This window comes from Nicotiana tomentosiformis, chromosome 2 (assembly GCF_000390325.3).
Source record: "Nicotiana tomentosiformis chromosome 2, ASM39032v3, whole genome shotgun sequence".
Classification (NCBI taxonomy): Eukaryota; Viridiplantae; Streptophyta; class Magnoliopsida; order Solanales; family Solanaceae; genus Nicotiana; species Nicotiana tomentosiformis.
The window spans coordinates 101,947,941-102,020,029 of NC_090813.1; the positions used below are offsets into that span (position 1 = coordinate 101,947,941).

General features: G+C 39.0%; 1 protein-coding gene across 2 annotated transcripts; it reads left to right on the forward strand.

The window, feature by feature from the left end:
* The first annotated feature begins 29,144 nt into the window (after positions 1 to 29,144).
* On the forward strand, positions 29,145 to 37,341 carry LOC104114804 (MADS-box transcription factor 23-like). Of its 2 annotated transcripts, none has more exons than XM_009625335.3 (9): positions 29,145 to 29,294; positions 29,415 to 29,627; positions 32,990 to 33,068; positions 35,652 to 35,713; positions 36,053 to 36,152; positions 36,238 to 36,279; positions 36,399 to 36,440; positions 36,586 to 36,740; positions 36,910 to 37,341. In XM_009625335.3, the coding sequence occupies exons 2-9, from the start codon at positions 29,446 to 29,448 to the stop codon at positions 36,911 to 36,913; spliced, it is 666 nt and encodes a 221-aa protein (XP_009623630.1). In that variant the 5' UTR covers positions 29,145 to 29,294; positions 29,415 to 29,445; the 3' UTR covers positions 36,914 to 37,341. The 2 variants fall into 2 exon arrangements, with proteins under 2 accessions (XP_009623630.1, XP_009623629.1); XM_009625334.4 differs by having other exon boundaries at positions 29,147 to 29,294; positions 36,399 to 36,482.
* The last annotated feature ends 34,748 nt before the right edge of the window (positions 37,342 to 72,089 follow it).

The following is a 72,089-nucleotide window of genomic DNA, read 5'->3' on the forward strand; positions in this document are numbered from 1 at the left end:
TTTCTTAATTTTCTTCTGTCTTAGGCTACATTACTTGCCCTGCTCAAATCTTTGCACCTTTTCATTTGATAAAAGAAATAGAAAAAGTAGTCTCAACCCCCAAAAAAAATCTTGACCACGTTTACGATATGATTGACCATTTTACATTACATTCCAAGGGTTCTAAATGCATTTCCTCTTCATTAGCGATTTAGCGATGACTAAGGCAACTGTGGAAAGTATACACACAAATAGCTATTTCATGGGTATGGCATCAAATACCTTAACTCTTCATAACCCAGAAATTTGGTTTCCAATCATGGGGGATCTTTAAACAAATAGCCCCCGGTTTTACTGTTTGCTTTTTGCAGCCGATATACATAGATTATTCACTGACTATACATGATTATACACATATTATACATAAATTATACGTATATTATATATTCCTCGGCTCTGTTTAGTTTAAGTAATTGAATGGGTTGCTATTTAGGTTAATTCTTCTTTTCTTTTCGTATGTCAAATTCTGAATATAGAAAGCAATTAAAGCCCACGGGCCCACTTGTATGAGCCCAGTAGCCCCTTTGAAAACTGGGCAAGCCCAATTGGTCCAGAATATAAGATGGAATAAGGTCTTCAAATTATACAAAATTTCATCTTGCTTTACAAAATTCTCTTGGTTCAATTTATATATTTTTTCACAGATTCTATAATCTTCACAAATCAATTCTTCTGTTCACATTGTTTCTCCTTCTTCACAACAGCAATCAGAAGGGACGGTGACACTGTATAATTCAGTGTATACTGACTAAGTATATTGTATAATAAGTGTATACTAAATCTATACTCACTGAATATATACTTCTTATTCATTATATATGAATTATACATAAATGATACACTTTTTGTATAATAATTTTACATGATACACATTTTGAATTATAGAAGTTTTATGATTGTTCTTTCTCAGATAACTACGCATAAAGTTGAAATATATACTAAATAGATTGTCACAATACAATTTATATACATAATAGACTGTCACTATACAAAATATATACAAAATAGACTGTCAGTATACAAAAATTATACAAAATAGACTGTTACTATATAATTTATATACAATAAACTGTCACTGTATAAAATATATACAAAATAGACTGTCACTATATAAAAAATATACTAAATAGACTATCATTATACAAAATAGACTGTCACTATACAAAAATATACAAAATAGACTGTCACTATATAAAAAATATATAAAATTTATATTTCGGGCTATTAGATGTAATATGTATGAGCCGGAGGGACATTTTGTGTGAGTGATGAAAAATATAGGCTATTAAAATTTTAATGAGCTATAGAGAGTCTTTTACCCAAAGTTTTCCTCAAGTAAATGACCTATAACATAAATTTAGATCTTCTAGAGGACAACCTTTTGATGGCAACTAGAAACTTCGACTATATATGGTCAATGTATACATGTGACACTTTAGCGAAGTTCGACGATAAATTACTTTCTAGGTATGATAAAATTGGTCGGAAACTAAATGGTTGCAGTAATTTGGAATAGAATATTATGACCTGATGTGGACTCAATAGCTTTCTATCCATTATTTTTTCAGCCACTTTTCATTTTTATCATTGAGCAAATGAAATAATAACGTAAAAAAGGGCATCATATTTGGTCATTCCCATTTAAACAATACTTTTTAAAAAAAATAAAATTTAACTGGTATTTATTTTTTTATGGTAACTTCAGATATATATACTTTTTTTTTCTTCTTTGTATTCATGTCACATGTATTTAGGAACTTTGCTGCTGCTGTTTTCTCCTTCTCTATGTTCATGTCCCATGTTTCTAGGGGCCTTTTGGTTTCTTCTTCTTATTAGATGCAAACACACCGTTATAGGTTGTGCTTAGGGTTACTTCTCTTCATCTTCTTAGTTGCAAATGAGTTTGTTAGATTTGTTGCCGTTTTGGCAATTTGATGATTGAGATTTGTTCTTTACAATATTTGAAAGTTATATTTCAAATTTGAGCTCAATTGAAGTTGATTTGGGCGTTGAATCGTATGTTAGATTGTTAATTAAAATTCAAAAAATAAATTTATGTATCAGAACTTAAGATTCAAAATCTGAAGTTGCATTGAAAAAATTGAACTACTTAAGATTTTAATTTTCTGAAGTTACACTTGAAAGATAGAAGAACTTAAGATTTAATTTCTGAAGTTGCATTGAAGAGATTGAACTACTTAAGATTCGAATTACTGAAGTTGCCTTGAAGAGATTGAATTACTTAAGATTTGAATTTTCTGGAGTTGCATTTGAAAGATAGAAGAACTTAATATTTGATTTTTGAACTTGCATTGAAGAGATAGAACAACTTCATATTCCGGTGGGTAAAATTTGTATATTTTTGTGCAATGCGGATATAACTTCAATGACGGCCCCAAAAGTGGGTATCTGTGCAAATGCCCCAATAATAACTTGGCAGTATATATGATCAAGACCGAATTCACTGTTTACACAAATAGCCGATTATATTCACTGTTTACATAAATAGCCGATTATATTCACTGTTTATTTTTTTAGCCTATATGAGTAGATTTGGCTATTTAGGTTAATTCTTTTACATTTTATGATTCCCAACCTACTAATGATTGCAAAATAGGTCAATCTCACGATGAATATGGTACATAAAACTCATAGGCGCAGTCAGGATTTATGGAATTTTAGTCTTTTAAGTTAGTGAGTTCTAAGTTAGTAATTTGTACATATTCTAATACAGTATTTGAACCCAAGTTACTGAGTTCGACCTAACCCATCGAAGATTAGCTCCACTTGATACAAGTTTGATTATTTTTAATGGTAAGATCCGGAAATTGAGAATTCTAAAACCATTTGATACCACGAATACGCACAGTACTATCTTAATTTTATGTTAGCTAGAATAAAGGAGCTTAAAATTTACTCTACTTTATGAATGTCCATTTGTGACCCAATAGGGGCTAACAAGTAGCAAAATCAAGTTCAGCAGACCTAATTATAAATTTAATCAGATTAGGCACTAAAGGGTGACAAAAGACCCACAATTAAATGAAAAGAAATTAAGCCAAGTATTTAGAATATGTTAGTATCCCTTAGCTAATAAAATAATGCTACAAAATTAAATGAAGTTGGCTAACTTCATTATAACTAATGATTTTTGCTTTTCTGTTGGGACGAGATGGTTCACTAGTAACAAAAAAAGAAAAAGATTGAATATTTTGAAGAGACCATTTGGTTAATTGTAGTGCTATATATAGTAAGTAGTACTTGATTAATAAGAAAAGCAACGCAACATTAGTAGTAATTGTTTATCGATCAAAATGATCAAATGGAAGAATATTGTGAAGTATGTGATAAACCACCTGAACGTTTTTTAAAAACTAAATTGTTTTCTGCTCTCTCGATATATGATACCTACATGACATCATCTAACAGAAGTCACTGGAACTAGAAATAAATATTGGATATCAAAGTGAGTTCCAAAAAAAGAATATCTTCTTACACCTGAATCCTGATAGACTTTTACATGTGCCTCGTTAAACTGTACATCACAGGATTCAGAAACTACTAGTAGCAGGGACGGACCAAGGTGGCTTTGGGCCGAAGTCAGTTACTTTTATTTAGATATTATATTTGTATTAGAAAATTTATTATATATATATATATATATATATATATATATATATATATATATATATATATATATATATATATATATAAAATTTATGAACTCAATAATAAAGATGAGCTATGAAATCATAAAAAATTCAGAACTCATAAACTTTAAATCCTAGCTACGTCCAGTGTTTTAAAAGGCGTGGGCGTAAGGCGAGGCGTTTTACATATGGCTCAGCGAGGCATAAGCCCCGAGGCACGGGTCGTAAGCCCCATAGGTATTTAATTTTTAATATTTTATAAAATAATATAATGATAGTAAATATTTATAAACAGGTAAAATTGCATAAAAATTAAAGAAAACTATAAATATGTGAAATATAAAATATAAATTAAAAGTTAAAAATTTTAAAAAAAATTAAAGGAACTTATAGAAAAAAATCTAGCATGATTCTTAAGTATAACTAATGCATATAAATAACGTATAATGTCTTTAACTTTCAAATAATTAAAAACTTATAATTTTTTTAAAAAACATTATGAAACTCCATATTTTACCTTCCTAAAAGTAAATAATTAATAAAATCTTATTAGTACGATAATTAAAATATTACTCCTTAATGAATAAATACAAATTAGTTTAAGATATCAAATTAATAAGAGTGTATAACAAGGAGGGACAAATGAACTAAGATACGACCAATAACAAGCGAAGATATAAATTCACAATACTATGTCTCATTATTAGAGTTATGCTCAATCTTCATATTTCTATTGATAAATAGAACTTTTATCATTAATTTGTTAAAGAATTTTGAAGGTCAACGATATTAATTAGGAAATTCGACGTGTGTTTTGCGTTAGAACTGTTAGGCGAGCACCGAGCATTGGGCGTTAGGCGTATTTAGGGGTCGGGCGCTTGGGGCGTAAGCCTCACAAAACTAAGCCTCATATATAAACACCAGGGCGTTTTGCAAGTGCCCGCCCCGAACGAGTCCCAAAAATACCTTTTAAAACACCGGCTACGTCTATAACCAGTAATAATTCACTAGTACTATAATAATTCACTAGTACTATAATAAGTGTACACCATGTTCCATGTATGGGTTTGGTGAGCCAGAAAACTAGTGGACAATTTTTTTAACGAAAGTAAAAGGAAGTTGGATCTTAGAATACCTTTCTTCTTGGTCTTTGAAACTCTATCATTTGCTGATGATTGACACCTGTCTTATTGGTCGTTGGAGGCATAAATTAATAGATTGAATTTCAAAGAGTACTTTGATTACTGGACTCTCTCACCTTAATTAAACTCAAATACTGTCTAACTATATATATTGTTTCGAATGAGGCAAATCTCATTGGTATGGTCAGAAATATATACAGCGTTCACGTGGCTTTAGCCAATGGCAATCTGATTCAACTGACAAATCACCCCCAGCATATTATGATTCATGTCGTTCCAAAAACTACTCTTTAATAAAATTACAGATCAGTTTCAGGTTTGCAAAACAATGCAAGGGTTAATTAATTGCTCCAGATGTCACTCTAAGATAACTAATTCTCAGGTTATTGAGAGTTTAATTGTTTCATCCCATACAGTAAAGAAAGCAAGTGAGGCGGGCTAAGATTTCATTCGAAGTAACGTAATAGCCCATGCTATTTTCCCTTATATTAGTCTTATGGCCACGCCCACGCTAGGATATTCTGCTTATTGAGCCTCATTTTTTTCAAACTTAAAAGACTACATATATGCTCAAAATAGTATAATAGAAACCCTTTGAGTTAAAAGTAGTAATTAGTGGAAATCATATAGCTGTTAGGGTAAAGACTTTATAAGGGTTTGTGCATACGGGCAAAATCGAGCTCATGGTGCATCCCGACCTCCGACAAGATAAGCTAGGCTCAAGACATAGTGGCAAGGGACCGAAATCGAGCCAAAAATCCCACCGAGCCAAAATCCGGGGGCATGACGCCTTTCCTCGAGAATGTAGAGGTCATGGTTTCGGAATCGGTTCTAGCCTCGAACGACTTCGAAGAACATTGTCGGACAATCAAGCATAACCAACAGAAAGCCGAAATATTTGTGACCGGTCGGATATCACGGCGGTGATCTCCGCATGTATCGATAGGGAACCGACAATCAGTAAATCGAAAGATTTTTTACCTTTTATAGAATTGTACCTAAAGTAGGACCCCCATACTATATAAAGGTGGTCTAATAATTCATGAAACACATTGTAACACGCACTCAAAAGCAATATATTATTATTTTCTCTATCACTAGTTCTTGCTCCTTTTCATTGGTGCCGGCCATGGTGAGCCCGACTCGAGGGTGACTATTTCACTAAGGCTGGAACTATCTTACTTGTGTGGTTTGAGTTTAATTTATCTTTGTTTCTTCAATTCTACTTAATTTATTGCTCTGTCTCAAATTTATCCGCGTATCCTTAAAACCACTTATAAATTCAATTGTTATCCGCATTTGAGGGTAAACAGTTTGGCGCCCACCGTGGGACTAAGGATAATAACGGTAATTTGATACAAATACCCATAACACACCCTATTTTATACTTGTTCTTTGAAGTATCTTTGATTTCAGGTCTTTGTTAAAATGTTGAACTCCCAATCCAACCATCTAAACACGGATGTTGAATCTGGCCACCATGGCGAGAACAATAATATAACACCCGGTAACGAGGTGCCCCCGCTGATCCCAACAAAATTCTGATCGCGGACCCGATCGACGCCAGCTCACATGTGGCCATCAACACGAATTTGCCCACCGATCCTGAGAACAACATCCGCGGGGGAGTCCGGTCGGTAGCTCAAAATACTCGTGATGGTGAAGGAGATGGGATCAGCTTATGGATGATCTTCGGATTGTTGCAGGCTCAGTAGGCAGTGATAGCCAAACTGCAGAACCGAAGCTGTGCTCCTAGTAGAGTTGAGCCAGAATCATCCCGGTAAAACACTCATGGAAAAGAACCAGCCGCAGATAGGCCAAGTGAAGTTGAACCCGTAACCAACCCCTAAATAATAAAGATGATCTAGGAATTGAAAAAGTAGGTGAAAATGGGAGAAAAGAAAATCAAACCTAACGACAAGAAGGTGGAGACTTACAACTCCAGGGTTGACCGAATTCCCGGAGCGCCACCGATATTGAAAGGCCTAGACTCTAAGAAGTTTGTTCAGAAACCCTTCCCTCCGAACGCCACCCCGAAGCCGATCCCAAAAAAGTTCTGCATGTCTGAAATTCCTAAATAAAATGGGACAACTAACCCAAATGAACATGTGACCTCATACACGTGTTCCATCAAGGGGAATGACTTAGAGGACGACGATATCGAATCTGTCTTGTTGAAAAAATTTGGAGAGACCTTGTCAAAAGGATCTATGATATGGTATTACAACCTACCTTCTAACTCTATTAACTCGTTTGTCGTGCTTGCATATTCCTTCATAAAAGCACATGCCAGGGCTATCAAGGTCGAAACCAGAAAGTCGGACCTTTCCAAAGTGAAATAGAGGGATAAAGAGATGCTCAAAGAATTCGTGTGCCGATTTCATATTGAACGGATGGACCTGCCTCCAGTCGCGGACGATTGGGTCATTCAGGCCTTTACCCAAGGACTCAATACTCGAAGCTCGTTGGCTTCGCAGAAGTTGAAGCAAAATATGGTAGAATATCTAGCCATAACTTGGGCCGATGGGCATAACCGATATCAGTCAAAGATTAGAGTTGAAGATGATCATGTCGGAGCCCCTTCCGGGCCTGTTATCCTATCCGAGTCAGTGACAGACCCAAAAGAGACACTGATCGTGAGCCAAGGCCCAGTAGGGACCGATATCAGCTGTATATAGGTGATCTTTGTAGTAACGGATAAGGACGAAACCTTGCGATAAATGAAAGGAGAAGCGATCAGAGTTAAAATAATCGAGGACTCATAAACAAAAACGGTTTTGACAGGCCCATCAGGCTTAATGAAGCACGGAGGTTATCAGAGTACACCTTCAATGTCGATGTTGCTGCCATCGTAACCTCCATCGGACGCATCAGAGATACCAAATGGATCGACCTCTACAGTACAATCCAGCCAAAAGGGATCCTAACCTAATGTGCAAATATCATGGCACTCATGGCCACAGAACGAATGACTGTCGACAATTGAGAGAGGAAGTAGCCCGATTATTCAATAACGGACATCTCCGAGAGTTCCTGAGCGATCGAGCCAAGACCCATTTCAGGAATAGATATTCTAATAAACAGATCGATCAAGATGAACCTCAGCACATCATTAACATGATTATCGGCGGGTTCAACATTCCCCATGGGTCGATGCTGAAGCGCACCAAAGTATCCATCACAATAGAAAAATGGACTCGGGATTACGTGCCGGAGGGAACCTTATCTTTCAATAACGAGGACGCTGAAGGGATCGTGTAGCCCCCCCTAATGATGCACTGGTAATATCTATACTCAAAAATAAATCTCGAGTTAAGCGTGTGTTAATTGATCTAGGTAGCTCGACCAACATCATCAGATCGAGCGTCATGGAACAACTCGGTCTACAAGATCAGATCGTGCCTGCAGTCCGGGTTCTAAACGGCTTCAACATGGCATGTGAGACCACTAAAGGGGAGATAACATTACCGGTGAACGTCGCCCGGACCATTCAGGAAGCAAAGTTCTATGTAATCAAAGGAGACATGAGGTACAACACTCTATTCAGAAGGATATGGATCTACAACATGAGGACGGTACCCTCAACTCTGCACCAAGTGATGAAATTCCCAATGCCATGAGGGATAAAAATAGTTTACGGAGAACAACCGACTGCGAAGGAGATGTTCGCGGTCGAAAAAGTGGTCTCGGTATCCATACTTACAACGATAAAAGGTTTGGGTTTGGCCGCCAAGAAAGAAGCCAAATAGCAATTACCTTCATCAACCCTGAACCAACTAGAGAAGTAGGGGAACGATGAAGACAACGATTACAGGGTTCCCAGGTCTTTTATAGCCCCCGACGATTCCGATGCTACCAAATAGACAGTCAGGGAAAGGGAGCAAGTCGTACTGATCGAGCACTCGCATGATCGAAAGGTATACCTGGGCGCAGGATTGAGTCCCGAGCTCAGGAAAAAACTCATTCAATTCCTCATGGCTAACATAGATTGTTTTGCTTGGTCCCACCTTGATATGACAGGGATCCCGCCGGAAATAACCACTCACAAGCTGAGCCTGGACCCAAAATTCCACCCGGTCAAGCAAAAGAGGAGACCCCAGTCCGAGGTCAAGCATGTGTTCATCAAGAACGAGGTATCTAAACTCCTTAAAATAGGGTATATCCGGGAAGTTAGGTACCCGGATTGGCTAGCAAACGTAGTGGTAGTCCCTAAAAGGGGAATAAATTAAGAATGTGTGTAAACTATAAATATTTGAATAAGGCATGCCTCAAATATTCTTTCCCTTTGCCCAATATCGATCGAATGATCGATGCGACGGCCGACCACGAGATCCTCAATTTTCTCGACGCTTATTCCGGCTATAACCAAATTCGGATGGACCCTGACGATCAGGAAAAAACATCCTTAATCACTAAGTACGATACCTACAACTATAACGTAATGCCATTCGAACTAAAAATATCGGTGCCACTTACCAACGCCTAGTAAATTGGATGTTCGAAGAACAAATAAGAAAATCAATGGAGGTTTACATTGACGATATGTTGGTTAAGTCCCAGCGAGCAGAGGACCATTTGAAATATTTGCAGGAAACCTTCATCATATTAAAGAAGTACAATATGAAGCTGAACCCAGAGAAATGTACATTCAGAGTCGGGTCTGGGAAATTCCTCGGGTTCATGGTATCCAACCGGGGAATCAAGATTAATCCTAATAAGATCAAGGCCATCAAAGATATCACTATTGTGGATTACGTCAAGGTCGTTCAAAGATTAACTAGACGCATAGCAGCCCTGGGCGATTCATCTCGAGGTCCTCCGACAAGAGCCACCGGTTCTTATCACTATTGAAGAATAATAATAACTTATCATGGACCCCGGAGTGTCATTGGAGGAATTCAAGCGGTATCACTCGGGACCACATCTGCTTCATGCTCTGAAAGCAGACGAACAATTATACATGTACTTAGCAGTATTCAAGATAGCGGTAAGTGGAGTCCTGGTCTGGGAAGAGGAAGGTATGCAATTTCCAATCTATTATGTTAGCAGGACTCTAGGCGAGGCCGAAACTAGATACCCTCGCCTAGAAAAACTGGCACTCGCTTTGCTAAGCGCGTCTAGGAAACTGAAACTGTACTTTCAATTTCACCCCATATGTGTTGTAACTACTTCCCATTGAGGAATGTAATGCATAAACCTGAACTCTAGGGATGATTGGCCAAATAGGCCGTAGAGTTCAGCGGGTACAATATCGAATATCAGCCCCGGATCGCCATTAAATCTCAAATTTTAGCAGACTTTGTAGCCGACTTTACGTCGTCCCTGATACCCGAGGTGGAAATAGAGTTGTTGTTAAACTCGGGGACCTCTTCAAGAAACTGGACCCTCTTTACGGATGGTGCCTCGAATGCAAAAGGGTAAGGACTTGGCATCGTATTGAATCCACCAACAAGCAATGTAGTTAGACAATGTAATAGAACTCTAAAATTTACTAACAATAAGGCCGAATATGAGGCCATGATTGTAGGTCTCAAACTGGCCAAAAGCTTGGGGGCAGAGGTGATCGAAGCTAAGTGCGACTCCCTCCTTGTAGTGAACCAAGTTAATGGGACATTCGAGGTCAGAGAGGAACGAATGCAAAGATACATGGATAAACTGTAGGTAATGTTACATCAGTTCAAGGAGTGGACTCTACAACATGTACCTCGGGATCAAAATAGTGAGGTTGATGCCCTTGCTAAATTTAGGATCGTTGGTCGAAGAGGATGAGTTCAACTCGGGGGCGGTCGTGCAACTCATGAGATCGGTAATGGAAGAAGGTCACGCAGAGATAAACCCAACAAGCCTAACTTGGGACTGGAGAAACAAATACATAGAGTATGTGAAGATCAGAAAACTTCCCTCGGACCCTAAAGCATCGAGGGCTCTACATACGAAGGCGACGCAGTTCAACTTGTCCGGAGATGGTACCCTATTCAGAAGAACATTCGATGGCCCACTCGCAATATGTTTAGGACCAGGAGATACCGAGTACGTTCTGAGGGTAGTCCACGAAGGCACTTGCGGAAATCATTCGTGCGCCGAATCATTAGTTCGGAAAATAATCAGAGCCGGATACTACTGGATCGACATAGAAAAGGACGCGACGGAGTTTGTACGAAAATTTGACGGGTATCAAAGGCATGCTCTGATGATTCCTCATCCCGGGGAGCTGCTACATTCGTTCTTGTCACCCTGGCCGTTCATGAAATGTGGGATGGACATCGTAGTCCCCTTTCCATGGGTGCCTAGTAAGGCTCAATTTATATTGTTTATGACTGACTATTTTTCTAAATGGGTGGAAGCCCAGGCATTTGAGAAAGTCAGGGAGAAGAAAGTAATTGATTTCATCTGGGACCATATGATATGCTGGTTCGGAATGCCGCCGAGATCGTGTGCGACAATGGGAAGCAATTCATCGGCAGCAAAGTAAGCAAGTTTTTCGAAGACCATAAGATCAACACCATATCACCCTAGTGGGAACGACCAAGCGGAGTCCACGAAAAAAACCATACTCCAAAACCTCAGAAAGAGATTGACCGACACCAAAGGAAAATGGAAAGAAACCTTGCCCGAAGTCCTATGGGCATATTGTATGACCTCGAAGTCCAATACCGGGGCCACCCCATTCTCGTTGGTTTACGGTGCCGAAACTCTAATACCAGTCGAAGTGGGAGAACCAAGTCTCAAGTTTTGGTATTGCGACCGAAGAGTCAAACGACGAGGCCATGAATACGAGCTTGGAACAGTTAGATGAAAGGCGTGAAGCCGCCCTCGTCCGGATGGCTGCCCAAAAACAACGAATCAAGAGGTATTACAATCGAAGAGCCAACCTTCGACACTTTAATGTCGGGGACTTAGTGTTAAGGAAGGTCACACTAAGTACCTGAAACCCGAACGAAGGAAAATTGGGGCCAAACTGGGAAGGTCCGTATCAAATTATCGAGATCACCGGAAAATGATCATACAAACTTGAAGCAATGAACGGTGAGCGACTACAGAACAACTGGAACATAACTCACCTAAAACGATACTACTGCTGAGGTACAACCCTATTCATTTTCTTTTATTTACATTTTGGACTAACACTTGCAGGTGACCGTCAAAGAACGATACAATTTTTAGGTTTAAAGCACGTGTTGCACTTTTTTTTCCCTTGAACTGGTTTTGTCCCAAATGGGTTTACCGGCAAGGTTTTTCATAAGGCAACAGTGGATCATGCTAACTCAGAATCGAAGACCAGTTATGCACCGGTGTCAAGGATCACATCAACAGTATCTGAGGCTTCTCTATGATTGGCCTCGAACACCGGGGGCATCCCCCTTGGATAATTATTTTAGCAAGGAAAGAAACTTAGTGCTCGAATAGTCTAGGTTCGATCGATAAGATTTACTATAAGGGCCAAACGGTCAAATGAACCGTGCCCAACATAGACCGACCAAGCCTTGGCAAAAAGCTGGTACACATGTCTAACCTTGTATATTATACACATAAATGAAAGGAAGTTTCTACCTTGCGGATAAATATTTTGTCCCTTAAAAATTCTTTTTCTTTCTTACATTTGGTCCACTAAAGACATCGAGCCCAAGGGCTACCTCGCTCGGGGACTGCCGCCCGTGGCAGGTTCGGACGGCCCGGGATACCGAAGCCCGGGGGCACAAAGAATATTAGGCAATGCCCGAACTCTAAAGTCTATGACCATCCCCATTCGAGGATGGTTATCTTGGGTAATCCCGGATGACTCGGGGTAACAAGCCCATTGGGCAACACTCGAACTAGAAAGGTGTCACGCCCCAAAACTAAGGAGCGCGACCGGTGCTCAACCGAGTGAACCCGGCCGAGCAAGTCTGTTAGATTTCATTCGATCTAAACTCATCCATGAATAGAGATAATACATATTATCATTAATTAGACGAAAATGTGTTCATGTCTACAATACCAATTCATTTCCAATAGTTTCATCATTTTTAAAATCTCAAATGGACAAGTAATACATCCACAAAATAACATAGTTTGTCTTTTTCTAGCATCAATACACAACCCACATTATGTCTACGGAGCCTTTATAGATAAAAAAGAGTACAATGATAATGCCGGCAACAAGGCCCCGGCTATACCTCAACCGAAGACACAAAGAGCAAAAGATACATGACCCCGGGATAAAGTGGGGCTCACCAAGTCAGCTGGGAAGAAAGTGCACTACTATCACTGATCAATATCTTCTGCTGTGGAACCACCTGCATCCATTGAAAGATGTAGCGCCCTCGGCAAAAGGGACATTAGTACTGTCGAATAGCCCTAGTATGTATAACTAAACACCCTCTCAATAGAATGACAACTAATACAAATAAGATTATCATAATATCAATAAAGCCTTAATTAACATCAAACCTCAATTTAGGATCAAGACAGTGTTCAGATTAATTTCCATATCTCACATTGGGAGATTTTTAGTATCGATATACCATTGTCCATAATACCAGTACCATTATTCACCATACCAATACCACTATTCACAAAACCAATACCACCGCACTCTTAGCACGGAGTGCGTTCACGACTCGATCGTCTAGGCTATCTCAGTAGAGACATCAACCATAATTTCTCTCAATATCAATACCACTGTCTTTAACACAGAGTCCGATCATGACCTGATCGGCTAGGCTATCCATTAGGGACATCGACCACAATCACAATTTCAATTACAATTTCCAGCACAATCAGCACCATGTGTGCGACATGGTGTCTGATCATGACTAGACCGGCTAGGTTGTCTTATTTGAGACATCAACCTTTTTATATCAATCATCGCATTTCATATTACTTTCACATCTTTTTATTTCATTGACACTAATGGCCATAATTATAAGGTCATTCTTGGCACGTTGGCCATATTCAGTATTTCATGCTCACCTTTTCAGTTTCAAATATCATTATCATCATCAACAACAAATACAACTCAAATTAAGGTGTGTAATACACATGTGAGCAATTTAGAGTCTAAGGCACATAGAGATATTTCACAAAATTTATCATAATAGCCTTCATTTGAACTTGACTTAAAGTAGAAACATTATTAATGCACAACCTGTATTTTAACACATCCTCAATTGGTAACATAACATGAATAAAGCATTTAGAATGCTTGTTGAATATATATCTTTCAACCCAATCTTACTCGGAATGGCCAGTCTCATAATGAATCACTCGGGACTTACATAATTTACATGAATATCGTGGGATTCAATTCTAAGAGAAGAGTTTAGCCAACATACCTCACTTGAGCTTCCTTACACTCTAAATGTCCCGAAATTCTTAGCAACTTCAATATATTGTAGAAATATAACAAATTGAATCAAAATTAGGAAGATGATCATGGTTCGAGCTCATCTGAGCATTTTATCAAACACTAAGTGTGCATTAAGGTTCCAAGGTCCTTTTATGGATAATTCCATCATCCCACAACCCAATCTTTACCATTTTTAGCTCAACAATCTTCCTACACCCTTTGATAACACATGCATGAAAAATAAACAACTCTCATCCGCAAAAGTTATCTTGCTAGTTACCCATTTTCAGAAAATTTTGAAATTAGGGTTTAGGGTGTAGAATCTTACCTCTAGGATGAAGACCTAGTGAGCTTCCCTTCTTAGTCTTCCAAAACCTGAGCAAGAATTGAAGAAAAATTATTGAAGAACACCTTCTCACTCTAGAATATCAGATTATGTCTCAAAAATGGCCCAAAGAGTGTATTTAATGAAATAGGGTCGGGTTTTAAAAACCAAAAAATGGAGCTCCGGAACAAGGTATGCGATCGCATAACCGATATGCGGACCGCATATCGGTCGCATAATTGGTTACAAAATAGCCAAAAGAACTGTCTGTGTATGCGGTCCACATAACTGTTATGCGGTCGCATAATGCACCGCATAACAGTTATGCGGTCGCATAGTCGACCGCATAGTTGCTTCCAACAGACCCAATTAATTGCCTCACTCTGCGACCATTATGCAGTCCGCAGAGTGGTTCTGCGGTCGCATAATGAACCGCAGAAATATACTTTTCCGCCAAAAGTTTTCCTTTACTTTTCGGTGCATTGTTCAGCCCAAAAGGTCCGAGCTTCTACAATCCTTAAACACGTAAGCCTAGTCCGGCACCATAAAACATTATTTTATTTGCAAATTTTAACGGGCTTTACACTTAAGTACTTCGAAATATTTTGGGGTGTTACATTCTCCCCCGCTTAGGATCATTCATCCTCGAATGAGGGTAAAAATCCGTCATTAGCATCTTATGCAACTCAGTTTGTTTCATACCACTTTCGAGCAGCCTCAAATATGACTAACCCCCAAAATTTCCAAAGAATTCGCTAGAGTTACCCTTGTAACTAGGCCTATCCACCTGTCAGTGAGCCCCAGAAACACATCCTAATAACATATACGTATTCCAACGACGTAACATAATACAAAACAACTCCAAATGTGGTCTCATAAGCAATATATATATATATATATATATATATATATATATATATACAGAAAGGAATACCCTTAATGCCAAATGTTCACATGATACAAAATTCATAAAAAGTAAGTCTTATAATTTTTTTCCTAGGTCACAACTTTAAATACATGGTCATTCAAACAAATAAGGATACTTTTTCTTCATTTCTTCCTCGGCCTCCCAAGTAGCCTCTTAAACCTGTTGGTTTCGCCACAACACTTTCACGGAGGTAATTTCTTTATTTCTCAATTTTCGGACTTGCCGATCAATAATAGAAACCGAAATCTCTTTGTAAGTCAATTTCTCATTTACCTCAATAGTCTCAACCGGAACAATGAGTGTCGGATCTCCAACTACTTTCTTAAACATAGACGCATGAAACACCGGGTGTACTAATGACATATCAGGTGGTAGCTCAAGCTTGTACGCCACCTCACCGATCCTCTGAATGATTTTGTACAGTCTGACATACCTCGGACTCAATTTCCCTTTCTTACCAAATCGCATTACACCCTTCATGGGGGAAATTTTCAAGAATGCCCAATCATTTTCTTTGAACTCCAAATCCCTACAACGAACATCCGAATAGGATTTATGATGACTCTGAGCAGTCTTCAACCGCTCCTTAATGATTTTAACTTTTTCCATAGCTTGATGCACAAGGTCTGGCCCTATCAAATCTGCTTCCCCAATTTCGAACCACCCAATGGGAGATCTACATCTCCTACCATATAAAGCCTCGAACGGTGCCATTTGAATGCTAGCATGATAGCTATTGTTATATGCAAATTCTATGAGTGGTAAATGATCATCCTAACTATCTTTGAAGTCTATAACACAAGCGCGTAACATATCCTCAAGCGTCTGAATAGTCCGCTCTGCCTGCCCGTCAGTCTGCGGGTGAAAGGTTGTACTAAGATTCACCTGAGTACCCAAACCTTGCTGAAATTTCTTCCAAAAATTAGCAGTGAATTGTGCCTCCCCGACCAGAAATGATGGAAACTGGGGTGCCATACAACCTAACTATTTCTTTGATATACAGCTGAGCATACTGCTCCGCTGTGTCGGTAGACTTAACAGGCAAAAAGTGTGATGACTTCGTGAGTCGATCCACAATCACCCAAATTGAGTCAAACTTGCGCGAAGTGCGCGGTAATCCTACCACAAAATCCATATTAATCATTTCCCACTTCCACATTGGAATTTCTATGTTTTGTGCCAATCCACCAGGCCTTTGGTTTTTAGCTTTCACTTGCTGACAATTCGGATATCTTTCCACAAAGTCCGCCACATTCCTCTTCATATCATTCCACCAATAGACTTCCTTAAGATCATGATACATTTTTGTAGAACCTGGGTGCATGGAATACCTAGAAGTGTGAGCTTTAGTCAAAATTCTTTCACGGAGACCATCCATATTTGGAACACATAGTCGCCCTTGGTACCTTAGTGTACCATCATCCATGCCAAGAGAAAAGGCCATGGTCTTATGTTTATGAATCCCCTTTTTCAATTTCGCCAACAATGGATCGTTGTATTGTTTCTCTTTGACTTCCACAACAAGCGATGATTCAACCCTATTTTGCACAATTACCCCTCCTTCACTAGAGTCCGCAAGACGAACTCCCAAACTAGCCAATCAGTGAACTTCTTTGGCCAATGGCCTTTGATATACCTCTAAGTGTGCTAGGCTACCCATAGATTTTTGGCTAAGAGCATCCACCACAATATTAGCCTTCCCCGGATGGTATAAAATATTAATATCATAATCCTTGAGTAATTCAAGCCATCTTCTCTGCCTCAGATTCAATTCCTTCTGTTTGAAAATATATTGAAGGCTCTTATGGTCCGTGAATATATCCACATGGACCCCATATAAATAATGACGCCAAATATTCAATGCAAATACCAATGCTGCAAGTTCTAAATCATGTGTTGGATAGTTCTTTTCATGATTCTTGAGTTGCCTAGAAGCATACGTTATCACCTTCCCATGTTGCATTAATACACACCCAAGCCCGATTCTTGAAGCATCACAATATATCACAAATCCATCTATACCCTCTGGTAGAGTCAACATTGGTGTCGTAGTCAATCTTGCTTTCAATTCCTGGAAACTCTTTTCACAAGCATCTGACCATTGGAACTTAATTGCCTTATGCGTCAATTTAGTCAATGGAAAGGCAAGAGTAGAAAACCCCTCCACAAACTTTCTGTAATATCCAGCTAAGCCTAAGAAACTACGAATCTCTGTTGGAGTTGTAGGCCTCGGCCAATTCTTCACAGCTGTAATTTTCTGAGGATCAACCTTAATTCCTTTATTAGAGGCAACATGACCCAAGAATATGACCGACTCGAGCCGAAATTCACACTTTGAAAACTTTGCATATAATTTGTGCTGATGCAGGGTTTGCAGAACTACCCTGAGATGGTCAGCATTGTCCTCCTGACTTCGTGAATATACAAGAATATTGTCAATAAACACTATCACAAAGGAGTCAAGGAATGGCTTAAAAACGTGATTCATAATATCCATGAAGGCCGCTGGGGCATTTCTTAGCCCAAAAGACATCACCAGAAATTCAAAATGCCCATACCGAGTCCTAAAAGCTATTTTTAAAATATTCCGCTCCCTGATCTTCAATTGGTGATACCCGGATCTTAAATCAATTTTGGAGAAGTACTTAGCACCTTGCAATTGGTCAAACAAGTCATCTATCCTTGGCAGTGGGTACTTATTTTTGTCTGTTACCTTATTAAGCTGCCGATAGTCAATACACATTCTCAATGACCCATCTTTCTTTCTTACAAAAAGGTCCGGTGCGCCCCACGGCGACACACTCGGCCGGATGAAACCCTTTTCTAACAAATCTCTTAATTGTTCCTTTAGCTCCTTCAATTCTGCCGGTGCCATTATGTAGGGTGGAATATATATAGGATGTGTGTCTGGCATCACATCAATCCCAAAATCAATCTCCCTGTCTGGTGGGATCCCAGGGAGTTCATCCGGAAAGACTCCCGGAAATTCATTCACAATAGGCACACACTCAAGTGTAGGTGCCTCAGCATCGGTAACCAGGACCAAATTGTAAATACAACCCGTGTTGATCATTTTCGTGGCATTTCGGTAAGAAATAAACCTACCCTTCGGCACTACATCATCACCCTTCCACTCAATAACTGGCTCATTTAAAAATTCGAACCTAACAGTTCTGGTTCGGCAATCAAGCTTGGCAAAACAAGAATAAAGCCTATCCATCCCCATTATCACATCAAAATCGACCATTATCAATTCAATAAGATCGGCCACGATGTCCCGACCATGCAACGTAACAACACAATCCCTATAAACCCACGTGGCTAAAATAAACTCACCAATCAGAGTAGATACAGAGAACGACTCATAAAGTTGTTCTGGTTCTATCCCAAATTCCATAGCAACATAAGGTGTGGCATATGAAAAAGTGGAACAGGGATCAATAAGAGCATATACTTTATGAGATTGGACAGTCAATATACCTGTGACAACATCTGGAGAAGCCTATGAATTCTGGCGACCCCTCATAGTATAGAAACGGCCGGATCCTCCCGAACTCTATGCTCTACCCCTAGCTGCACCACGCCCTGCGGGTGTTGGAGTGCCTCGAGCTGGAGGAGGTGCTGCGGATGTAGTAGCTGCAAAACTGGCTGGTTGTGTCATGCCCCTGCCCGCACCCTGGCGGGACGAACGATAATCCCTCTGAATGTGACCCCTCAATCTGGATCTGTAGCATATGGGTAAGTCCATGTAGCATATTCCTAGGTGCATCTTTCCACACCTAGGGCATGGGGGCTTCCTCTGCTGCTGGAATATACCACCATGACGACCCTGCTGATTGGATCCCCTATTGCCCTGACTAGGCCTGAAACGGCTCCACTGCTGCTGCTGACTAGGCCCTGATGGCGGTGCACTAGCTGAAGAATGAGCAAAGGAATGTGATGGCCCTGACAACCCTCCTCTAAATGTTGACTTGCCACCACCTAAAAAACCACCAAAGTTGCCCATAGACCGGGCCTTATTACTACCCTCCCGCTCCATTCTGTTCCTTAATATGCGGGTCTCTGTGGCTTGAGCAAATGCCACCATCTTTCCATAGTTCATATCAGAATTCAAGGCTGCGGTAGCGGCCTCATTAATTACCAAGGGACTAAGGCCCTGTATAAATCGGCGAACTCTAGCCTCCATATTGGGCATAATGTAAATAACATATTTAGACAGGCACACAAATCTCATATGGTAATCCCACACTCAGGCTACCTTGCCTAAAGTTCTCAAACTCAGTAGCACGAGCTGACTTAGTCTCGGCAGGCAAGAAATGATCAATGAAGGCATCGACAAACTCACTCCACCTCGCTGGAGAGCTCCCTTCTTCACGGGACTCCTCCCATAGTTCAAACCTAGAATGTGCCACCTCTTTCAGGCGATAGGAGCCCAATTCCACTGCCTCTGTTTCAGTAGCATGCATAACTCTAAGAGTCTTGTGCATCTCATCAATGAAATCCTGGGGATCTTCCTCTGGGTTAGTACCTGTGAACACTAGAGGATCCAACTGGAGAAACCTGTTCACCCTGGAACTAGTAGATTCCCCCGACTGACTAGAAGAAAGTGGGTACATTATTTGACCTCTGGGTCTGGGAAGCCACAATTTGAGCCAACATCTGTATGGCTCCCCTAAGATCAACATCAGAAATGCCAGAATCGGAAGCTGGAACTGGCGGTGGAACTGGTATATCAGTTGGAGGAACTATTGCACCTTCAAAAGGTGTAGGGACAGGTGCGGTCTGATCAGTTGTAGTAGAGTCAGGTAGTGTAGTAAGTGGAGGAATATTCTCACTCCTCGAGTGCTCACCCACATCATCAATTATACAATCAACTGTCATTCATGGGGTGACATTGGCTCTTTGGCCAGTTTTTGCCTTCTTCTTAGGTGCCATGTATAGAAAATTAGAGCAACTCAGGAGTTAAAGGAGGAACAATCTTACAACAAGCTTTATCGCACGATCAAGAACATGAAAGAAGGGTATTATTCCTAAATGCCCATGTAGCATCCTAATTATATATGTGGTCTACAACACACCGACAATAAGGACTCTACTAGACACGGCTCCGAGACATCCTAGGACACTTTAAAACCTTAGGCTCTGATAACAAGTTTGTCACGCCCCAAAACCGAGGAGTGCGACCGATACTCAACCGAGTGAACCCGACCGAGCAAGCCTGTTAGATTTCATTCTACCCAAACTCATCCATGAATAGAGATAATAAATATTATCATTAATTAGACGAAAATGTGTTCATGTCTACAATACCAATTCATTTCCAATAGTTTCATCATTTTTAAAATTTCAAATGGACAAGTAATACATCCACAAAATAACATAGTTTGTCTTTTTCTAGCATCAATACACAACCCACATTATGTCTACGGAGCCTTTATAGATAAAAAAGAGTACAATGATAATGCCGGCAACAAGGCCCCGGCTATACCTCAACCGAAGACACAAAGAGCAAAAGATACATGACCCCGGGATAAAGTGGGGCTCACCAAGTCAGCTGGGAAGAAAGTGCACTACTATCACTGATCAATATCTTCTGCTGTGGAACCACCTGCATCCATTGAAAGATGTAGCGCCCTCGGCAAAAGGGACATTAGTACTGTCGAATAGCCCTAGTATGTATAACTAAACACCCTCTCAATAGAATGACAACTAATACAAATAAGATTATCATAATATCAATAAAGCCTTAATTAACATCAAACCTCAATTTAGGATCAAGACAGTGTTCAGATTAATTTCCATATCTCACATTGGGAGATTTTTAGTATCGATATACCATTGTCCATAATACCAGTACCATTATTCACCATACCAATACCACTATTCACAAAACCAATACCACCGCACTCTTAGCACGGAGTGCGTTCACGACTCGATCGTCTAGGCTATCTCAGTAGAGACATCAACCATAATTTCTCTCAATATCAATACCACTGTCTTTAACACAGAGTCCGATCATGACCTGATCGGCTAGGCTATCCATTAGGGACATCGACCACAATCACAATTTCAATTACAATTTCCAGCACAATCACCACCATGTGTGCGGCATGGTGTCCGATCACGACCCGACCGGCTAGGATGTCTTATTTGAGACATCAACCTTTTTATATAAATCATCGCATTTCATATTACTTTCACATCTTTTCATTTCATTGGCACTAATGGCCATAATTGTAAGGTCATTCTTGGAACGTTGGCCATATTCAGTATTTCATGCTCACCTTATCAATTTCAAAATATCGTTATCATCAACAACAACAAATACAACTCAAATTAAGGTGTGTAGTACATATGCGAGCAATTTAGAGTCTAAGGCACATAGAGATATTTCACAAAATTTGGCATAATAGCCTTCATTTGAACTTGACCTAAAGTCGAAACATTATTAATGCACAACCTGTATTTTAACACATCCTCAATTGGTAACATAACATGAATAAAGCATTTAGAATGCTTGTTGAATATATATCTTTCAACCCAATCTTACTCGGAATGGCCAGTCTCATAATGAATCACTCGGGACTTACATAATTTACATGAATATCGTGGGATTCAATTCTAAGAGAAGAGTTTAGCCAACATACCTCACTTGAGCTTCCTTACACTCTAAATGTCCCGGAATTCTTAGCAACTTCAATCTATTGTAGAAATATAACAAATTGAATCAAAATTAGGAAGATGATCATGGTTCGAGCACATTTGAGCATTTTATCAAACACTAAGTGTGCATTAAGGTTCCAAGATCCTTTTATGGAGAATCCCATCATCCCAAAACCCAATCTTTATCATTTCTAGCTCAACAATTTTTCTACACCCTTTGATAACACATGCATGTAAAATAAACAACTCTCATGCCCAAAAATTATCTTGCTAGTTACCCATTTTCAGAAAATTTTGAAATTAAGGTTTAGGGTGTTGAATCTTACCTCTAGGATGAAGACCTAGTGAGCTTCCCTTCTTAATCTTCCAAAACATGAGCAAGAATTGAAGAAAAATTATTGAAGAACACCTTCTCACTCTCAAATATCAGATTATGTCTCAAAAATAGCCCAAGGAGTGTATTTAACGAAATAGGGTCGGGTTTTAAAAACCCAAAAATGGAGCTCCGAAACAAGGTATGTGATCGCACAACCGATATGCGGACTGCATATCGGTTACATAATTGGTTACAAAATAGCCAAAAGAACTGTATGTGTATGCGGTCACTATGCGGTCCGCATAACTGTTATGCAGTCGCATAATGCACCGCATAACAGTTATGCGGTCGCATAGTCAACCGCATAGTTGCTTCCAACTAACCCAATTAACTGCCTCACTTTACGGCCATTATGTGGTCCGCAGAGTAGTTCTGCGGTTGCGTAATGCACCGCGGAAATGTATTTTTCCGCCAAAAAATTTTTTTTACTTTCCGGTGCATTGTTCAACCCAAAAACGTCCGAGCTTCTACAATCCTCAAACATGTAAGCCTAGTCCGGCACCATAAAACATTATTTTATTTGTAAATTTTACCGGTCTTTATACTTAAGTACTTCAAAATTTTCCGGGGTGTTACAAATGGATATGGCCATCCTAGAATGGTTCGAGGACGTCCGAGACCCGTAATCAAAACATAAGGCCTTCTAAATTTCTATACCGGTTCAAAAGGCTACCCTCGACAAATTGTAATCTAAAATATTCTATGTACTTTAGGGAAATCTTCCGGTCATACTAAGCCCCCCACAAGTTTTAAGCAAAATAATATTGAGAACAAGGCCTATTCGAACCTCCGAACAAGACCTAATTGTTACGTGCTAAGGCATTCAATATCTTTACGATCATAAAGAAAAGAGCGAAAGGAAACAAGCTTAAGAACTGTCAAAGGGAAAAAGAGCCTTATACATAGAAAAAAGATTTTTACAAAGGCCAAACAACCTCATCAAAAGTACAAAGGTGCAAAAACAAAAAAACATCTATAAGGCACATAAACAACCTGGTCTTCATTGGAGCCCGCCTCACCACCGGATCTGCCCGAACCCTCGAAGTATCCTTCGTCCTCGCGATACGCCAACATATTAGCCTCAGCCTCGAGCCCCTTAGTACTTTCGATATCGGCTGATAAGTCAAAACCCCAAGCATGAACCTCCTTGAGGGCCTTCCTTCGGGACTACCACTCTACATATTCGACTATGTCTTTCAGGCGGTCCTGGGCTGCCTCGTCATCAGCTTTGTACTGGGCCACCATCTCATTGGCATGGGCCTTGGTTATTTTAGCCACCGACTTGGTCACTTTAAGCTCCTTGTCGAGGGTCTCTCAATCGGCAACAGCCGAGCTCAGCTGAGACTGAAGCTCCTTAATTTCTGGGACTGTGCCTCAGCCTTCTCCCTCGTCGCTCGAAGTTGGGCCTCCGCCGAGACCAATTATGCCCGGGAAGTCTCCTTTTCCGAGGTCAAGCGGTCCATCTTGCCTTTCCACTCTTCAACCTCGACCTTGATTACATCCATCTCGGCCTGGAGTTGGTTGATCCGATCAATCTTCTGTTTGACCTGCAGGTTCTGACCATTAGTCACCGTGTCTAGCTAATCGTCAAAAACCTCAAGGATTTTTACCTATTCAACCAGGTCAGCATGCTCTTTCCGAGCCGTGTCCACCTCAGCTCGAAGGCCCTTAGCCTCTCATTTGCGTTGCTCGCTGAGACGTTTGTACGTGTCTCTCTTTTCAGCAAGCTCTTTGGCTTCTTCCTCGAGTTGGATCACCTCGTGTCGGTACCGTAGAAAGGTCTCGTGGTGGGGCACCGGAGGTAACTAGCTATACCTATAGAGGCAGAAAGAACCTGGGCATCCTCCGAAATGTTGATGATAATTGACCGCTTCTGACTAGGATCTGCGCTCGGGACCATGAACCGATTGACCAGTATCGGGCTTGAGTTAGAGCCACCTGCCCCTAAGGACGACGTTTTCCTCAGTACCTCTAAGTCACCTAACCTAGTGATGTCCTCCGTGGCGGTGGAATCCACGGCATCAAAAAAGTAGCGGAGGGGGTCGTCCGCTCTGTGGGCCCCCTTGTTGGGGCATTTTTTCACCGTTTGGGCCTCGTTATACATTGAATCAGTAAACGAGGGTGACTCAGTGATGTCTATCATGCCAAGAGCCTCCTACGAGGCACTGCCCGTATCCTGGGAGGCCTCAGCCCCAACCTCCTCATCGACCTCCCTAGCTTGAGGCGAATCGGCCTCGAGAATATTTGGTTCAACGGCCCCTGATCTCCAAGGGGCGACGACTTGCGAGCCACACAAATGAAAGACTCTTCTCTCTCGGACTCATCCCTCAGCCGATAGAGAAAGTCCGAAGCTGGTGCTCGGGATCTGGTGTTTTCCTTTGGCTTGCGCTTCAACCTTCTCCTTGTTTTCTTTATCTTTGAGCTCGGGGAACTCAGAGCTCCCCTCCTTTTCCTCTCTCCGGCCTGTCCCAGAGCAAGAGACTCTACAGGCAAGTCTTCGTCGCCGACTGGAGGCCTAAGCTTGACATCCTTAGGCTAGCCTGCAAAAAGAAGTAAAGAAAATAAGGGCTTAATATTAAAAGAAGAAGCCTAACACAATCTACTCGGGAATGAAGTCTCACTGTGGGAACGGGCCCTCCAACGGCCCTTCGAGAGTTTGTGCCACGAGCGCTCGGAGTGGGACATATATGAAACAATACCCTCGACCCACTCCTTGAGTTGAGGGATGATATTTGGGACCCGAGCGACGGTTGCACCACCACAAATATCGATAAGGAAAAGAGAAGTAAACATAAAATCAACATTCGAAGGAAAGTTTTACTTACGTGACATATTCCACTTCTCCGGAATTGGCCTACATTCAGCCGGAACCAAGTCCGAAGTCCTCACCCGGACAAAACGACCTTGCCAGCCTCGATCCTAGTCCTCATCAATACTTGAGAACATGGCTTTACTGGCCCGACGCACGAGCTTTGTCATCCCCCCCAGAAAATTTGGGGACTGTATAAGCGGAGTAGATGGGTCAATAGTGAACAAGCACCCATCGCTTTTGTTCACAAAAAAGCGGAAGAGGATCACGATCCTCTAGAGTGATGGATGAATCTGGCCTAGGCACACATTGTACCTCTTGCAGAAATCTAAAATGATGGGGTCTACCGGGCCTAATGTAAAGGGATAAGTATAAACACTTAGATATCCCTCGACATAGGTGGTAATGGCCTCTTCGGGGTCGGGGACTACTATGTCTTTATCGGCCCAGTTGCAGTTTTTTTGGACCGTAGGGAAGACCTCTTCGGTAATCGAGCAAATGTATCTTGAGACTTTCTCACATCGACCCTGTAAGGAAGAAGGCTTTTCAACCTTGAAATCGTCGTTGACCGAGCATCCCCCGGGGATGGACATTATCAATGGGGGTTCGGGTACTGGTTCGTCAATGGCCACGCTCGGAGCGGTCCCCTTGACCTCAGTAGCCGGTCGCGAAGTAGAGGGAGCTTCTTTTTGGGGATCGTTTTTTAAAGTCTTTGCCATTCCTTTAGAAAGTAAAAATGTAGGGAAATCTGGGAAAAATGAAGCAAAAAAAGGAAGTTGAAGGATTAGACTTGTTGGCTTGAGAAGAAGATGGGTAAAAAATCTTACAAAGGACCTCGAGTAACCGGGGTAAAAGTGCTAAAGAGTATTGAAATCCTGAGGGTACGAGGGTAGAAGGTTTGATGTAAAGTAAAAATGAACAAATGAGGGGTAGTTATAGTAGCTCAGTGACGTTTCACGTCCAGGGACGGCCGACAGACGGCTGACATGCATTTAATGCTATTATGACTTGACTGACGAGACGTTTCAGATATTTTGTTGTTTCTGTCACGATGTGTCGAAGTAAGAATTAGAAGCTCGTGTCGTTTCTCGTCGTTTACTCTCCGAGAAATGAGGGGACTATCTGTATATAGGAGAATCGAGCTCATGGTGCATCCCACCCTCCGACAAGATAAGCTAGGCTCGAGATATAGTGGCAAGGGACCGAAATCAAGCCAAAAGTCCCACCGAGCCAAAATCTGGGGGCATGACGCCTCCCCTCGAGAATGTCGAGGTCATGGTTCCGAAATCGGTCCTAGACTCGAACGATTTCGAAGAACATTGTTGGACAATCAAGCATAGCCAACAAAGCCGAAATATCCGTGACCGGTCGGATATCATGGCGGGGATCTCAGCACCTATTGATAGGGAACCGACAATCAGTAAATCGGAAGATTTTTTACCTTTTATAGAGTTATATCTAAAGTAGGACTCCCCTACTATATAAAGGGGGTTTGATAATTCATGAAACACATTGTAACACACACTCAAAAATAATATTTTATTATTTTCTCTGTCACTAGTTCTTGCTCCTTTTCATTGGTGCCGACCGAGGTGAGCCTGGCTCGAGGGTAACTATTTCACTAAGGTTGAAACTATCTTACTCGCATGGTTTGAATTTAATTTATCTTTGTTTCTTCAATTCTACTTAATTTATTATTTTATATTAAATTAATTCACGTATTTTTAAAATCACTTATAAATTCAATTGTTATGCGTATTCGAGTATAAACGGTTTGATTTAAAAAGTAGGAATTTTTGATAAGACAAATGCAATAAACTAATACGGATGTCGTAATGGTAGTACGGTTTGCTTCCAATAGTGTTAAGGTCGCGATAAATAATGAAATATAGGCGTGCACTCCATGTACTTTGCATTTCTTCTTGATTGGAGAATCCTCACTTGTATCCTTCACGTGTTTGTCGACCCCATTCTGTTTTTATGTCTGTGATCGAAAGAAAAAGAGGAAAAAAAAAACACTCTGAAAGGAAATAAGATTGCATCAATGGAAAAACCTATTAAACTGAGACGAGTTTGGTATTGGACGGGTTGAATGATTTTGGTTCAAATTGCCACTATACCCCACATTAATACACAAGAATATTAATTAAATGCAAAAGACTAATATTTTTATTTTATTTGTTATAGGTCCATTTTACTATGGAAAAGAATGTAGCAAAAAAACCTTCAGCGTTCTTGACTGTTTTCATAACTTGTTACTGGCCCTTCAAACTATCGAAAACAATCTCTTTGTCTTTTTAAATGTAGAGTTAAGATCTGTGTACACACTACCCTATCCAGACCCTACTTGTGAAATTATATTAGTTTTGTTGTTGTTAGCCCTTCAAAATTTAGTAAAAGAACGATTGTTCTTTAAATTCATCTGTCAACATAATTACCAGTACATTATGGACTTAAACTCATCGAAGTGAAAAAGCGGCCTCAGTCCCTCTAGATTGGAGTTCTCTGCGTGCAAATTCACACAGAAACCTGTGCCCTCCTCTCACCTGCATGGGCGCGCGCGCACACACGCACTAGAAAGATCTACCATCAATAATTAATCTTTTTGCATCATGTTTATTGTTTGACGCGTAGTCAGAGATTCTATCATGTGGTAAATCCTCGCGGAGGCAGTAGATTCTGATAATATTACTTATTATTGTTAATGAACGAACTTGTACCTGAATTTTTTTTCAATACCCTAGTATAGTAGTACGTAGTAATAGGACTTGTTAATTTTTATCTGTTTCTGCGTAGTGTTCGTTTTTCTTTATCCTAATACCATACTGCGGAATAGCTCCTACAAATATGTCTGTGAGCTTCTGAGTTTACTACAGTAGAAGCACTTTGTGTAGTGTGGACATGAACATATTAACACTATTGAGGGGAGGAATTTAAGGAGTTTTACTATACAGCAAAATTAAAATATTTATTTTCACGTGTATCCTTTATTTTTTGGGAAGGAAGCATGCATATTACTTTAGTAGCATATTGATTACCGGTAAATAGTTGAACTCTTAAATTTTTTTTTTATCTTGCCATATAGTAATTCTTTACAGTTTTGGCTTCAAAATTCACTTTCCAATTTTATAAAAGAAAATAGAGAAAACATCCAAAAACAGAGCTAATCAATTTGAATTTGCCTGATGATCCATAAGATCAAATAGTTGACATGTCTCATCCACTCAAATTTAATGTAACTAGCTCCTTGTGCATGCCCTTGAACGAGGGTCTTGGTATATAGTTTTTTTATTTTCACAAGATTGGGGTAAGGTGTACGTAGATACTATATTTTTCAGATTACACTCATAAAATTATACTAAGTATGTTGTTATTATTATTTTGTTAGTTCTTGGTGTATGCCATAATTTTAGAAAAATTAAAATATTAGACGTGAAAAAGGGATAGAAAAAAGATGAATAGGAAGATAAAAGAAGACGATAGGGAGGAAGCTAGAAAAGAGAATATATAGTATAGTAAAAGTGTCCCATTTACTGTACTTTTTGACAGGGAGGTAAAAGATGTCCTAAGGAGCAAGGTCACGTGAAAATTCTTGAAGTTAGCCAAAGATCAGGCTGTTTATCATGTGAAAAAGTCTAAAGGAGAGTCTGACTGACGTTTTTTTAGCTAAAAGTTTTTTAGTTTAAGTTTAAGGTTACTAAAATGGGAAAATAGTTTTTCCCCTTTTAGAATTATTCAGGAAAGTGTTGGATTCCCCACGCGTCAGTGGATTATACGGCGACGGCGGCATAAAAAAATAATGCCACTTCCCAAATTATAAATATTTAAGAAACCGATAAAGTATGTAAAATTAAAATTAAAATGAGAAAAAAGTGCAAAAACCACATTCCAAGCTGTTCCGAATACCAAAAGCGGGTTTCAAACTTCTCTCATTCGCTTATAAAAGGCTGTTTCCCTATTTTGATGTTAGTCTCAAGACTCTCAACAAGAAGACTTTGATTTGATTCTTTTCCTAAGCTATCTCAACAACCGAAGTAAGCTTTCTGTCCTTTTGTTTCCTCTTTTACACTAATCTTTTTTTACTTTAAGATCTAATTGTAGTTAATCTCATTATTGATTATCGATCTTCTTCTTCTTTTCTGATCTATTATTAGAGCTAGAAAATATCTAGAATAAGGCAGCAAGATGGGAAGGGGAAAGATAGTGATTCGAAGGATCGATAACTCAACGAGCAGACAAGTGACTTTCTCCAAAAGAAGGAATGGATTATTGAAGAAAGCTAAGGAGCTTGCGATTCTTTGCGATGCTGAAGTTGGATTGATCATTTTCTCCAGCACTGGCAAACTCTATGAGTTTTCTAACACCAGGTACTAAACTATTACTATAAGTTTCTTAATATATATTACCTCATGATTTTCTCGGTGGAGATGTTTTTTAATTTGTTAGTTGGATCCTATTTTGTAGATATATGCCAAATTAATCGGAAAGTATTAGCTAGGCAATGTGAGCCTGTTCTAATTTTGACTTTGCTTGCTAATCCTATACTTTGAAATTGCAATTGAGTATTCCTAATAGTTAGATATTTGCTCAATTATCATATCTTATTTTCTGATAAATCACAAAACAAAAACATCGAGTATTTAAGAATAAAAATATGAAGATTTCTCCTTTCTTTTCCCTTATACTTAACCGTTCCATGAGATAAAAAATGTATAGAACTTTAACTGTAATACACATATTGGAACTCTGAGACATGATCTTATGTAATTTAAGTGGTTAATAAGCATAAACACTAGCATATACTGATTAATATAAATGAATGGTGATGCCTTTTTGCGTCAAATTTTCTAGGCCGATATTACAGCGTAACTTTGGTGCTTAGCACTGCAAATTAAGAAATCCCTTCTTTCTTCTTCCTTATTTTTTCTGTTAAATACGAGGCCTAATGATCATCAGATCCTATTAAAGAAGCTCTCCCCCTCCCCCCCATTTCCCCCCACCCTCCTCAGTTTTAGTGTTTCCAAAACCAGGAATCAAACAAAGTAGTGAAATTGCAAAAGATTTGGTCATTTTCATTTTTTCTTTATATATATAGGGTTGGACACATACATATGGTTCGTGCTTAATGATACTATCCGAACTAAAATAGTAATGTTATAGGAAAAATGAATGCATCGTATACTATTCTACAAAGCACAATATACAATATTTATTATTCATAAATTGCTCGGATTTAATGTATGTTATACATTACACTAGGTCATGTATTACTTTTATTATGGGTAAATTATCAAGATATACTTCTAATCATAGTAATAATCGTTGAAAATGTATAGTAAGACACCTTGCTTTTGTTGTGGGTAAATAATCAAGTTGTAGGCAAACTTGTCAACTGTCTTCTTACACTGTCATACAAAGTCTAGATATGTTGCTTTAATACATGAGTACTTAAAGACAAATGATTTCTAATGAAGTTTCAGTAGAATTGTTATGTCAGGTCTAAGGACAACCTTACTAACCCGTTAACTAAAGGACTCTCGAGTACGAGTGGCAAACGGGCGGGTCAGATTGGATATGAGCGGGTCGAAAACGGGTAATTAAAAAACAGATAAATTATCCGCCCCGACCCATATTTAATACGGATAAAAACGGATTATCCGGCGGATAATATGGTTATTCATATTATCCATTGCTTCTTGAATATAGTCACTCTTGGGAGAATTCCTAGTCTCCCAACCTTGAATAGCTCCCAATTTGAAACTTTAGAAATGTAAAAGTTAAATTCATTAGTTATCTATTGGTTATCCATTTGGTTATCTATTTTCTAAGTGGATAATATGGTTCTTATCCATATTCGATCCGTTTTTAAAATGTTCATTATCCAACCCATTTTCTAATGGATAATATGAGTGAATAACTGTTTTCTTTTAACCATTTTGCCACCTCTACTCTCGAGTAATATATGATAAAAACCACTAAGTCTAATTAGGTAGTTAATTAATTTTATTTATCACTCGTAACTAGAACCTTACCTTTATTATTACATAATAAATAATATTACTAAAGGTTTAAGAGGTAAAAGCATGCTATGGTTTGTGGTTGTTAGCAAATTTTGAAAATTATAGTAGTACTTAAGAAAAGGAGCGTGAGTACAAACCTACTCTAATGAAGAAACAAAGTTTGGATTTGTTTTTCTTTTTGATTCCCCTCCCCTTTTATTCCCCTTTGATCCCTTTGTTGGTGGCTCGAACCCGTGACTCTGGGGTTGTAGGTGGAGTGCTGACCATCTGAGCAACCCCTCTTATCAAAGTTCGAATTATGAATTAGGGAAGTCCATATTAAGAACTTTAAAACTTCACCTATAGAAGCACAATAAGTGGTGCTGCTTCAATCAAAATCTCGGAAACAATACGTCGCAATTGTGTTTGAATTCAGGATATGGCACAAGGTCATACTATATATGGAGCTAAAGCTATACGGTTGACACCAATTGAAGTCGATATATATATGATGTATGTGTATAAAGTTTTTCTGATTATCAATAAAGGGACTATGGTTAAATAGAATGTTATCTTACTAAAATCAATCTTGACAAGGCCTTGAAAAGCTTATACAAGTAGTTCATTCAAGTTGAAAGACGACACTTAGCAACTATATGCATGTATCTTAGATAACTATATCAACCACTATTTAAGTGGGAATTGTAGTGTAGTTAGTGATTGAAAAAAGATAAGATTGCAAGTTGTCTCTCATTGACAAAATACAAAAGGAAAGAAGTGTTTATAACTTGAAACAAAATTTTTGGAGGAAAGTCAAATATAGTATAATAATGAATTTAGAGCGGAATTAAATAATTTATTTGATCTATCTTTTAAATTTTATTTAAAAGCTCTTTATCATTATTTTAAAAACCTTTGAATTTTAGAATAGACGGCTGTTATACAATGCCTTTTCAGAATGGTTAGGTCGGTCTTAACAGCCATCTAAAAATATTTAATTTTTGTTGTTGTGCAAATTTAAGTTTTTGCTGAATTTGGAATTTTTGTTTGGCTTTATAAGTTTTGGAGGAATTTTGCTATATACTCCTTTTTGATTTAGTATAATAGACAAGTAAAAGTGTAAATATATTTTTAATATACTGGACAAGTAAAAGTGAACGGAGGGAGTATCTAGTATAGCAATTTAATGAGAATTCAAAGTCATCAATCTCGTGTTTCTGCAATTGTTTCCCAATTAGTAATATTTAATAAATGATAATTACAGTAACTTGTTATAATAGCATTAATTATTGTTATGATAAATTAAATTGAGCTTATAGAGTGTAAAAGATTCTATTAACAGTGGATATAATTAACTTACTAATTCCTTCATTATTTTGGAGCAATAGGAGGTAAAAAGGTACAATGTTGTTAACATATGCAATAAGTATTCTGTGTTCTTCGATTTTGCATCATCTTTGATACAATCTCCATGCATGTATGGTGTAAAAGCTTTATATTCTTCTAACTGGTAATTTCTTAGTTTAATTTTATACTTAATTGGGTAAAGATTCTATATCAAGTCAAAACATAATTAAATGTAATCCATAATTAATAAGTTGAAATAATTACCTGAAAAAAATAAGATATGCAACCTATCACTACGGATTAAATTATATTAAAAGTGTATAAATTATATACATTGTCAATGCATATAATTTAATTACCGTTTCTTATTTTCTATATGGCAGCATGAAATCAGTTATTGAACGATACAATAAAACTAAGGACGAACGTCAACAGTTGCACAATCCAGTGTCGGAACTGAAGGTAATAACCTTTTCTTTCTGCAACTTTTTCAGGTATAAATTATCAGTTCATATTCATTACTAGTTAATTCTCCTCTCCATTAGGAATTTAGTGCAAGAAATAGTCGTTTCCTGCTGCATGTTAATACCGAATAAAACGAGCATCATTGTAAAGAATTTCCATGCCGATTAACTATCTAGCATCTATGTTGGGAAACGCTATAGTTGATTGTGAACTTTTCAGAAGGTGAGAAAAGAAGAAAAGAAGAAAAGAAGAAAAGAATTTTGACAAATTTGATGAAAATTGATGATGATTTCGTTTTGGAGGTATAAACAGGTATCTACAATATAATAATTTAGATGCGTATTTCGTTTTGCATTCTAACAAATAGGAACGACTTACCTTATTTTCTCTTCTCTATCACCAGCTATCACTAACAATCTGTTCATATGTTGAGAAATATTACTGTGTACATGAACTTCCACTATTTTTTATTTATGATCTTTTCTTTTTTGGTATTCTTTCACCATTTGTCTACAAAATCATCAGCACATTGTAAACTGCATGAAAATCTTGATCTTCATAACAGAAATTTTTATTGCAATTAGTTTCTAATTATCATATTAAATGTACTTTAAGAAGTTAGTTAAATAGGTTTTTGTCAATTTCAGCTGAAATAGGATCATTATGTTATCAATTGTAATTAAACTGCAAGAACTGAATTCAAATAAAAACATATTTAGCTGGGACTTGATACCTTGATAGACATTAAGAATTAGAAATTAAGGATGGGAAGATGTAATACCAATAGTAGATGGTGCATTAGCAAACTCTAACTTGACATTCATATTCCAATACTCAGCACGATCAAGAGGAACGAACTATTTTTTAATGGAATTATGCTAGAGAAAGCGGCAGAGTACAAGAATACGTCTTACATTGTGAAGACTACTGTTCTGCCACTCAAGTGACCATCTTTGAGAGATTACCAGTGTTGCTGCTAAATCATGTTACAGTTATAGGTTTCCTCCTGTTGGGGTCTTCCTTTTTGTTTTTAGTCAGATATCTTGTTCAAGATTTAAGGAGAAACTTCCCAAAGATGTACATTTCCTTGGTTACATTTAGCGACTAGGATAACTAAGTCTCAAAGAATTAGATTCAGTAAGTAAAGAATGTCATGTGAGAAACCGTAGAGGAAATGCTCAAATTATAAAACTTTGGCGAAAAAAAAAACTGTAAGCTTAATAAAAAATGTAGGAGGAATACAATTTATGCAATGTCAGAAGATATTTAGATATCAGCCAAGGAAATGTTGTGCCCTTAAATCAGGACTACTGAAAAAAGAGTTCGTTCCTGGAAACCTGTACATGTATAGCAGCAACAATTCTCAGGTAAATCACTTGATGTTTCACATAATTCCATTGAAAAGTAGTTCGTTTGTCTTGGCCGAAACAGTATGCTCGGAATATGAAGTAATGAATCTCCTTTAAATTGAATCGTAAAATGATCAGTCCATCTTCAAAGAGATGGATTGTATATAGTTCCTCATTAGTCTGACCCTTCTCTGATCATATTGGTATTGAATACAGAAACAAAAACTTGGTGGTAGGTATGTTGATAACATTCATTCTACACCATGTGTGATTTCTTCTTCCTACTACTGATTTAACCATTTTACAGGCATTGTTCCAATAAGCTTTCTAATAATTTCAGCTGAACAAGCTAAGTGAAACTGAGTGATGGCAGGGAAAGATAGTTTTCACAATAATCTTCGTATTGACCGGAATAGACAACTGTAAATAAAGTTGTAGCATTTCTTTGTGATTTCAGAAGTATAGAGGGTTCTCACATGAATATTGGTGAAGAATGAGAGAACACAAATTAAGATTTCCTTCTACATACATCAGTGGCAAAAATGGGCACTAGGATGGGAAGATAGTGTTGAGACGTAATATAATTAAGTAATGAGTTTAAGTTACATACGCCTTCAGTGTAAGGAATTTTTACACCATCAAGTTACTTTTACTTGTTGTAGCAAGTAACATGCTTTACTTTCAAAAATACAGGTCTCATGTTTTAAGGAGGCTTACCTGTACATATGCTTGGATGACCTGATAGTGTATAAAACTATTTACACTGGTGGTATATATAACTTAAACTCGTAAGTGATTAATTAAAAATATATTTTCTCTAATAGTTTAAACTTTTAAATGAGAAGGTCATCACATTTCAATAGAAAGTAGCAGAAGGAAGGTGTTTCATATTTCTTCATTCCCTATATCAGAAATACAAGAAAATCAGATAGTATAGTTTGAATCACAGCCATATTGGCAAAAGTAAGACCTGTTTTCACACTATTTTGCAGGTCACTTCAAGTTGCTTATATGAAGCATTCTCATGTGAATAGAATCAGGAAATGCAGACAGGAGACTTGGCAGTTTTAAGAAACTATCGACCAATAAATTCTAAAAGTTTTTGATTGCTAATTTAGGCTGAGTATCTTGAAACATATGAACTATAACTAAAATCTGTATATATATAGGAGTACATATGTTGAAATTTTACATCCACATAGCCTGAGTATGTGCACTGTACTTGCTATAGCTGTGGCAGCAGGAGGCAGAGATATTGCGGCAACAATTACTGGACCTGCAAGAAAATCATCGGTAATGTTTACTCTTGGCAAGATATACATGTTTTTACTTGAGAATTGTGGAACATTACAGCATCAAAATACCTTAGGAACTAATCATACATCATGATTCAAAAGAGTTGCATCTTTTTATGTTTTGTTGATAAAAAATGCATAACATATAAGGACTAAAAGAAAAAATCGGATACATGTTACGAAATTGTCATGAATTGTTGGACTCTTTCATGGATAGCTAATTCATGGAATTGGATATCAACACATCATTTTAACAAATTGCATGGATGTTTGAAAATAGTATATATACTCACAAGTATTACTCAATAGGCAATTTTCTCACCATGTGATAGAACAGGCAACTAATGGGAGAGGAACTCTGTGGTTTGGGTGTAAAAGACCTAACAAATCTGGAGAATCAACTGGAAATGAGCTTAAGGGGCATCCGTATGGAAAAGGTCAGCAACCAACCTGATACTATCTAATTAATATTATTGGAACTGTAAAATACTAGTAGGAACTAAACATGTTCTGGCTTTATAGGAGCAAATATTAAAGGATGAAATTCAAGAGCTAACTCAAAAGGTAAGTGCAAAACTGTAGCAGCTTTCACCATGTCAAGAATAGATCAGCAGAATAAATAAGTAGAACGTAACTCGTTGATCTGAAAGCTTTTGAGCATATTCCTTTTTGAATTTATATAGGGGAGCATGATACATCAAGAAAATTTGGAACTCTACAAGAAGGTAAACCTCATTCGACAAGAAAATGCAGAATTGTATAAAAAGGTAGTAATACTTGATATGAAGTAAGAGTTTCCTTGAATAATTACAAAGTCAAAGCTAATAGTGCAAAAAGATAGTGCATTAGTACTTAACATTATTGTTTCAGGCTTATGGTACAAGGAATGCTAATACAGTGAATGGAAACACCAACTCTCCATATCGCTTCACAGTGAGTAGAGAAGTTCATGCCTCCATCCATCTGCAGCTAAGCCAGCCTGAGCCACACAATTTTGAGACGCCTGCAGGAGTATCCAATTCGAGGTACAAATCCTTTTTCTTTCACTATAATATGATCTAAGCTAATGTAAACAACTACGTTGTAGTTATGTGCGACTCTATCAACATCAGTATATATAACTTAAATCCTTGATTTGGAGAATTCCTGATTGACCGGTTAAATATCAACTGAAATATTTTGACATTCATACAGGTAGAAATCAATGGTGGCAGTAAAGATCAAAGACTTAACAACCTGAACTGCAGAGCACCAGAAGAAGAAAGACTAAATAAGGATTGCAGAGTTTCTATTATATATTATATTAGTGTGTAGTTGCAAGGGCATCTCATAATATGGTGTACTAGCTTATTTATAATGGTAGCATAAATACATTATCTATGCTACCAATACAATTCTAACATTTGATGCTGCACATAAAGAGTGCAAAAGCATCATGGCCAACCAATCTATCTGAGAATTCTTTAACAAAATCGTGTGATGTGTGTTTAGTTGTTTGAGTTCAGCATTGTAAATACATACTGATGTTTTATACTTCAATACCACACAAGAGGGGTGATTTGTGTGGTGTCCAATTTTTCGCTAGCACAGATTATAGAAGGACCTGGTTCTTTTATGTGTTCCTTATACTACAGTTGCGGAATAATAAATGCAGAAAGTAAAGAACACAAGTATTTTTACGTGAAAAATACCTGGCTCAAAAGGTGAAAAAACCATGACCTACTACCAAGTAGAATTTTTCCTAACACTTCACTAAATCACTTAGTCAAAAACAACATTTACAAACCTCTTGTAAACCTAAGGATTACCTCTAACCCTTTGTGGCAACTAGCCTCATGCTGTTACGATAATTTCAAGTTAACTCTAACTTGAACAATACACTCAGAGTACCTAGTACAAATGCTTCTAGAGAAAGCTGAAAGGTACAACTCAAAAGCTCTACTACAATGAAACTAGAATAAAAGACAGACACTTAGAACTGATTCTTCTATCTGGTTTATGTAGCTTCAGGTTCGCACACTTGAATCATACAGAAATTGCTTGCAAAATGCCTTGATATTTTGCTCTCAACTCTCGTTTAACTTCAGCATTTGTGCGTGCCTGTAAAATGAGAACATCCTGAAATATATAGAGTTAGTAAAATGTGATTAACTAGAGTTCTAATGCTATACTCTTCCATGGTGAAAGAGTTTTAGTTATCTTCAACTTCTAACTCTTCCTTATCTAGGATAGAGTTCTCTTCAAGTAAGGAGTCCTATTCCTTATCAATTATACAACATTTTTGTTCAGGAGATATCAGATTTAACCACTTATGCTTATCTCTTTCACGTGTGCTTGAATCTGCCCATGCCTTGTGTATACTGTGTATGGACCTGATTCATGCATGTGTTTCTTTTGTCAATCATCAAAACTTACTTAGGCCAACAAATTTCCCCTTTTTGGTTATGACAAACACTGTGCTTTTCATAAGCATGAAGCCTGTTTCAACTCAGCTCAACATCAACACAATGTTAGAACACTTTTCATTTTAAAGTCACAAATCATCAAGGACCAGGTTCATTAGGTTATAAACATCATAGTCCAAGTAAAAACACAACCTATCTTCCCCATTTTGGCATCATCGAAAAGTTGCATAATTATGTTAGATAACCAGATTTTATCTGATCTTACTCATGGCCATGTAGGCTACTTCAAATGCAATCATGGAGTCAAGTATCACTTATCAATCTAGCGATATTAGTCATATAAGAAACATCAACATACAATTAGAGAAAAAGCAGTTGATTATCATTGATAAGAGTCATCCACAAAGCATAGAAGGAAATAAAAGTACCGCACCATGAGCAAAAAAAACAAAAAAAAAAATCCCATTCAGGTCACTAGTTTTCTAACTAGGCTAGAAAGGGTTTAAGCTGGAAAGGACCATGTTCTTGGTTTTTGGCCTAAAGCAGTTTCAACATGTCATGAAGAATGCCTTCATTCTTCTCCTTTTCCTTTGCAAGCTCAGTCCTGAGAGCATCCCTCTCAGTTTCTACTTCTGCCAGCCTTTTCTTCAGCCTCTCAATCTTAGCATCCTTAGCCCCACTTTACTGCACCAAGGCTTTCACTTTGCTGTTCACAGGCACCCTCTTGGATGAACCAGGTTCTTTGGGACCAATATGGACTTCATAGTCACATGCAGTCAAGGTGTTGGCCCTAAAGTAATCTTTGCTTATGATAACATCCCATTTCTTGAGGGGAGCATTGAAGTAAGCAGGCACAACAATGAGAATGAACCCATAGGGCATGTCAAGAGTTTTGGTGCAAGTGAGTACCCTATCAAGGTGCTGGATGATAAACCATGGCCAGTTGATCTTCCTCCCACTATCTAGGCACTCAATAAGGATCAGGTCCATGAAAGTTGCAATGTGCCTTCTCTCATGTCTGGGAAGAACAACCTTGTTGACAAATTCAAAAAACAGCTTGTGGGAAGGCTTCATCTCACTTTTGTACACAGCCTTGGGCTGTAGTTTTAAGTCACTGTCAGCAAATTTTCTTGTAATGGCAAGGGAGGTGGGGGAGGTTTTCTAGGCTTGGCAATTTCAGCTTCTTATAGTCATTGTACTCTGCAACAGGTACCCCTAGAATTTCTCCCAGTTCCTTGGCATCAAAGCTCACAATTACCCCTTTCACTACACTAGTGACTCTGCCATTCTTGATTTCATAGTTAGCCATAAACTCCACAATTTATGCTCTGGCTAGTCTTCCTTCCATATGAAGGACCATGTCCTTCTAAACCTGACGTTCTAGCTTCTCCAACAGCATCACCATTCTTTACTCCTCCAGTCCCTGAGGAGTCTACCTTTCAAGATTGTTCTCTTGCCAAACTTCACATTTTGTCCTGTTCCTCAGCAGTTTCTCCTTCTTCTTCACTTTTTTCTTCTTCCACTACTTGCACTTTCCTAGATTTTCTGGCAGACCTGATTCTTTTTGCCAAGGCAGAAGGCTCTGCATCAACATGCTTTAAAGGAGACTTCTTTTTGGTAGTCTATCTTTTATTTGCTTTTGGAGTCACAACCTCCACCTCCTATGCCTAGTCTTCATCATGAAGGACCAGGTCCATCTCCTCAATCTCAATTGCCTCAACAAGTTCACTCACTTTCTTCTTTCCCTTTGCAGCAGATTTTCTTTTACTCTCTTCTAGGGCTCTTTGATAACAATGAATATGCAAGAACAAGAAATGGGACTTGAAAAGCAAATAAAGAAAGGGAATCAAGACAAAATAATTGATGAGATATTAGTAATCTAGAATTAAATTCTAATCACCCCTAACACAATCAACAAAAGCACCTACACTAATAGAATCCTCAGGAAGAAGATAAACCTCTTGAAAATTCTAGGGCTAGTTCAAAGGCAACCACATGTCTACCTTCAATCTCACAAAAATACATAGCAATATTCAATATAGTCTCAGAAAATGAAAGATGACCTAAAATTTTCTATTTACACTAAGGTCTACATAATGACTAAAAAGACCCTTAGGTGATGATGCGTGATGATTTTACTATTTATTTTAGTCTCTTCTCTTTAGTTTTTGTGTCCTTTAATTATAAAATGAGGTGATTTATGGTGTGCATTGCTAGATTTTCAAGTACAATGAGTCTTGAAGAGAGTTGAGACCAAATGGAGTGGAATTGAACAAAAATGGTTGAACAATTGCAAAACTGCTCCTAGTGATCTCGCACATGCGTGAAAATTACCGCTTCAACGGACTCACATCTGTGAGTAGAACACCACATCTGCGGAATAGCCAAGCTTCACTGGGATCACATATGCGCTGGGCCATCCGCATATACGGAGGCACTTGTGCGGAATAAGTCCGCTCCTGCATATGCACTTCTACGCTTCATAGACCGCTTCTGCGAAGCTTCAACCTTCTACTCAATTTCGCATATGCGTGCATAATTCCGCATCTGCGGAGCTGCATCTGCATTGATTCTTCCGCAGGTGCGGCCAACGAGATTCAGACCTGGGAAGATTTGGAAATTCACATTTTCTCCATTCCAAACCCATAAATACATGACCTAGATTAGGAAAAACACATCTTTTGGCTTATTTTCATTCTCTTGACTAGAGAACACAAGTTTTGGAGCTAGGGTTCTTGCACACACACTTGGGACTTGAAGATTTGAAGCTTTTGATTGAAAATTTCTTACCCATTTATGTTCATTTCTTCATTTTCTTGCTTTGTACTGTATATTTAAGTGTGTAGTATATTTTTCAACACTTGAATCTTGTTTATGAGAATATTCGTATTTAAAGTGTGGATTAAATATCTTGTTGTGCTTGTGTATTGAACGATTTTTATTTATTATGAAGTGAGTTATTATTTTTTTAATTATTCTTGTTCTTTAATTTTTTCAAAGGGATTAGCTAACCCTAGGACTCGCCCATTTACTTCGAATTAATTTTGGAAAAGATAATTTGGGATTGGAAAAGATTAATTAACAAGAACTTGAGGCGTTAACCCTTATTTTATAGATTCTACCTAGGGATAGGATTGAACTACTTGTAGCCGCATCGGGTGTGCTTAATCTCTTAATTGTCATAGGGATAATTCAATTAGGAAGTCTTGTTAGTCTTCGGAAGAAGCTAATATAGAATTCTTACCCGAGGCTAATTAACATAAACTCACTCATATTTGTAAAATCGTGAAATACATTGGATCATTACTTGAGTATAATTCCCCATGTATCCATGCTTGTAGCCATTGATAATTTTACTTTCTTTCTAGGTTAGTTTATATTTTTTGCATTTAGACATAAATATTTTCTCAAAACCCTTTTTAGTGTTTGGCTTAGCATAATAAGTGATAATTATCTTACACGCCTAATCGCCTACATATTATTTTCTGTGAGATTCGGCCCCTACTCATAGTTGGGTAAATTATATTGCATGCGACCGTGTCCATTTACTTTTTAGTAGTGGATTTGGGCGTCATCAAAATTGGCGCCGTTGCCGGGGAACAATTTGGCGTGTTTAGGTTATTTAAGAAATAAACGTACATGCTTTGGTCCAAACTTGTGAATATTTGTGTAATTATTTTTCTCATCTTTGTCTATTTTTCTTGTTGTTTTCTTGATTGTTTCTTATTTATTTTCTTAGTTTTGAAAAATGGCATCGCATAATGAAAATTGGCCGGATGGTAGTTGTTCATACTTTGATGACCATTGTCCTTACTGTGGAGGACCACACTCGTAGTAAAATTGTTTAAATTCTCCCGAGGGAGAATTGTGCAAACAATCTCAAACCCATAAGTAGAGTATATGTGATAAGTGTGGTGGTCAAAATGGCCATTGGGATAATTGTGCTTATTTGTCCTTCCCTTCTACAAATCCCCGCTATGATGATTCTACTTTTTATGATGACAAGTATAGGGATATGAAGTGGAAGAAATTGAGCATGGTCAAAATGGAGAGTTCAAGCTCATGTTGGAATGCCTACTTGAAGGAGGAAACAAAGAGCAAACTGCCTTGGAAGAGCTTTGGAGAATAGTCTCCAAAATGATTTGGCGCTTGAAAGGTTGAACTCATAAATGAGAGAAATGCTTGAAGCTTTAGATGTCTAAAAAGCCTCGGAAGTGAATGATAGCTAAGAACCTTCCTTAGAGGTTGAAGCCGAAAATCCTTCTTTGGCACTTGATCAAAACCAAGAAGAACTCCCAAATCCTCAAAATGAGAGGATGATGCTCATGTTGAAGGCCATTCTTGAAAATGAGGAGAAGTAAAAATTGGCACTCGAGGACTTAAAACAAGCACTACATCGTAATGATGAGACTATCTGCACTTTGGAAGATCAAATGAAATCATTGATTGAGGCTCATTATGTCTATCAATTTGAGAGTGTGGAAAGAGGTCAATAAGAGTCCAACTTCGATGAAGAAAGTGAGATTTATTTCTAGGAATCAAGAATTGAACATCCACCAACCGACTCCATGCTTGTTGGTGATGCCAAGAAAAATATGGAATTAGAGTCAACCGGTGTAATCGAAAATATGGTTGAAGTTGCCTCTAGTTCGGGGAAAAAAGAGGATGTCGAAATCCGGAAAAAGTTTCAAGTCGAGAGTTTGATATCTCATTCCAAGCACTTTTCAACTGTAGACTTGTATGGTGATATAGGAATTGAGCCATGTGAATCCATGTGGGAGTGCAAAGAAGAAAGACAAAAGCCATACATCTTGCAATTTGAAAATTCAAGAATGCAAAATGACATTCCTCAAAAGAAAGCCAATAAATGCAAAATAAAGAAATTGATATTTGGCTTGATCATCTACCTACCACCTCCCGTTGCTCGTGGTCACAAACTTGATTCCAAGTTGGGTGCCCAGTTCATATCTTCCAAGTGGCGAGAAAAGTGGTAAAGTTAATTTGCATCGTGCCATGATGGTAAATGCGACGCTTGGCGGGAGGCAACCCATCGTATTCAAATTTTTAGTCGTTTTTTAAATTTTCTTTTTTTAGAACAGCTTAGTATATTATTTTTGACTAATCTTCCAAGTTTCAGATTTTTTGGAGTTGAATTGAGGAGGTTGAGGTGTTAGAACGAGCCGATGCAGTGGCTGCCCAGTTGTGGCATTAAGAAATCTAGTGCAACCGCTTATGCGGAAATATTCACACAGAAGCGGCCACACAGAAGCATGTTTTGAGTCACAGATGTGGACTTATCGCATAAGCGGTAGCCTACGCACAAAAGTGTTTACGCAGAAGCGGTAAAAATCCAGCAGAAGCGACCTGTTGGGTAAGTTTAAAGAAAAAGGTCTTTCATCAGGTAAAATTCACAACTTTTCCCCCAAACTCCAACTCCTCTATATCTCACATAGATGCTATTCGACCTCTCCATTGCTCTCGATTTCTACTGCTCTCACACAAGACAATCAGGTAATCGTCTTCGCCCTCTCTCAGATATTCTCTTTTCGATTTTCTTCTTCTTCTTCAAAATCATTCCCCAAAGTCCAGTTTTTCCCATTCTTGATTGGTGTTGATATTAGAGTGAGGAAATTGGCCGAGAGTGTGCATTTGTGGGCTGTTGCTGATTAAAAATAATTTTGGGAAGTCTGAGTACCAAATTAAAGAAGAAGCATGACTTCTCTTTGCTCGTTAAATGTTTGATAATTTATCCAAGAGAATTTTGATTGCAAAGTGCCTCAAAATTAGGTTTAAACAAGTTGTATATCATCTAGTGCACTAATTTAGAAGTCTTAAGTATAAATTGTGTCCAAATTCATGTTGGAATTTAAAAGATTTGGTAGTTCCTTGGTTTTTTTGAAACCCCTGATGAACACCGCAGAAGCTAATTTTGGGAAAGATAATTTGGGAAAGATAATTTTGGGTTGGGAAAGATTAATTAACAAGAACTTGAGGCGTTTAACCCTCATTTTATAAATTCTACCTAGGGATAGGATTTGAACTACTTGTAGCCGCATCGGGTGTGATTAATCTCTTAATTGTTTTAGTGATAATTCAATTACAAAGTCTTGTTAGTCTTCGAAAGAAGCTAATATAGAATTATTACCCGAGGCTAATTAACATAAACTCGCTCATATTTGTAAAATCGTGAAATACATTGGATCGTTACTTGAGTGTAATTCCCCATGTATCCATGCTTGTAGTCATTGATCATTTTACTTGCGTTATAGGTTAGTTTATATTTTTTGCATTTAGACATAAATATTTTCTCAAAATCCTTTTTAGTGTTTTGCTTAGCATAATAAGTGATAATTCTCTTAAACGCCTAATCGCCTATATATTGTTCTTTGTGGGATTCGATCCCGACTCATATTTGGGTAAATTATATTGCATGCGACCGTGTCCATTTAATTTTTGGTAGTGGATTTGGACGTCATCAGGTGCTTGGGATCTCCACTTATATTTGGGCCTCTTCACGTAAACTTGGTCCACCATCCTTGAATACATTTGGATGAAATTGTAGACTCTATTAGGATTTTTCAAAAGATCAATCAAATCTTCCAACTTCATCAATTGCATCCCAATAATTTGAAGATCCTTGGCTTGACTCCTAGTGAACGGTCTTGAAGGCATAGGCATAATGTGATCATCTTCCACTTCTTGAAAAAAATTCGTCCTCGAATTTGTAACATCTCCTACATCAAAACGAGACAAGCCACTAACATTGAAAACATCATGCACTAGAAAATCATTAAGAAGATCAACTTTATAAGCATTTTTATTAATTCTTTCAAGAATTTTAAAAGTCCCATCTCCTCTTAGTAGCACTTATTCTTTCTCTTGTGAGGGAACCTTTTCTTCTTAAAATGCACCCACATCCATTCTCTGGGTTCAAACACCATTTTCTTTCTCCCTTTGTTGGCTTTGATAGCCGCTTTTTGGTTTATTTTTTCAAGTTGTTTCCTAGCATTCTCATGAGTTTTCTTCATGGCTTCGGCTCTTGTCTTGGCATCTAAACTCACAACAACATATTGAGACAAAAACGAGATATACTAATAGATGAATGAATAGTCCTATTATATGCAAATTCTATGAATGGCAATTGTTCCTCTCAAGAAGTAAGTTTTCCTTTAACCATGTCCCTAAGAATATTTCTTAATGACCTAATGACAGCTTCGGTTTGACCATCGGTTTGAGGGTGACAAGTAGTAGAAAATAACAATTTGGTGCCAAGCTTACCCTACAAACCCTTCCAAAAATGACTAAGAAACTTGGACTCCCTATCACTAATAATAGTTTTTGGAATTCCATGCAACTTAAGCACATGATCAACAAATAAAGTAGCAATATGGGTATCATCATCACTTTTATGACATGGTATAAAATGTGTCATTTTAGAAAATCTATCAACTACCATAAAAATATTATCTCTACCTTTCCTACTCCTAGGCAAACCAAGAACAAAATCCATAGAAATATCAAACCAAGGAGCATTAGGAATAGGCAATGGAGTTTACAAACCAAAAGGACATACCTTAGACTTAGCTTTCTTGCACTCGACACATTGACCACATACTTTATCTACGTCAACTTTTATCTTAGGCAAATAAAAGTGCTCTTTTACTATATCTAAAGTCTTAGGGACTCCAAAATGTCCCATTAAACCACCAATATGTGCCTCTCTAACAAGCATTTCTCTCCAAGAGTACCTAGACACACACAACCTACCATCTCTAAATAGGAATCCATCAAACTTATGAAATCTCTTATGTATTTCTACTTTGGCTTATTCCTTATCCTTCTCTTCCTTCTCTTGCTTATCAAGGTATGCATCATCTAACCTATAAGGTTTTTTATATGCCTCAACTTGATTACATTTAACATAAAGCTCATTAAAGTCATGATCACTAGGATAAAGTTCTCTTAGGCTCTCAAATCCCATTAACTTAGAAGTCAAAATGTTCATTAAAATAAACCTCCTAGAAAGAGAAACCGCGACCACATTATCTTTGCCTTTCTTAAAGTGAATCACATATGAAAATTGCTCAATAAACTCTACCCATTTAGCATGTCTCTTGTTTAATTTACCTTGGCTCTTAAGGTGCTTCAAAGATTCATGGTCGGTTTTAATCACAAACTCCCTATGCCAAAGGTAATGTTTCCAATTTGATAAATCTCTAAGGCGTACAACTCCTTGTCATATGTAGAATAGTTCAAGCTCGCCCCTCTAACTTTCTCACTAAAGTAGGCTATGGGTTGTTGATCTTGCATTAAAATTGCTCCTATACCTACTCCACTAGCATTACTCTCAATTTCAAAAGTCTTTTCAAAATTAGGAAGTTGAAGAAGTGGTGACCTGCTAAGTTTATCTTTCAACTCCCTAAAAGATTCCTCTTGTTCTTTCCCCTAAACAAAGGTCTTATCTTTCTTAATCAATTGGGTTAAGGATGCGGCTATGGTGCTAAAGTTCCTAACAAACCTTCTATAGAAACTAGCCAACCCATGAAAGCTCCTAACATCCCCAATAGACTTAGGTGTGAGCCAAATAACTCATAACAAAACCAAGAAATACCACTTTATCAACACAAAAAGTACACTTTTTCAAATTAGCAAACAATCTTTCCTTTCTAAGAACATCAAAAATTTATTTTAAGTGCTCAATATGTTCTTCAAGTGACTTTGAATACACCACAATATCATCAAAGTTAACTACAACAAAATTTCCAATAAAGTATTTCATCACATGAAAGTGCTAGGTGCATTAGAAAGTCCAAAAGGCATAACCATCTATTCATACAATCCAAATTTAGTTTTAAAAGCGGTTTTCCACTCATCACCGGGTTTCATTATTATATGATGATAACAACTTCTCAAGTCAATTTTAGAAAAGATAAGAGATCTACTCAATTCATCAAGTAAGTCATCAAGCCTAGGTATAGAGTGACGATACTTTACCGTGATTTTATTGATAGCCCTACAATCAACGCACATTCTCTAACTTCCATCTTTTTTTGAAACTAGGATCACAGGCACGACACAAGGACTCAAGCTTTCCCTTACAAATCCCATCTCAAGAAGGTCATCAACTTTCTTTTGCAACTCTTTTGTAGCCTCCAGATTGCTCCTATATCCCGATTGATTTGGAAGTTGAGATCCCGGAACAAAGTCAATTTTATGCTGTATTCCCCTCAAAGGTAGTAGTTTCCTTGGTAGCTCTTCGGGAAAGACATCTTCATAACCTTGCAAAAGAGTAGAAACTTCACTAGGTACAAAAGAGGTTAGCTCATTAGTAGTCAAAAAATAATCTTTATGCATAAGAAGTATAAGAGAATGATTATTCTCAACCTCTCTCAAGTGATTTTGATGACTAGATAACAAACTCACTTTTTTTTTTGCCTATAGTCTCACTCTTATTTTATAAAAGTGAAACCTTTCCCTCATTTTCCTTCCTTTTTTCACTTTTTTTCTCTCTTGAAATTCCACTATTCTCACTTTTTTCCTCTATCAAAGTATCACTTTTCTCTCTCTCTTGCTCACCCTTTGCTTTTTCCCACAATTCTCTCATTTTTTTGTAATCTTCACTCATTTGAAATGGTATCAAAGGTAAAAGAGTAAATATATGTCAATATTTAACAAGAGAGTACTTATTAGTTCTTCCATCATGCTTTGCTTCTCTATCATATTGCCAGGTCGGCCTAGAAGTAAATGACAAGCTTGCATTGGCACTACATCACACCAAACTTCTTCATGATACTTTCCGATCTTGAACTTTATCAATACTAGCTTTGTCACTTTGAGCTCCCCACATTCATTTAACCATTGTAGTCTATATGGTGTAGGACGCTTCCCTGTAGGCAAATTCAATTGCTCTTCCAAAGATGTACTTGCCACATTTGCGCAACTTCCATTATCAATTATTATTGAGCAAACATCTCCCATAATCTTGCATCAAGCATTAAAAAGATTCTCCATTTGATCTAGTTCTTCCTTAGCAAGTGCACCCATAAGTCTTCTTACTATCAAGTAGCGCTTCGGGTCTTCTTCTTCACACTCTCCATGGCCACTTTTACTTTCCTCTTCAACATCTTCACCATGGTCACTATTTCCCGTTTGATATCCTCCATCTTCTTTAGCGTCCACCATAGGTTTGTATTAAGTATTATTTCCTCCTTCTTTAGCTTCCACCTTAGGTTTGAATTTTTCAACTTGATTTTTTAAATCTTGTTTAGTCTCTTTAGGCTTGTCCCAATGGGTTGAAGATTTCCATGTCTCTTTTTCCTTTCTCCATAAAGAAGTAGTGCTCTTGGACTTGTAGCTTTTATCACCCTTAAAGCCATGTTTCAACTCTCAAAGCCGCTTAGTAAGCATCATCTAAGTAATCATACTTGTGCAACCTCATAGGAGAAGATATTTTCTTGTTCAACCCCGCAAGGAATCTTGGAACAATAAGGCCCTCTCTACCATGAAAGTTAGCTCGCAACCTTGTATTCTCAAACTCTTCAAAGAATTCATCAACAATTTTACTACCTTGCCTCAAAGTGTAGAATTTTGAACAAATGTCTTCTTGAAAGTAATTTGGTACAAATCTTTTCTTCATGACACCTTTCATTTCATCCCAAGTAGTAATAGGATCAAGTAGTCGTTGTTACATTTGCCTCTTGTAAGATTCCCACCAAGTAGAGGCAAATCCCTCAAATTGGGTGGTGGCATACTTGATCTTCATGGCGTTAGGCACATTGTTAACTTGGAAGATGCTTTCACTCTTGATTACCCAACCCAAGTATTCTTCCGGTTCACTACTTCCTTTGAAAGGTGGAAGAGTGATCTTGATGGTGTTCAACCCTTTTTCATGCCCATCATGGTTGTATCTTGGTTGTCGATAACCTTGCCAAACTTGTTGCCTCATTGGATTTTGAGCATGATCTTCTTCTTCCTCAAAATTGATGTGCTCTTCTTGGGGTGGTTGGCGATTTTGTGGATTGACCCTTCTTTGTTGCCTTTGGGGTTAATTTTCATGGAATGGAATCCCTCTTTGTGCATAAGTAGATTGAGCATGGATCCCTTGTTGCATTAGATTAGGATCCAAAGGAGTAGAAGGAGTTGATGGAGAAGCACTAATTCAAACACCTTGTTGATGTGGGGGAGTTCCACTCACCAAGGAGTTTACTTTTTCCTCTTGAACTTCCATTCTATTCTCCATGTCTGTGAACCTTCCGCCAATCATATCAAATCTCTTCATCATGGCCTCAAACATTTTTTCCATGTTATTGGAAGATCCTTCACCCATATTGAACTTTCCTACAAAATGAAAAAATAAGTTAGTGATAAAAGTCCTCACCAAGTCGCTCCCTTAGTGTATACACTCAAGTTGTATGTCACTCAATCACTCGTGCTTCACTCTTGAAAAATGGATTTTAATTCTCTCATTTAATCTCACCCGCTTTAGCCTTTTTCCACTCAAAAGGTAAAACTCAAAGTTGCCTCAAAACTAGTACCCAAGACTTTACAACAAGTCCCTTCCGTCTTCGGGATGGAGTGGAATAGATGTTTAAACAAGAACAGACAATTTAAGCAAATTTCGGACTTGAGCCAAGAAAATTCACAACAAAATAAAAGAGAAAAGCACAAAGAAATTAGCACAAAAAATTATAGAAATGACACTAAGAAACTAGATTAACACTTAATATGGACTAATACTAAGATAATCTAGTCAAGATATTGAGAAGAAAGAAAAAAAATAAAAACTTGATTGGTGTAGACTTTTCCAACAACCAACTTTTCTTTTCCAACAAACCAATTTGATATCCAAAACAACGGAGAACAAACATATGGACTTTTAAGCTACGCGGTTTGGCTCCAAGAGTTCATACAGTAGGGAGTTCGATTTTTTATTTATTTATACCAAATCAAAGTTTTAATCACGTTTTGAGCTTCAACAACTAAAACCCACTTGATTTAGTCACCAAATATTCAACAACTTGGGATTTTCATTCAAGAATTTTGAAAATCTTAGCTTCCAGTAGCTTGACAATGGTGGATTACCAATATCTTCTTCTACTTTTCTCTTCAATCAGTACATAATGGAATCAAATAAGCTAGATAATCTTCTCCCATCTTCAATTGATACATAAATCTTTGAATACCGCAACAGAATACCAAATGGGTGTTGGAACAATAAACTGGAAATAGGATTAAAGATTTCGAATTTCCTTTTTTTCTTTTTGTTTTCAAACTAAAATCAAAGAATTATAAGAATAATTCTTTAGCCTAGGCTCTTGATACCAAATGATAACAACCAAAATACAAGAACAAGAAATGAGACTTGAAAAGCAAATAAAGAAAGGGAAGCAAGACACAAATATTGATGAGATATTAGTAATAACTAGAATTAAATTCTAATCACCCCTAATACAATCAACAAAAGCACCTACACTAATAGGATCCTCAAGAGGAAGACAAAACTCTTGCAAATTCTAGGGCTAGTTCAAAGGCAACCACAAGTCTACCATCAAGCTCACAAAAACACATAGCAATATTCAATATAGTCTCAGGAAATGAAATATGACCTAATATTTTTTATTTATATTAAGGTCTACATAATGACTAAAAAGACCCTTAGGTACTTGGGCTATCCACTTGTAATTGGGCCTCTTCACATGAACTCCTTGAATACCATTTAGATGAAATTGTAGACTCTGTTAGGCTTTTCCAAAAGATCATTCAAATCTTCCAACTTCATCAATTGCATCCCAATAATTTGAAGGTCCTTGGCTTGACTCCTAGTGAACGGTCTTAAAGGCATAGGCATAACATGATCATCTTTCAAGTTTAGCCTCACTCTGCTTCTTCTGACTCCTTGTAGCTCTTCCTCTTGTAGGGGGAGTCTCTACAGGGATAGAAGAGGCGACCTTTATCTTCTTGTTTGCCCTAGCAGTTTCAGGGATTTTAACTCCTGAACTTTTCTTCTTCTTCGGATTGTAGCTATCAGACGCCCTTTTCAATTACTCTTCGAGGGGTTCCTTCACGGATTATCATGACCCAAAATCACATGTGCCGTGATGACACCTATCGTGATACTAGGAAAGCCGACAACTAACAAATACAGGCATCTTTAATTCAAAACATATTGAAATAGGTTTAAGTAAATAAAATCTCATAATAACTGGATGAAAACACCGCCACTCAATACATAATTTCCCAAAATTCGGGTGTCCCTAAGTACATGAGCATCTATACAATAACATGGTCTAACTGCTGAAACACTGTCTAGGAAAGTAGAACAGTCTAAATAAAACTAAAAGAAAAAGGAGAAGAGTCAAGGTCTGCGGACGCCAAGACAGCTACCTCGATAGTCTCCGAACTGAATAAGCTCCAACACTAGCAACCTCCATGCCCGAAAGTACCTGGATCTGCACACGAAGTGCAACGTATAGTATGAGTACAACCGACCAATGTACTCAATAAGTAACAAGACTAACCTTTGGGCTGAAAGAATTGACGAGCTCAACCAATACAGTCCAAATACAGAGTTTAACAGTACGAAAATGAAAGGAAATATGAGAATAATATTTCAGAGAACATCATAATCTGTTGGTACACAGTAGAGGAATGTAGACTTGCTTCCAGGTTTAACAGTTAAGCTCAATACAGATAAAATATGCCAAGTATGACTGATGTGAGGAGTATTACATCTCTATATCTACATGCTAATGTGCATATCACATGTGATGCAACATAATGAAAACCTCACGTAATCACACTCTCAGAGTACTCAATCTGTCACTCAACACTGTATGGTACCTGCACTCACTGCTGGTACGTCAAACTCCGGAGGAGCGAATCTTGCCCAAGCACTAATAATAAGCCAATCTGGCTTGCTGCGACGTGTAGCCCGATCCCATAATAATAAAACATAAAAGACATGCTGCGGTGTGCAACCCGTTCCATATATAAAGCCATAAGGCCTGCTGTGGCGTGCAGCCCGATCCACAAAACTTACTCATCACACGGATCTCAGTCCCCAACTCAGTCATCAATCTCTCTAGTCTCTCAGGCTCACAAATCTCATTCCAATTATCCCATACAGAGATATATTACATGACAATAAATAGTAACAGAGACTAAGATATGATATGTAATGATGGATGTGACTGAGTAAAAAGTTGCCATCTAAGCAAATAATTCAACAGCAGAAATGACCACAGTGGGTCTCAACAGGATAAACATATAGCCTAACATGATTTCTAATATAAATTTGCATCTCAATTACTCTAACACATAGAGATCACATGAATAGCTACAAGGTTTGATGACTACACAGTACCACGGAATCGACCAGATCATAATTTCTATAGTGTACGCCCACACGCCCATCACCTAGCATGGGCGTCACCTCAACACCAACTACATAACACGTATTTCAGGAATTCATACCTTCAGAACCAAGTTTAGAAGTCTTACTTACCTCAAGCCGTGGAAATCTCTACTCCAATAAGCCCTTGCCTCGCAAATCGACCTCTGAACGCCTTGAATCTAGCCACAAACAACTCGATACAATCAACTCAAGCTATAGGAATCAATTCCATATGAAAAAGTGAAGTTATTTAACAAAAGTCAAAAAGTCAACTCAAAAGGTTAACCCCGAACCCACATCTCGGAATCTGACAAAATGAACAAAACTCTAACACCCATTCAACCACGAGTCCAACCATGCCAAAATTACTCCAATCCGATCACAACTCGACCTTCAAATTCTCAAATTACAGCCTATGAAGTTTCTATAATTTTTCAACCCAAAACACTAATTAAATGATGAAAACAATGATATATTCATGTAATTTAACCAAATCCGAGTTAGAATCACTTACTCCAATCACTCCCTTGAAAATCCCTCCAAGAACTGCCTCAATCCGAGCTCCCAAAATCAAATTGTGAAATATAACTCAAACCCTCAATTGTAAATCTTATATTTTGCCCAGGTGTTTCTTCTTTGAGATCGCGGAAAATGCTTCGCGATCGCGAAGCACAAAAATCAAGCTGCCAAAAAATGACCCTTCGCGAACGTGGCTCACGGTCTCAACACTTTATGCGATCGCGAACCAACCTCTCTATCGCGAAGAACAAAATTGCGTGACCCTAGCTTCTTCCTTTCCTCTACGCGAACGCGACTTAACCCACGCGTTCGCGATTCACTGACTCTCCAACATACGCGATCACAGACACTCGCTCGTGAATGCATAGAACAAAAATACCAGCTGCCACAACAACACTTCATGATCGCGACCCTCCTCTCATGATCACGTAGAAGGAAATCAGCACCAGCAATATCAACAGTCTTTCAAGTTCCAAAATGCGTCGAACATTATCCGAATCACACTCGAGGCCCCCGGGACCTCAACCAAACATACCAACAAGTCCTAAAATATCATACGAACTCGCTCAAAGTGTCAAATCACATCAAACAATGCTAAAACCATGAATCGCACATCGATTCAAGCCTAATGAACATATAAACTTCTAACTTCTACATTCGATGCCGAAACCTATCAAATCAACTCCGATTGACCTTAAATTTTTCACACAAGCCATAAATGACATAAAAGACCTATTCCATCTTCCGGAACCTAAATTCGAGCCCGGTAACCACGAAGTTAACTCTCGATCAAACTTCTCAACTATCCAAACTTTTATTTTTTCCAACTTTTGTTAATTCAAGCCAAAATCAACTACGAACCTCCAAATCACTATTCAGACACACTCCTATGTCCAAAATCACCCTACAGAGCTATCTGAACCATCAAAACTCCGTTCTGGAGCCATTTACACATACGTCAACATATGGTCAACTCTTTCAACTTAGGCTTCCAATCTTGGGACTAAGTATTCCAATTCATTCTGAACCATCCCCGGAACCAAACCAACCACCCCAGCAAGTCACATAACATCAATTGAGAACATAATACGTAGTAAATGGGGGAACAAGGCTACAACACTCAAAATGGTCGGGTCGTTACATCCTCCCCCTCTTAAACAAACATTTGTCCTCGAACGATTCTAGAATCATACTTGGAGTCTCAAATAGGCGTGGATTTATGCTCCGCATCTCCCGCTCGGTCTCCCAAGTAGCCTCCTCGACTGGCTGAACTCTCCACTGCACCTTTGCTGAAGCTATGTTCTTTGACCTCAATTTTCGAACCTTCCGATCCAAAATAGCCACCGGCTCCACATCATAAGTCAAATCACCATCTAACTGAACCGTGCTGAAATCCAAAACATGAGATGGATCACCGACATACTTTCGGAGCATGGAAATATGAAATACTAGATGAACACTCGATAGACTATGCGGTAATGCAAGCCTATAAGGCACTTCTCCAATCCTCTCAAGCACCTCAAAAGGCTCAATATATCGAGGGCTCAAATTGCCCTTCTTCCCGAACCTCATAACACCCTTCATGGGTGAAACTATGAGTAATACCTTCTCTCCCACCATGTAAGCAACATCGTGAACCTTTCAATTGGCGTAACTTTTCTGTCTAGACTGTGCCATGCGAAGACGATCCTGAATCAACTTAGCCTTGTCCAAAGCATTCTGAACCAAGTCAGTACCCAATAGCCTATCCTCATCAGGCTGAAACCAACCCATCAGAGACTAAAACTGTCTCCCATACAAAGCCTCATACAGAGCCATCTAAATGCTCAATTGGTAGCTGTTATTGTAGGCAAACTCTGCAAGCGGCAGAAACTGATCCGAAGAACCCCCAAAATGTATGACATAAGTACATAGCATATCCTCCAACATCTGATTAGTGCGCTCGAACTGTCTGTCTGTCTGAGGGTGGAATGTTGTACTCATCTCAATGCGTGTGCCTAATTCTCGCTGCATTTCTCTCCAAAACTACAATGTAAACTATGTGCCCCGATCTGAAATGATGGACACCGACACACCGTGAAGGCGAACAATCTCGCAGATGTAGATCTCAGCCAACTGCTCCGAAGAATAGGTAGTCCCAACTAGAATGAAATGCGCGGACTTGGTCAATCGATCCACAATCACCCAAATAGCATCAAACTTTCTCGAAGTCCGTGGGAGCCCAACTATGAAGTCCATGGTGATACGTTCCCATTTCAACTCCAGAATCTCAAGCCTCTGAAGCAATTCGCCCGGTCTCTAGTGCTCGTACTTCACCTCCTGATAATTTAGGCACTAAGCTACAAAACCCACTATATCTTTATTCATCCTCCTCCACCAATAGTGCTGCCTCAAGTCTTGATACATATTTGCGGAACCCAGATGAATGGAATACTGCAAACTGTGGGCCTCCTCAAGAATCAACTTACGTAGCCCATCCACATTAGGCACACAAATCTGACCCTGCATCTGCAACACCCCATCATCCCCAATATTAACCTCCTTGGCATCGCCGTGCTGGACCGTGACCTTAAGGACAAGCAAATGGGGATCATTATACTAAAGCTTTCTGATGCGATCATATAAGGAAGACTGAGAAACCACACAAGCTAGAACCCGACTGGGCTTCGAAACATCTAATCTCACAAACTGATTAGTCAAGGCCTGAACATCTGATGCAAGCAGTCTCTCATCTACCATAATAAATGCAAGACTGCCCATACTCACCGCCTTTCTACTCAAGGTATTGGCCACAACATTGTCTTTCTCAAGATGATACAAAATGGTAATATTATACTCCTTTAGCAACTCCAATCATCTTCGCTGCCTCAAATTTAGATCCTTTAGTTTGAACAAGTACTGGAGACTCCGATGATCTGTGAATACCTCACAAGACACATCGTAGAGATAATGCCACCAAATCTTCAATGGATGAATGATGGCTTCCAATTTCAAATCATGAACATAGTAGTTCTTCTCATGGGGCTTTAACTGGCGTGAAGCATAAACAATCACTCTACCATCCTGCATCACTATACACCCAATACCAATTTGAGAGGCATCATAATACACTGTATAAAAACTTGACACTGAAGGCAAAACTAGAGCTGGAACTGTGGTCAAGGCAGTCTTGAGCTTCTGAAAGCTCTCCTCACACTCATCCGACCACCTAAATGGAGCACCCTTCTGGGTCAACCTGGTTAAAGGCATTTCATTGGACGAGAAACCCTCCACGAAGCGACTATAATATCCGGCCTAGCCAAGAAAATCGAATCCCGGTAGCTGAAGACGGTCTGGGCCAACTCTGAACCGCCTCTATCTTCTTTGGATCCACCTTAATCTCCCCACTAGACACCACGTGCCCCAAGAATACCACCGAACTAAGCCAAAACTTACACTTGGAGAACTTGGTATAAGGTTTTTCCTACATGAACCTTTGTAGTACAATACTCAAATGTTGTGCATGCTCCTTCTGGCTACGTAAGTACACCAGGATATCATCAATAAATACTATGACAAATGAATCAGATATGGCTGAAATACAATGTTCGTCAAATGCATGAATGCTACTAGGGCGTTGGTTAGCCCAAATGACATCAGAAGGAACTCAAGGTGACCATAGTGAATCCTGAATGTCGTCTTCAAAATATCTGAGTCCCGAATCTTCAACTGGTGATACCCATATCACAAATCAATCTTAGAGAACATTCTAGCTCCCTGAAGCTGGTCAAATAAATCATCAATGCGCGGCAAAGGATACTTATTCTTGATTGTAACTTTGTTCAACTACCTATAGTTGATGCACATCCGTATAGTACCATCCTTCTTCTTCACAAACAAAACCATTGCACCCGAAGGAGACACACTAGGCCGAATAAACCCCTTATCAAGGAGCTCCTAAAGCTACTCTTTAAATTCCTTCAGCTCTGCTGGTGCCATACGATACAGAGGAATAGAAATGGGCTGAGTTCCCTGCACTAAGTGAATACCAAAATCAATATCCCTATCGGGTGGCATGCCTGGCATGTCTACAGGAAACACATCCGAAAGGTCTCGCACTACCGAAACAAAATTAATAGTAGGAGTATCTACACCAACATCCCTTACAAAGGCCAAATATGACAGACACCCCTTCTCAACCATCTGTTGGGCCTTCAGATAAGAAAGCACCTTGTTGGGAACATAATCTAGAGAACCTCTCCACTCGATCCTCGGCAATCCCGACATCGCCAACGTCACAGTCTTAGCATGACAATCCAGAATAGGATGACATGGGGATAACCAATCCATACCCAAAATTACATTGAAATCAACCATACTAAGAAATAAGAGATCAACTCTAGTCTCCAATCTCCCAATGGTCACAACACACGACCGATACACACAGTCAACAACAATAGTATCACCCACCGGCGTAGATACATGAACATATGATACTAGGTACTCATAGGGCATATTCAAACAACGAGTAAAATATGATGATACATATGAATAAGTGGAACTAGGGTTAAATAATATAGAAGCATCCATGCGGAATACTGGGACAATACATGTGATCACTGTGTCTGAAGCAACGACCTCTGGCCTAATAGGAATAGCATAGAATCGAGCCTGACCACCACCTGATCGGCCTCCCCCTCTAGGGTGACCTCTAGCTGCCTGAGCCCTACCTCGAGCTGGCTGCACGGGTGGTGAAGTAACTAGTGCAGAAGTCATAGCCTGATCCCTATGCTGAACTGAACCTCTCGAGAGACGGGGACAATACCTCCTTACATGTCCAAGCTCCCCACACTTGTAGAAACCCTGATCCGTCAATGGTGGTGGGGACTGAATCGACTCTGAGAACCAGAATAACTACTGGAAGAACCCGACACAGATGAACCCCGAACTGATGGAGCACGAGATGAACTCTTAGATGGGAGAGCACTGAGAGATGACTGACCCTGGAATACGCTGTGATGCATAGGGATTTTGACTACTTATTAGCACCTTTTTGCTTTTGTTTTAATCTGATAGTATTGAACTATGTTCCCAAAACTAATAAAAATATGCAAATTGCAGGAATGTCGAAAGTTTGGTCTCCCATGATGAAATTGATAACGTCCACAACACACCTCGATAAGAGATATGATATGGTCGTATGCAATATAAATCACCCAACTATGAGTCGGGGTCGAGTCCACAGAGAGTTATGGTGGGTGTTTGGAGTATAAATTTGAAGCAAGCAAATGGACTACCTAAAATTGCACTTCCACAACATAGTTTTGATTTGTACTTCTATTATTTTTCTAATGATTGCAAGCTAAGTAAAATAGATTAGAGATGAATATTTTTGGTGTTTTTCCAAATAGTTTAAAAGCCTAGGGATGTGACCATGACCTATGTATTTTCCTAATGGGATAAAGACGTTAATGCTTATTTTGTTGATTGGGATGTATTATAGCTCTAAACTCTACATTACCCACTCAATACCTCTCAGTCAGAGAGTGATTTTTCCCAATTTGGCTTTCTCAAGTCCAAATGGGTATCAAATAAAATAGTTGATATGAGCTCAAGTTGGGTTTTTACTATCTCTAGTTTGAATCCTTTAATTAGGCTAATCAATCTCTCAATTAACCCAATTCCTTGTTAGCCAAGTTATCCTAGACTAGGTCCCTCTTTCTCAAGTAGATACTAAGTCAAATAGGCATGAATCAATGTTTGCAACCATTAATTCTAAAATTGAAGCATGAACTAAGCTAAATAATCAACATCCAGTCATAAACAAGCATTAAATTAAATACCCATATGGTTTACACACTAGGGTTGGGTCACAACCCTAGTAAAAACTAGCCACTCATAACGGAAATTGAAGAAAATAAAGAAGAAAAGCTAATTGAACTCATAATGAAAGATTAAAATGATGAAATCTAATGTTTAAATAACAAAATAATGTAAAACTTCCTAAAATAGTAAAAAGAAATGGCTATATCAGCTTTTTATGTTCAAACTTGACCTAAATTTGTGAAACTCGTCTATTTATACTGGACCAAAAATCGCTGACAAAAATACCCTTCGGGAGGTTCTGCGGCCACACAATTCCATGTCCGGTTCGCAGATTTCTTCAGTTGGTAGGAAGGAGGATTCTGCAGCTGCACATTTCTTTACTACGGCTGTGAAGCAACTTCCGCGGCCGCATAATTCTTGTGTGGTCCACACTTCTAAAAAGCATCAGGACTTGGTCTTCTGCACATTCTCTGAACTTTAAAATATTTGTCAGTGCAGACCCTGTTTTGAAGCCGCACAATTTATGTATGGTCCGCATATTTGTCAAACTTCTGTTAGGCCCTTTAGCTTAGGTTGCAGCCGCATATGGAATTCTGTGGTCCGCAATTTCTTCTACGGTAGCAGAATTCCTTCTGCGGACCACATATCTCTGCTTCTGTGTCCTTTATTGCCTTGTACTTCAGAACACTCCTTTTTGAGTCGGATTTCATCATGGGAGACCAAACTTCCAATTCCTATAATTTGCACAATTTCATTAGTTTCGGGAACACAATTCAATACTTTCGGACTAAAACAAAAGTAAAAAGGTGTTAATAAGTAGTCAAAATCCCCACTTATCAACTCCCCCAAACTTAAGTTTTTGCTTGGCCTCAAGCAAATAATTTAGTTCCCACCTCCTAAAGTTAAGGGTCATTCCAGCGAGTCAAAGCTGAGCCATTCACATATCAGTTGGGACCAACAATTACCCACACTACTCATGCATTATCAACAAGGCAACAAGTTAAACATTCATGCTCATATAGTTCTAATGTGACATTTGAGCTTCAAGAATTGACTTTACTCATCAAGGACTCTTGCTCTATCATATAGTCCATGGTGGACTCCAAACTCTTCCTCTTCTACTTTCCATTTTCCAAGCTCACTTAAGAAATTAGCACTCAATCCAAAGATTCATGAAACGCTCACTCATCTCTCACAAGAGAATGCCACAAGTACCGCTTCAAGTACCATAGGCTTTCCCCTCATGTAGATCGTCACTAATGTAAGCTCACTCGGTTTAAAATCAAGTAGGACTTCTTTCGGGATGTAATGAAGGATTTTGGGTTAGGGTAGGATACTATATGGGTAAGTGGTTTCAACTTTCCTTAAGCACTCCATCTTTCATTTCTTGGCTCACACTTGCCTATTCTTAGTGGCATTTTCTTTTCATTGGGGACTAGAGAGACTTAACATCACTATTTCTTGTTCTTTTAATTCTTTTTCTCCCTTTTTGATTTCTCAATGCTTGGTATCATTACCTATTTTTGAATCCATTCAACCCTTCCACTTATTCACTTTTTGCATTTTTCTTTTTGTTGTTTTCTTTTCTTGACTTCTCATCTCATAGAGATCATTTCTTTTCTATTTTTGTGCCTTGATACCTTTTTCAACTTCCACATCTCTCCCCCAAACTTACACTTTAAGCCGTTTGTTTCGCAAGAGTATTAAGGAAAGCTCGGGTGCCAAGAGAGGGTCACGACAAAACGGGTAAAGGCTTGTAACATGGTTATCAAATGAGAAAGGCTAGAGGCTCGAAGGGGTTAACTTGGGATAATGACATTGGTTGGCAATAGAAAACTCAAACGAGCTAAGGAAAGCCTAAAGTCACTTCTCAAACCAAGCAAAACTTAGGATTTCGCCTTGAAACACATTCAGGGCAAGTTCTAGACCCTTCGCATGGATACTTGGACTAGCAACAATTCATCTCACCCCTCATGCAACTAGATTGTAAAAGAGGATAGAGTCGAGGGCCCACAACGACAACATTAAAGTTTAAAGATCACTATGATCCAATTAAACCACTCGATGATTGTCAAAGTCAACACAAAGTCACTAACTAGAGCTATTTCTTTCAAAAAACTTATCTCTAACCATAAGCACATAGTTAAGTGTGTTGGTGCCAATTGAAGCATGGTTGACTTTTCGAGCATGACTTAATTAGGACTTTTTATTCATTACTACTACTATTATTACCTAAACACAAAATGGACTCATTCCCTTAAGAAGGTTTTCACGCCATCTATCGTTGGGACGAGTCATTCGGTTCACACAACAATTACCTTTGGAAAGAATCGTGGCATTAAGAAAACCAAAGGCTTATTATCTACTAACACATAAAAAGCAGCTACTTAATAAAACAAGAACTAATATGGAAACAAAAATGAATAAGCTAATAAACAGAAACTACTGAAGATAGAATTAATATGGAAACAAAAATAAAGAAGCTACTAAGCAAAAACTACTATAGATAGAATGAATATACATAATGAGAGAGAAAGAGAAGATATATACATACAAATAAGAAAAGAGAGAATATCATCAAATTATTACAGACCAAATGTATCAAAGTACCAAAAGTGTCAAACAAACTCCCCCCCCCCCCCCGAATAAAAATAAGCATTGTCCCCAATGCTTAGCAAACTAATAGTAAAAGAGGGAAAAGGTGAAGAAAAACTCCCTATGGCTCCTTGGACATCTCTATGTCCCGAACAATGTCATCATCCTCAGGATTAGCCAACTGAATCTCATCATCCTCAAATCTAGGTGTGGCTGGGTTGGCAAACATCTGACGCACTGCCTTAGCAGCAAGGTCTGGCTCGTCAAACTGGCCAATTGGTGCCACCGGTGTAGATGGTGTTGAAGGATCTGGGGCAGACTGGTGCGAGTATAGCAGCATGTCAAAGGGAAGGTCTCCAGCTGTAGCAATTCTGTTCACTTCTTTCCGGAGCTTATCCACTAACTTCTTGCTGGCCTGGGACTTCTTCATCTTCTTTACTTCCTTTCCCAGCTCTCCATTCACCGACCCATGTCATAATTGTCTTTTGGTTCTCCAAAATTTTCTTTATTGTCTCTTCAATGGCCGAGGGAACCTGAGGTACCTGAGAAGTGGACTGCGCTGCAACAATACTGGACAAGTCAGATAGCTTTACAATAGCTGTCTGCATCTAGTTGTTGAGACACGCCAATGTCTGGGAGACTCGCAGCGTAGAAAGTAGAACAGTAGGCATATGCACTAGCTTCAAAGCCGAGGTGGGAATTGTGGCAGGAGTTGTAGTAGGGGATGTGGATGATGGCGGAGGCATGGTTGCGACAATGGAGGAAGGCTCAGCCAAAGTGGATGGAACATCAACTGCCTCATGAGCTACCACTGCTGGCTCATCAGACTGGCATGTGGTGGTAGGAGGCTGAACTTTCCTTTTCTAGTTATTCGCATCCATCAGTGAGTACCAAGAAAAAGGCTTCTTCGGCTTCACCTTTGTATCATAATCCCTTGGCTCTACCTTTGCATCGGTGAGATATTCTATAATGGTGTTGGGATACGGGTAGGACGAATCATCTTTCTAAGCGGTCATTGAGATATTGGCCGACATCACGACACCTACATTGATTGGGTACCCGGCCATAATTGAAGCAACCAAAACTGCCCGAGGAATCGGAAGGTAAGTCTCATTCTGGCATGGATCTAACCTGCTGCACACAAATGTCTGCCACCCCTTTGTCTCAAAGCTCAACGTGCTCCGGTGTATGGGAACCCCAACAATAATCCACGGCGGTGGTGGCCCTGGTGGTGCTAGAATCTCCGCTAACCAAGGTCAGACCTCGTCCTCTAGTGCACACTTCTTCAAATACTCCTTCGGCTCAACATCTTCAAATACCAAGTACGTGTTGAGCGTATGCTGATCAAACCTTACTTTTAGGTTACGTACTTTGGTCACCTTCTTCCCCTTTTTGATATGAGCCACATTGGCTTATAATTCACAGACAAGGTACTCTTTGGCATCCACTATACTCTGAGTGAACCATATCCACCCCTTGCGTGCCATGAACTATCTCAAAACTGCTGGGTTCTACCTCTCCAAATCTGTCAACAAAAACTGTCGCTCAAGAGTTAGCGACTTCGCTGGCCAACATACACGGAAGCTGGTAAAGGCGGCCAGGCTGACAAAACGATCCTCCCAAACCTCTTTCTTCTTCGATATTTCAAGACCGGTAGTTGTAGCATCCCCCCATCTGCCATCATCAGGGATATCATGAACTAGTGCATCCTGCTTCTAGGACTGGTGTAGCCCATGGCTCAGAAGCCTGACTAGCACTCTCCGGTCCCTCAGAAGTGCTATGAGATAATGATGGCTCATCCCTGAGATGGTATCTCCTTGGCGTCCTCGACTGTACGGACGACTTCTCCTGAACAGAGGCTGAGTTGCACTCTGATACTTCCTAGATGGGACATATAAGCTCATCTCGGAGAGATCTGCACCTCTCCTTCTGGCGGCTGTTGCTTTCTTCCTTGTTGTCTTTGGTTGGCCAAGGTCTAAGGCACTTTTTCCTCAGCCCCGAGAAGGTTCACCTCTCCCTTTTGAAGTGTCGCCTCGTCCTCTAGATCGAACCATTATCTGTATCAAGCAAAGGCGATTGTTAATTGCAATTCAATGTTCAAACATACACATAATACATACAAGTAAAGGATAACCGGAGTACACAGTGAGGGTGTTTAGTTAGATCATGCTTGTAGGTAATAAGATCTGCGGTCCGCATAATTTGTCTTGTGGCCGTAGATGAAGAATTGAGGACCGCACATTTTTGTTGTGCGGTCGCAAAAGTGAAGTGCGGACCACACAATTTCACTTGCGGCCGCATCTCTAAAACCCAAAAATGCTAACTCTCTGTTGATAGAGAATTGGCTAATGTGCGGCCGCAACAAGATATCTGTGGTTCGCACAATTTAACTTGCGGCCGCATATTGGAGTCTCAAGGTAGGGACTCTCTGATGACAATAAAAGTGTTGTTCTGCGGCCGCAATGGGAATTTTGCGGTCCGCACATTTTAACTTGCGGCCGCAGATCCCTTCTTTACTAAGTTTCCCTAAAATCAATATCCGCGGACCGTACAAATTCAAGTGCGGTTGCAGATTTCAAAAGTGACGCACATATCAAAATTTTCCACTTAAGTTTTTCAATTCTGTGCATAATTTGACAGGGCAACATTATAAAAACTTAAAATTACACTAACCCAGTCCCGACAGAGCATATATCAAGCTAACCCATTACGGATTTACCCCCACATGGTCACACAATTGAACTTGAATAACAAATGGCCTAAAAAGAACTAAAAATCTACAAATTAAACTAACTAAGAATATTAATGCAAAATTTGAAGCATACCAGATAGGGTGTGTGTAATGAGTGACTAATCAAAGTTGTTGTGTGTGTGGACAGATGAAATCACCAAGAAATTTCAACAGAACACTATTTTTTGTTCAGAGAGTGAAAAGAGCGTAACAATGGCATGTTTCTCTATTTATACTACTTATTTGTAAGGGAAAGAAGGGCGAGTGCGGCCGCACATTTTCATGTGCGGTCCGCACTCTGTTACCTGAATACCTCATCGTAGCATTTCACATGCGGTCCACATAATTTCATGTGCGGCCACAAATTTCCTGTGCAGTCGTAGATTTCCTGTGTGGTCGCAGATCGACCTTCTCTTTGACATGCTAAAACTTCAGAGAGTTGGTATTTTCAACATCTCATTTGTGCGGTCCGCAAGCTAATTGTGCGGCTGCACTGCTCTTTTTCTACAGCACCCACAAATATGTGGTCCACAATTCTTAGAACACATAGCCAATTTTTGGTCCACAATTCATGTAAGTCACACTCAACCCTGTAGAACACTTCAAATCAAGTTAGAACAAAAATAACACCTAACTACTAAAGAAGAAGGAAAAGAAACATGGGTTGCCTCCCAAGAAGCGCCTGATTTAGCGTCTCGGCACGACGTAGAATACCCTCAAGTGAAATGAATGACCACCACGACGTGGCTATCTCCAACTTTTCCCAAGTAGTGCTTCACCCGGTGACCGTTGACTCGGAATACTTCATTGTTTTTGTTCTTCAAGTCTAGTGCACAAAAATGTGTCACACCCACAATTTCAAAAGGACCACTCCATTTAGATTTTAGCTTCCTCGGAAACATCCTCAACCTTGAATTGAACAACAATACAAGATCTCCTACCTTGAATTCTTTGTTCCAAATGTATTTGTCATGAAGATATTTCATATTTTCTTTGTACAAGGACGAACTTACATAAGCATGGTACCGGAACTCACCCAATTCATTTAAGTGTGCCACTCTCAAGTTAGCGGCTATATCCCAATCAAGATTTAACTTCTTTAGAGCCCACATGGCCTTGTGCTCAAGCTCCACCGGAAGATGATAAGCTTTCCCAAATACCAATCGGTATGGCGACATTCTGATAAGTGTTTTGTAACCCGTCTGATAAGCCCATAATGCATCATCAAGCTTCTTGGACCAATCCGTCCGATTACCATTCACCATTTTGGACAAAATACTCTTTATCTCCCAGTTGGAGACTTCCACTTTCCCACTAGCTTGTGGGTAATAAGGAGTCGTGACTTTGTGAGTAACACCATACTTGCTAGTTTAAGTGTCGAAAGCCTTGTTGCAAAAATGTGACCCCCCATCGCTTATAATTGCACATGGAGTACCAAACCTTGTGAAAATATTCTTCTTCAAGTAAACCACCACACTTCTCGCCTCATTGTTGGGTAGAGCGACAACCTCAACCCATTTGGACAAATATTCAACCGCAACCAAGATGTAGCTGTTTCCACAAGAACTCACAAAAGGACCCATGAAGTCAATACCCCGCACATCGAAAATATCAATCTCCAAAATGGTTGTGAGAGGCATTTCGTTCTTCTTTGAGATTCCACCGGCCCGTTGACATTCATCACATCTTTTCACTAGCTCACTTGCATCCTTGTAAAGAGTGGGCCAATAGAAACCGCAACTAAGCACTTTTGCTGCCATTTTTGCTCCACCATGATGACCACCATATGGCGAAGAATGACAAGTCCCAAGAACTTCACCTTGCTCTTCTTCCGATACTCATCTTCTAATCACCCCATCCGTACAAATCCGAAGAGGTATGGTTCATGCCAATAATAATCTTGACAATCCCGTTTGAGCTTCTTCCTTTGGTTTGAGAGAACTCATCCGGAATTATTCGACACACAAGAAAATTTGCTAGATCCGTGATCCATGTCACCTCTTTCATTGAAATAGCCAGGAGTTTCTCATCGGGGAATGAGTCATTGATTTCAAGGCTATCATGCGGCCTCCCCTCCTCCTCCAAACAAGACAAGTGGTCCGCCACTTGGTTTTCAATCCCTCTTCTATCTTGGATGTCAATATCAAACTCTTGCAATAAAATAACCCATCTCATCAACCGAGCTTTGGAGTCTTTTTTTCTCATAAGATAACAAACTCTTATGCCGAATGGTCCGTGTGGACAATGATTTTTGCACCCATGAAGTACAGGGAAAACTTCTCAATTGCAAACACAATGGCAAGGAGCTCTTTCTCCGTAACAATATAGTTGACTTGGGAACTACTCATGGTCTTACTAGCGTAGTATACTGAATGAAAAATCTTGTTGATGTGTTGCCCCAAAACAGCCCCAACCTCTATGTAACTTGCATCACACATGAGTTCAAAAGGGACACTCCAAGTTGGAGCGGTGATGAAGGTAGTATTTGTCAACTCGAACTTCAACAATTCAAAAGCTCTCATGCAATCATCATTTAAGTTGAACTTAGTATCCTTCTCAAGAATCTTGTACAACGGATTCACCACCTTAGAGAAATCTTTGATGAAGCGCCAGTAAAAACCTGCGTGGCCTAAGAAACTCTGCATACCTTTCACCGAAGTTGGAGGTGGAAGTTTAGAAATCAACTCAATCTTTGCTTTGTCAACTTCAATTTCGTTATTTGAGATTTTGTGGCCAAGGATAATGCCTTCCTCGACCATGAAATGGCATTTCTCCCAATTAAGAACCAAATTTGTTTCTTCACATCTAGCCAACACTTTATCCAAATTTGCGAGACAACCATCAAAAAAATCTCCCACTACCGAGAGGTCATCCATGAAAACTTCAAGGTAGTCCTCCACCATGTCCATGAAAATAGCCATCATACACCTTTGAAAAGACGTCGGTGCATTGCACAAACCAAATGGCATCTGCTTGAAGGCGAAAGTACCATAGGGATATGTAAAGGTTATTTTCTCTTGATCTTCTGGAGAAATAAGAATTGGGTTGTAGCCCGAGTACCCATCAATAAAGCAATATAAAGCACGGGCGGCCAATATATCGAGCATTTGATCTAAGAAAGGAAGTGGAAAGTGATCCTTCCTTGTGACTTTGTTGAGCTTGCGATAGTCCATACACACCCTCCATCCGGTCACCGTTCTTATAGGAATCAACTTATTCTTGTCATTGGTGACCACTGTCATGCCCCCCTTCTTTGGGACACATTGAACCAGAGATGTCCACGAACTATCGGAGATGGGGTAGACAACCCCGGCATCCAACCACTTGATAATCTCCTTCTTGACAACTTCTTGCATAGCCTCATTGAGTCTCCTTTGATGTTCAATAGATGGTTTGTCTCCATCCTTCAACTTGACCTTATGCATGCAAAAGGGAGGGCTTATCCCCCGAATATCCGCCAATGTCCACCCAATAGCCTTCTTCCTCTTTTGTAGCACCGACAATGTGGAATCTACCTGCACGTTAGTGAAACAAGAGGAAAGAATAACTGGTAAAGTAGAACAAGGGCCAAGAAATGCATACCGAAGATATGGAAGAAATGTCTTCAACTCCAAGGTAGGAGGCTCTTCAATAGAAGGCTTTGTAGGATGAGTTGTCCTATTTTCAAGATCCAAGGATAATTCCCGGGGTGCATAGTTGTATGACCCCATTCCTTGCAAAGAGTTCACACATTCCATGAAGCCATCCATCTCGACATTGTCACGAGCAAGCCGACCTCCAACATATCACCAACATTGATTGTAGCACTTGTTTCATCAACAATAAGATCGGTCACCAAGTCCACAAAAGAACAGATCTCATTGCTATTTGGTTGCCGCATGGACTTGCACACATGGAATACCACCTTTTCATCACCAACCCGGAATGTACGTTCTCCGGCTTCAACATCACAAAGAGCCTTCCCCGTAGCAAGGAAAGGTCTCCCAAGAATAATCGGTACTTCATAATCAACCTCACAATCTAGAATGACAAAATTCGCTGAAGAATAAATTTATCAACATGAACCAAGACATCTTCAATCACACCCAAAGTCCTCTTCATGGTACGATCGGCCATTTGCAATCTCATAGAGGTGGGTCTTGGTTGCCCAATTCCCAAAGTCTTGAAAACTGAATAGGGAATCAAATTGATACTTGTCCCAAGATCACAAAGAGCTTTAGCAAACTCGGCACTTCCAATTGTACAAGGAATCGTGAAAGCATCAGGATCCTCCAACTTAGGATCCATTGAATGCACAATTGCACTCACTTGATGAGTGACTTTGATAGTTGCAAAATTCATTGACCGCTTCTTTGTCACGAGATCCTTCATAAACTTGGCATAATCGGGCATTTGTTCCAAAGCTTCAACTAATGGCACAATGATTGAGAGACTCTTCATCATTTGAATGAACTTATTAAATTGATTCTCACCATTTTTCTTGGCAAGTCTTTGAGGGCATGGAGGTGGAGACTTAGGCAATGGTGCCTTAGCCTTTTGCACTACCGGCTCCAGTATGTCAATAATGTGTTCCCTAGATGGGTTCACCTCCTCTTGAGTCTCTTTTACACTATCATCAATGTTAATCCGAACTTCATCATTAGGTTGCACCACATTGTTCGGGAGCTTCTCTTCTTGCATCACTTGATCATCATCAACAAGTTGCCTTTGACTCGAGGTGAGTGCATTCCTACCTCTTCCACTTCTTGTAGTAACGGCCATGGCATACCCCGTATTGTTTCCACCCTTTGGGTTTACTACTGTGTCACTTGGTAGTGCCATATTAGGATGAGAATTGAGAGATTTGCCCCATTTGAATTTCTAAGTTGCGGATTATGTGTTGTGTGAGGCAAGTTGGGCATCCGAATCGACATTCTTTTCCATCATTTTCTTGAACATATTTTAAATACGCCACATCTTGTTATTTGAAAAACTTGAACCATGGGAAGGATAAGGAGGCGGGTTGCTTGGTTGTTGGTACATCGGGGGCCTTTGAAAACCCGACCCCCGGTTGCCTCGATTATTGTTCCATCTGCCTTGATTAGTAACCCCCCCCCCAATTACCTTGGTTATTTCCACTCCAATTTCCTTGATTGTTGTTGTTATGCCAATTCCTTTGATTGTTGTTTCCCCTCCAATTGCCTTGATTGTTAGAATTCCAATTGCCTTGATTGTTTTGAGGTCACCATTGTTGTTGGTTTGGACCTTGGAAGTTGTTTCTTTGCCCTTGAAAGCTGTTCACATATTTCACTTCCTCTTCGCGTTCATTATATGAATCATCTATCTCAAAACCACTATCTTCTTGCACACAATTCTCCACTCGATTTTGCACTTGTGGACCCTTGGTCCTCCTGTTGTTCACTCCCTCCATGGAATTGACTTGCTTGAGATTTTGCACTTGATTTAGTTCGGCCTTTGCTAGTTGCGTCATGGTGGTTGTCAATTTGGCAATGGCTTACCTATGGTCTTGTAATTCTTTGTGAAGGTGGATCATGTTTGGATCACCTTGTGGAACATTAGCCCGGGATTGCCAAGCCGATGACGTTTCTGCCATCTCATCCAAAATCTTACACGCCTCCACATAAGGCATAGTCATGATGTTCCCACCGACAAGTTGATTCACTACACATTGGTTGGTTATGTTAATCCCACGATAGATAGTTTGTTTAATCATGTTCTCTGTCATATCGTTGTTGGGACATTCCTTAAACATTATTTTATAGCATTCCCAAATCTCGTGCAGTGGTTCATTTGCTTGCTTGAATGCTAAGATCTCATCTCAAAGTGCAGCCATATGCCCGGGAGAAAAGAACTTAAAAATAAACTTTTCCGCCAACTCATCCCAAGTGTGAATGGAGTGGTTCGGCAATCTTTCCAACCAATCTAAAGCTTTCCCACGTAGAGATAAGGGAAAAAATCTTAACCTCAATGCATCCTCGGAGACATTTGTTTGTTTGCTCCCCCAACAAATGTCAGAAAACCCCTTCAAATATTTGTACGCATTTTGAGTTGAAGCACCAGTGAAGAAACCCCGTTGCTCAAGCAAAGTGAGCATCACATTGGTGATTTGGATGTTTCCTGCCCTAATACAGGGAGGAACTATTTCACTTGCATATCCTTCATTGGGCAATATTCAGAGTGGAGCCACTTGTGGTGGAGGTGGGGGTGGAGCATGCACATTGTCATGAAGTACCCGACCTCTTCGATTGGCTTGTGGCTCATGAGGTACCTCCTCTACTTGGTCGTCCTCTGCATCAAAATCCCCCAGAGGCAAATTTCCGAGCGCATTCTTCGCCATGATTGTACCTATGATTTCTCACACAAGTTAGTAACACGGAAGGAAAAGAAGATATTCCAAAAACAAACCCAAATATATAGCTAACTCTGTCCCGGCAATGACGCCAAAAATTGATGTCGTCCACAACACACCTTGATAAGAGATATGATACGGTCGTATGCAATATTAATCACCCAAATATGAGTCGAGGTCGAATCCAGAGAGAGTTATGAGGGGTGTTAGGAGTATATATTTGAAGCAAGCGAATGGACTACCTAAAATTGCACTTCCACAATAGAGTTTTGATTTCTACTTCTACTATTACTCTAATGATTGCAAGTTAGGTTCTTACTATCTCTAGTTTGAACCCTTTAATTAGGCTAATCAATCTCTTAATTAACATAATTCCTTGTTAGCCAAGTTATCCTAAACTAGGTCCCTCTTTCTCAAGTAAAGACTAAGTCAAATAGGCATGAATCAATGTTTGCAACCATTAATTCTAAAACTGAAGCATGAACTAAGCTAAATATTCAACACTCAATCATAAACAAGCATTAAATTAAATATCTATAAGGTTTACACACTAGGGTTGGGTCACAACCCTAGTAATAATCTAGCCACTCATAATGGGAATTGAAGAAAATAAAGAAGAAAAAGTAATTAAACTCATAATGAAAGATTAAAATGATGAAATCTAATGTTTAAACATCAAAATAATGTAAAATTTCCTAAAATAGTAAAAAGAAATGGCTACATCAACTTTTTATGTTCAAACTTGACCTAAATTTGTGAATCTCGTCTATTTATACTGGGCCAAAAATCGCTGACAAAAATGCCCCTCGGGAGGTTATGCGGCCGCATTATTCCATGTGCGGTCCGCAGATTTCTTTAGTTGCCAGGAAGGAGGATTCTGCAGCCGCACATTTTTGGAGTGCGGTTGTGAAGCAACTTCTGCGGCCGCACAATTCTTGTGAGGTCCTTACTTCTGAAAGGCGTCAGGACTTGGTCTTCTGCACATTCTCTGAACTTGAAAATATTTTCATTGCAGACCATGTTTTGCGGCCGGACAATTCATGTGCGGTCTGCACATTTGTGAAACTCATGTTGGGCCTTTTAGCTTGGGTTGCGGCCGCAGATGGAATTCTGCGGTCCGCAATTTCTTTTGCGGCCGCAAAATTCCTTCTGCGGACCGCACATCTTTTCTTTTGCGCCATTTATTGTCTTGTGCTTCGTAACACTCCTTTTTTAGTTGGATTTCATCATGGGAGACCAAACTTCCAGCATTCCTGCAATTTGCACAATTTCATTAGTTTCGGGAACACAATTCATTACTTTCGGACTAAAACAAAAGAAAAAAGGTGTTAACAAGTAGTCAAAATCCCTACTTATGAGAAATCCAACTCAAAAAGGAGTGTTCTGAATCACAAGGCAATAAAGGGCGCAAAATCAAAGAAGTGCGGTCCGCAGAAGAAAGTGCGGACGCAGAATTCCATCTGCGACCGCAAACCAAGTAAAAGCACCAGGCAAAACTTTGGCCAATGTGCGGACCGCACATGAATTGTGCAGCCGCAGAATAGAGTTTTCATTGAAAAATGACTCCAAGTACAGAGA

Bases quoted from the DNA above. Each gene is read 5' to 3' on its own strand.
- LOC104114804 (XM_009625334.4), top strand. From the start codon at position 29,446: ATGGGAAGGGGAAAGATAGTGATTCGAAGGATCGATAACTCAACGAGC. The intron at 35,714-36,052 runs GTAATGTTTACT...GTGATAGAACAG, and splicing joins GACCTGCAAGAAAATCATCG to GCAACTAATGGGAGAGGAAC. The intron at 36,280-36,398 runs GTAAGTGCAAAA...GAATTTATATAG, and splicing joins TTCAAGAGCTAACTCAAAAG to GGGAGCATGATACATCAAGA.